Below are 72,089 nucleotides of genomic sequence, written 5' to 3' on the forward strand. Positions count from 1 at the left end.
AGTTTTCCTATCTAGGTCCAACATAGCCCATGCTCCCCTCGCGTGGCCCTGAACTTACAGAGAATACAAATGGCTGAGTCCTTTATGTTGTATCTGCTATAGTGCTTACCATGCTGGGACGCTGGTGAATAAATCCTGAGAGTTTTATGAGCTCTTTATTGCTCTCTTACCCCCCTTGTTAGACCCAGTTGGGAAAAGGTGGCTTGGGAAGCAGAGACTTGGAGGAAGAGGAACTGAGTCCTTTGGGAAACCTGTCTTATGGTGCTCCTACAGGTAGGGAGTCGGGATGTGAAGGATGGAACAGTTTGAAACTGACATAAGAAATTGTCTGGAATCCAGAAACCAGAAATCTGGTACGTAAGTCTGACACACAAACATGAATGAAAATACAGGTAAAGATATTATACAGCAATCTCCTTTATAATAATAATAACTCCAATGTTTTAAGTGCTTTTTGAGTGTGACCCAAATTACTTAAGTTTTATGTATTTTTTCTCATTAAATCACCTCTGTCAGATATGAATGAGCAATTTTGGGGGACTGTTATCCCCACTGTGTAGGAGATAGAGAGAATTCCCCAAATCACACAGCTAACCCACATTCATAGCCATGTCTATGTGAGCTAATGTCTGTGTTCTGACTCCTCTACTGCCTCCACTATACAAATGAATGTGGCTATAGGTACTAATATCTCAAACAAAATTTTAGAAAATCAAGTTCAGAAAACTATTAACATTTTTTTAAACTGACAAATATATTTATCTCCTAAAGAATGCAAACAAGGGGTGTGGTAGCTCTTTGGGAGGCTGAGGTAGGAGGATTGCTTGAGCCACTTGAGCCCAGGAGTTTGAAACCAGACTGGGCAACATAGTGAGACCCGGTGGTGTATGCCTATAGTCCCAGCCACGAGGGAGGCTGAAGGGGGAGGACCGCCTGACCCCAGATGTCCAAGGTTGCAGTGAGCTATGATCACACCACTCTACTCCAGCCTGGGCAACACAGTAAGACCCTGTCTGTAAAAGAAAAAAATGCAAAGAGAATTCAATATAGGCAAATCTGCCAACCTAATTTATTACATTGAGGTTGTGGATATGATAAGGGCATGGGAATTAAAACCATTCAAATCACATGTAGATTTGAATCCCAACTCTGAAATTAAGTACTAAGCTCCACAAACTGTTAGACACTGTATACGATGTATACGATGATGACTAAGACAAGCATGGTTCCTGCCTTCAACACGATTTTATTCTAATTATGTGATCATTAAAAAAAAATAGACATCTCTAAATGTACTTTTTTAGATAATTTCTAAGATACATTGTTCAGCAAAGAAGCAAGAGACAAAAACATCTTAAAATGCAGCACAAAATAATTTTGTAATGCTGTACAAACATGTAAGTGTATATTATCCACACACATAAATATATCCAATACATGTAAATATTTATATATTCAATACATATAAACACATGAGTATGTGTGTGTGTGTGTATATATATTCTTATGTATGATCAAATTACCTCTGAAAGGATACACAAGGAACTTGCAGGAGTGTTTGCCTCTGGGAAGGACAGATGTGTGTTTGAAAGACAGGAATAGAATGGTATATTAGAAACTGGTAATTGCTTATGGAATATCCCCTATTCTTTCTTTGTAAAAAAAAAAAACACTATGATTTTATTTGAGTACCCATATATGCTGCCAAAATATAATACAACAGTTCCCAGATTCCAAATGTTTGTAGATGTCATTCAGTGGAGCTTCCAAGAAGACTTGTTGATGTGAACTAACTCAGTCAAGAAATGGAGGTACGCGTCCCACCAGCCCTCACTCCTTCCTTATGGAACAGGAGTAATGCCTGGATTTCCAGCAACCACCTTGAACTATTGGTGACGTTGAGAATGAAAGTCAGATGCTAAATGTGATAAAGCAGAAAGAGAGGAACTGGGCATTGAGTTCTTTGTGACGCCTAGTGTCAGCTCTAGATGTCACCTCTGAACTTCTCTTACATGAAAGGAAAAAAACTTCTAATTCATTTAAACCATCACTATATGGATTTTCTATTATAGGTAATCAAAAATAATACTGATACAGAGAATAAATTACTTTCAATAAATACTATTTTAAATTTTTAAAATGAACCATGTGCACATATTACCTATTTTTAAATTAAATTTTTAAAAATTTTATTCCTTTAGTGATACAAATAAAAATATAAAACAAATAAATGAAGAAAGCATTTGGTAATTATACAAAAAGAAAACATACAAAACCCTGCCCTATGCCATCATTGAGCATACCATGGGAGGATTAGTTACACAAGGTGGGTCAAAAAGGCCTTAATGAAAGGAGGTATAAATAGGAGGGAAAACAACAGCAGAGGCAGAGCCGCCAGCTATGAGGACTGTCACATGGTCCACACAAAAGATGGCCGGGACCAGGTTGGTGGCACAGGAAATGAATGTGAGTGGACACATTTGGGAAGAATAGTCAAGTGGATGTACTGATGAAGTAGAAATAGTCAATGTAGAAATAAAACATGATTCTTGGGGTTCTATCTTGGGCAACTTGGTGAATATGGGCCCATATACTGTAATGGCATCACACAGTATGATTTCTGGGTAGTGCCAAATTTACATTTAAAATTTAATGTGAACCCAGTATATTCATTTATGGAATTTTTTTTTTTCTATCAAGTTTCAAACCTATAGAGGAGACAAGTATTTGTACATAAACAGAGTTTGGGTTTTTTCAAGTAACACAATAGAGGGAGAGAAAAAAGTTTAGGTTATTTCCAAGGGAGTCATTAGATGATGGGCCATGCCATCTAAGCAAGGAATAAAGTCAAGGCAAGAGACAAGAGAGGGAATGAGTAATAACATGAAAGGGATTCTGTCTATGGCTGGTCTTGATATCCAACAATTGTGACTATACTAAGGATACTTGAAAAATTAAGCCTGAAGTTAGAAGGTGATAGAGAGTAGGGTATTTTAAATCTAAATTTTAGAGGTGGATCAACCACAAAAATGAGATAAGTCAAAAATTGGGAGTTTAAACAAGAAAGATTAAGTTTTGGTTACAGGCTGAACTAAGCACATAACCATTTCTAGTTTCCCAACTCCCAACACATTCTTGCCTCATCAAAGGACATTCTGGTGAAAAATAAATGCCTATAAAATAATGCTTCATAATTATATGAGGAGCTACATATCACATAAGTACTTCATTTAGGGCAAATCTGAGGGTAGTTTGGGAGAGGTTTAGACTTTAGACAAAGAATATGTTTAGGACAGAAATCATTTGAGATTGGTTTTAATGTTTAGCTTGTAGTATCTCCCACTGATTTTACAGAAATAATTTACTTAGATAATAAATGATTTATTTAATTACCTTGTTGTCTTATCTGCTCCACCTGTAGACATCATTGCCTGAAAGGCACTTGAACTAGAAAATTGACAGAAACTTATTCTCCTGGTGCCCTTTGTCACTTTGTTTGGGATTGGTGTAATTGTAGCAGCCTGCTTGCTGCTTAGTTGGAACTCCTTGTCCCTTTCTAATGCACAGGAGGACTAGGCCCATCCGCAATAGATACGGGGAGGAAAACTAAGAGATAGCAACTCAGTGGGCAAGCAGGGCATGAGTGGTTTCTGCTGAGAACTTAGTAGCACACCCTATTCACATTTGCTGGGAGGTTTGCATCTGGGCCACAATAGGACCATGCAAAGACAGGGCCAGAACAGACTGACAGCCAAAGCTGAAATCTCAAAAGGGATGCTACCACCAAGCCAATAAAAAGTGAAAGGGCTGCTCTGTACTTCCCAGTCCTCCCATCCTTATTTTTCTATTTCTCCACGAGTTACTATCTAGAAACCTTTAAATGTATCTATGAATTCACTGACTTCTTACATACGTTTGCTTATAAACACCGATGCATTTCTCTCCTCCATCTAATACTCATCCTCCAAATTCTCACTCCAAACAATATAACCCAATCGATAGTAATTTTTAATTGGTTCCTCTGATTACAATACAGTATATCAATGTTCTAAAATTCAAATCATGTAATAACATATCATTTAAAATCCAGCAAATGACTAATATAAGCAACTGAGCATTTTCATCTATGTTTTTCTATATATAAATGACATTATAAACATATATATATAAATTTTAGTAATTGACATTATCTTATATTAAGTTCAGAATACAGAAAAAATGCTTATAAAATACGTAAAATGCTTATAAAGTATTTTATAAATGTCCTTTTTAATGCATCTTTGAGGTTGCACAGAAGTAAAGGAATATAAGTCACCATTAAAGGTAAGAAAAGGTTAATGCAAACAGCTAGTGCTAACATTTAGATGAATGGCTATGCGGTGTAAATATTGGAATAAGGTATAATGTTGGTAAATGTTTAGCATAGGTGATCAAGGAAAACAGACAAGGCACTAATAAACAATGATAGGAATCAAATAGGAGTAGACTGCAGGCACAATAGAAAATAAAATACAATAACAAAATAAGATAAAAAAATTCTGATAATATATTTAAATGAGAGTAAAATAAAGACATTTTTAGACAAACAAAACCTGCAAACCTTTATAAAAAGAAATTCTAAAAGATATACTTCAGGCAGAAGTATACATATCCCACTTGGAAGATCTAAGATAAACATACTTTTTAGGCTATGATTCATCTATAAACAAGAAAAATTCCCCAAAATATAGTGGCTTAATCCCAACACAATTTTATTTCTGGTTCAGGTTCAAGATAAGGTTGTTGGCCCAGACAGAATCAGGAACACAGGCTCTTCCATATTATTGCTCTGTGATCTTCAACTCACTTCTACGTCTTGAGCTCCAAGAAAGCTGCTTCAGATCCTACCATCATATCCCCAGTGCAAGTGCCAGCAAGTGGTGTAAATTAAAAGACAGAGCAAACTGCTTCCTTTGATAGCCTACCAAATGCAAGTACCTCTAGGGTAAAGGAAGTTTATTCCAGTAGATGTGATGCGACATAGCCTGGGCTCCCCCAGGACAACTTACCAGAGTTTAAGTCCTGGACCTGGAACCAAGCAGATGAGAATGTATCATTTCCTCCTACAACAACAACTCATACAATCCCACCATATTGTGTCAGCCAATTTAAAGGCATAGTACTCAGTCTCTTGAACAGAAAACTATTTATTAGGAGTAAAATTTACAAAGAAAGGAGAAAGTAGAAAGACCAACTATTCACTCCACTTCTTCCACCACTATGAAATCCAAACATAGGATATTCTCATCACCTGTGCATCTTGCCTCAAGGGAGCAATGACTTGACTTCTTCCAGGACTGAACAAAATGTGTTACTTTTTAGGAACATAAAAGAGGTAAGCCAGATCTTAGGCCAACATCCAACAAACAGGATGCAATATATCAATTGTTACAGTCTTGTAAGTTTTTACCCAGTTCCTATTAGCAGAAAGGCAAGATCTAATTGTTGTCACTTCATATGCACTATTTCAGAAAGAGAAACTCATTTATAAGTGGCGTAACTACTTCTACATTTATTAAAGCTACATTTACCAACATCAGAATCTAGTACAGTTTGTGGTTTTTAGTTGCTAATAATTACATGGTTACTTTTGTTTTTTTAAATTCATACTTATAAAACATACATACATATATTCAATACTTAGTCTTATTTCCTCTTTACCCTAAGCAAAATATAAATAAAATAAAATATAAATAAATTTAAAAATACAAGCAGACTTTTCTTAAAAGAAATCCACATAGATACTTTTTCCTTGAAAAAACAAATCATATCTTATTATTCCTAGGGACTATTACAATACTTGTACTACTTATGTTTATTTTAAATAAATAGGTAACACCATATTATAATGACAGGTGTTTTTTCATACTGTGACCGTTTCAATTTCTTTAACAGAACTATTAGTGCACAGGAGCCCAGGAATCTGCAGCTCACAGAAGCAACGTAGAGGTTTTGAAGATACCCTAACCTACAACCAGGCAAAAGTTGGGACTTTCCCTTCTCATTTCAGATGATGTTGCCTGGTCCACCACTGGGCAAAGGAGGAATGATGACATAGCTAGAGTTGTCCTCTCTTTCTCCTACCACCAAGTCCCTCTGATACAAGAAGTAGGGAAATGTTGAGATTAGGAGCAAAAGAAAGAATGAAGAAAATATTTCCAAATCCAGCTATCCAGGCACATCCAGGACGCTGCGGAGCCAAGTCCCTGTGGGTGTTCTTGGCTCTGGTACTACTGGCACTAGAAGGACTGCTCACTGTCCAATGGCCTCTATCCACATAAACTAGACCAGCCATTTGCTTCTGGCTATGTCCTTGGCAGGAGCCTCTGAAGAAAATAATGAGGATGTGTTCAGATCTATCCTTTTGTGTAGAACACCCTAAGTACTCTCTGGCGGATCTGTTGAGTCTTTACCCCGTAGACAAGAGGATTAAGTGCAGGTGGCAAAAAGAGATAAAGTGTGGCCAGAAGAACATGGATGTGATGGGGTACATGGTGGCCAAAGCGGTGAGTGAGGAAGGAGAACATTCCAGGGACATAAAACACCAGAATGACACAAACATGGGATCCACATGTGCTAAAGGCCTTAAGTCGGGCCTCACCCCCTGGTACCTTCAGCACTGCCTGGAGGATGTGGGCATAGGAAATACCAATGGCCAGGATGTCTGTCCCAACCACTAGCAGTGCCACAGCCAGTCCATAGGCTCGGTTCACTGTGGTTTCTGAGCAGGCCAGTTTCACCACAGCCATATGTTCACAATAGGCATGGCCTATCATAGTGGCCCGGCAGAACGTAAGTCTTCGCAACAGGAGGGGGAAGGGGAGGAGGAGGAGTAATCCCCGCAGCAGCACTGCCACTCCAATGCACCTGATGACCCCTGGATGCAGGATGATGGAATGGTGCAGAGGGTGACAAATGGCTATATAGCGATCCAGGGCCATGGCCACTAGTACTCCTGACTCCATAGAGGAGAATGCATGGATGAAGAACATCTGGACCAGGCAGGCAATGTATCCAATCTCATGGGCATGAACCAGGAGCACTGCAAAGGCTTTGGGTGCAGTGGAAGAGGCCAGAACCAGGTCTATGGCAGCTAGCATGGCCAGGAAGAGGTACATAGGTTGGTGCAAGGATGGGTCAGTCCAGATAATGAAGAGAATGGTGATATTGCCCACTAGAGCAAGGACGTAAAGGACACCCAGGAGCAATGCTATCCAGTGCTGACTTTCCTCTAAACCTGGAATACCTATCAGGAAGAAAGAAGGCCGAGGTAGCCTCCAACTGGAATTGCTAAGGGCCATCATAAATGACTTAGAGAGGAAAGAGGGAAAGAGAAACAAAGTCATGATTTCTCCATTCCTGATATGTTACCACACTGTCCACATCTGGCTACCATCTTCATGAGACGAATAAAGAGACTTAAACTGCAAGCAAGGGAATAAAGTTAGATAGAAGGAAAAAAATCTCCTTTTCTGGCAGATCATTTTTTTACAGGTGAGACATCCACATGTCTGAATTAGGATAGGTCTAGTTTTATTTAGAGATAAGAATAAACATGCTGCTTTGGAGAGATGCTTAAACTCCACCATTCAATACCTTATATTTTGGAAATGTCAACTTCAAAGGATTCTCTTTATTAACCTCTTGCCATTACTGAATCCTATAAATCAACCTGTTATTTTTGAAAGTAGTCTCCCTCAGTTTCCACGACATAGCACTCTACAGTTGTTCCTCCTGGAGCCCCAGTGCCCCCATTTTCCCCATCTCATTATGCTGTTAATTTCAGAGTTCCAACCTCTCCTCTCTTCCCAATTTTGTACATTATCTCTGAATTGAGTCCATCCATTCCCATGGTTTTAAATATTTATGTACTTTAATTTCTTCCAAATCTATGTTTTTAAGTCAAATATCTTTCTGAAATACAAATCCATTTTTGCATTTGTTTCCTGAATATGTATACCATGCACTCAACATATTGAACACTAAATTAATTCACATATCCTTCCCAAATCTGCTCTACTTACTTTTTGGCAAAATTTTTGTGAGTTACATCACTATCTACCTACCCAGCTCAATCTAGAAACTTGGAAGCCATCTTTACTCATTAATTCTCATTCCTTTTACCCATTCACCAATTTGTAATGACTTTATTTTTAATCTTTCTTATATTCACTCATTTCTCTCAACCACCAGTGTCACTGCCTGAGTTCACACTCCCAACTGCTGTCACCTGGATTGGTCATCACATCTCTCTGCCTTTGCTATAAATCCCCCTATAAATCCACTCTCAACTCTAAAGTCAAGGAGTTTTTCCCAAAATGTAGATGCTTTCATGGCACTCCTATGGTTAATCCTTCACCGAAATTAATGCATGGAATAGAATTATACTATTTAAGACTGGCATAAAATTTTGTCAAGGTTTATTTTTTGTGTATTACTTTTGTCCTGCAGTTAACATATTCCTATGTATATGTTTTTCTTTAATCATTCCAACATTCTTGAAGTTATATGAGTACACCATTCTATTTTACATATGCTTTTTGTGGATTCTTTTTTCCTCTTCTTCTGTCTTAATTGTTCCTTTAAAATCAGAGTCCACTGTCTCTTGCCCCTCAACAGGACTTATTGACTGTGCTGGGCCAATACCAATTATGTTAGGAGCACTTTATTTTAATTTGTTTACCCATAATTTTCTGGTTTATCTCTATTGCAGAAATTTTTCAGCATCTTAATGGTTTGTTTTAAGAAAAAGCACCATATCTCATTAAACTTTATAATTACAAGCTAGCATATAATCATGGATGCTACATGTTTCTAAAATGGAACAAAGTGGATGTTTCAAAATGTAGTGGTATAAATACTAGTTCTGGAGGCAGACAGACTTTATTTAAATTGTGTTCATTTCATACTCTAGGAATAAACCTTCGCAGGCTACTTAAACTCTCAGTCTTGATTTCCTCATCTGGTAGTATAATAAATAATGTCAATCTTACAGGTTAATTATAAATATTAAGTAATGGATATAAAATATTGATATATAGGTTAGTCTATAAATTACAATTATTTTTAACATTAATAATTAAAGATGACTGAGTATGAGACAACAGGCCTTTTTCCTTTTTTCTTTGTCTCCCGGATTCCGCTCCTTTGTTTCAACTTTTTGATACATCTATCTCTCATCATGACATTATAACAATTCAGTGTCCCTGAAACTGTCATGTTAACATGAAGCACCAAATAAAGAGGTGCTCTGTTTAACCTCCTCCAAGAGATTCATCCCTCAAGCATCAAAACAAAAAACTTGTAACTGGGTATGTCTGTGTCTGTACGTTTGTCTTAAGAGACAGATGCAATCTGAAATACTTGTATTTTTCTCTGTTGCGGTGGTGGTGCACATGTCTATGTAAAGATAAAAAGAGTCCAGGATAACTCAATTTTTGTAAATTATGCATCTAATAAACCAGAGTATCTTTTTTATAAATCAATAATGATAATAATATTGCCCCACAATTCTGAATGTGACAGCTATGAAGTCTGAAATGCCTGATGGACATACAAATATATCTCCTAGCCTTTGTTTTTCTTCCAGAGTCAACTGGAAATAACAGTCACGTTTTTACTGAGACCTCCAGGGGAATCTCAAAATCTGACAAAAATTAACTCTTCAGTGATTAACATTCCACACAGTGAGAAAGTTGATTCTCTTCCTGAGCAACTGCCCTTCTGCCCATTTCTCATTTTTTGGCTGAGAGGTCAGAGAACAGCTGTGCATTGTGGAAGGCACCATGACTATAACAGCAGCAGTGTCAATGGAGCAGCGGGGCTGAAGCCAGACTGCAGAGGGTGAAGCAGAGCAGCAGAGACACAGGTGCCTGAGGGCAGCCTGCCTCTTCTTCCTGCTGCATGGCTTGTGAGCCTACAGCAAAAGCCAGAGCTGCTTATTAAGCATTAATTATTAAGGTAAACAAGAGGTCCCTCTGTGATTCTTCAAGGAAAAGCAGAAGGAATTTTATTCCCCAAAACTTAAAGGTGAAGTTGTATTTAGCTGTCTGACCAGGAGCCAGAGAACAATTAGCAAAGAACTGTTGTTTTTCAACTCCTGCTTACTCATATAAATTCAATCCAAGCAACCTATCTTCTGTGAAGTTGTGCTGGAATTCTGTAAGGCAGCAGGGTATGTCTGATTTTCCTCTCTGTCATATAATCCCTTTTCCACTTTCTAATTGCATTGATGATCTCAGGCTCTAAAACCCAGCAGCAAATCAGTCCTTGAAGAGAAGGGACTATGTGTGTATTGAGATAGCCCCAGAGCTCCAAAAGCACCTGGAATCTAGTTAGTACTCAGTAATGTTGGCTGAATAAATAAGCATCCATATGACCAGATTAAATAATAAATAAGTATATGTGTGTCTTAAAGACTGGGAATTGTGGGAACTTGACAAGGCAGAGACTGAACTTAAGGGATAGGAATAATATAGCAGACATTATTTGAGGTGTGTATGGACTGAGCTTAGAAGTCGCTCACCTTAAATGATGCTCCGGATGTTTCATGGCAGAAAAAGCCCTACTGAACCTCTATCTGTGCCATCATGTGATAATGATGTGTGTCAGAAATAAGGGGGTTCCGGCCGGGAGTGGTGGCTCATACCTGTAATCCTAGCACTCGGGAAGGCTGAGTTGGGAGGATTGCTTGAGGTCAGGAGTTCGAGGCCAGCCTGAGCAATAGTGAGACCTCATCTCTAAGAAAAATAGAAAAAATTAGCCAGGTGTGGTGCTGTATGCCTATAGTCCCCACAACTCCGGAGGCTGAGGCAGGAGGATTGCTTGAGCCCAGGAGTTTGAGGTTGCTGTGAGCTAGGCTGATGCCACAGCACTCTAGCATGAGTGACAGAGTGACACTCTGTCTCAAAAAAGTAAATAAGAAAGAAAAGAAAAAAAGAAATAAGGGGGTTCCTGTGGTCACTAGCAGTCACTTGTGCCACTGCCTTCAGCAGGCAGGGAGGCTCCTCAAGGGGACGTGACCTGCTCCTCTCTCCTTAATCTCCTTAACAGTGGCCTGAACTCTATGATAGTATGGGGGAGGCAGTGGGCAAGGACAGTCAAGAACTTAGACTGAGAGAGATTAGGGGAAGGCACAGAACGCACAGGTCCATGACAATGACCTAATAAGAGAGGAAGATACAGAAATCAAGCACTGAAAGGTTCAGCACCAGAGAACAAAGGTGAGACACACAGATAATCAATAAAATAGCCTGGCCCGGGGACACCATTCTCCTGATCTCTGGGCTGCCTTTGAGAATGCACCCTTTCACGTCTTGAGTCAGCCCTGAGGGAAAATATAAACATGGAGAAAACATGGACCAGGAGAAAATTCCCAGACTCAGAAAGGTTCCACTACAGCCCTCCCTGCTCAGCTCCAGGAACACCCTGAGCCCCTAGTTCAGTCTGCATGATGGCCTTCTGCCCTGGCTTGGGAACAACAGCAAGGAAGAGGATTTTTTTTTTTTTTATTTCAGCTCATTATGGGGGTACAAAAGTTCAGGTTATATATATTGCCCATGCCTCCCCATCCCCCCGAGTCTGAGCTTCAAGTGTGTCCATTCCCTAGACAGTGCACATCGCACTCATCATGTAGGTATGCACCCATCCCCTCCCCTCACCCCATCCCCCCCAGTCAGAACTTCAGGAAGAGGATTTTTTTATTCAGAAGAGCTGCATAGCACTCTCTGAATGCCAAAGAGGAAATCAAATGCATCACTCGAGGTCTGTGCAGCTAAAGTTTTCCAAAGATATGAAAAATGAGTACTAGTTCTGGCAAGACTTGGGAAGGGGGTAAATCAGCTGTATCCACATACACTATATATGACAGTGAGGATGCCAGGCTAGGGCCGTGCTAAATGCCCCTGTGAATGCCTCATGCTGACCAGGAGGGTTTAATGAGATTGGTAGGTATCTGTAAACTCACAGGGTAGCTTGCAGCAATGTGCCCTCCCTTAATCTCTCTCAGTCTATGTTCTCATCTCTCCCTTTTCTACACTATCATGGAGTCCAGGCCACCGTTAAGAAAGAGATTAAGGAGAGAGGGACAAGTCACAGCCCATAGAGGATCCTCATTGCCTGATGAGATCTAAATGGTACAAGCTAGGAGGAGAGGAGAGGGTTAGTTTTGAGGAGTCAGATCCAGAGTAAACTACTCTAACTCAGGGAGTAATAAACATAAGACTACTAAGAGATGTCAGACCAGACTCAGAGACACACTAGCCGAGCCAAACAATAATTCCTGTCACAAGGGCAGTGAGAAAGGCAGAAGTCAGCTGTCAATGGTCCTCCCCAGCCATAAGCCCCAAACCTGACCTCATCTTGCACACCTGAATTCCTGTGCACCAACGTGCCGCTGGTTCTTTCATCTTCACCCTGAGGGGAAAGTCCATTCCTGACCCTTTCCCAAGGCAGGGATGCTGACTCTGAGCAAGGCACTGGGCAGGCAGGATGTTATTAGCAACTGGCAGGTCCCAGTGGACTCACAGACACACCTGGACAGAGCCAAAGCTGGCCTCCAGATTGGCTGGAGACACACAGAGCCAAGGAAACAGTCCACAGGGATGGGTAGCTGGGTGGAGAGGCAGAGATTGGCACCTGCATCTAAGCAGGTGGCCCACATCTGTCCAGTGCCGGTCATTACCCCTGAGCCTATACATCCTGATGACATGCTAGGAAACCTCATACTCTGTGGACTGGGAAACTTCACATTGTTCTCTGAGCTCAGACTTCTCATTCTCACAGAACAATCTTGGACTCCCATGTAAATTCTTTAGTGGACTCTCTGGTTCAATGTGCGCATACTCCCAGATAGTAGGAGTGTTGGCATTGCAAGTTCAAAACGGAGTCACTGTCCCTTAGCTCAACAGAGAATCCTCATCCAAGGTTACTTGTCCTTCTCTAGGGCAGCTCACACTCAAAGATTGCTGATATAAGAGTACAAAGACCTGGCCCCTTTCTTCAATCTTAACACTGAAGGGTCATCCCAGCTCAGGAGGTCCCATTGGGCTAGCTGAGTTCTGGGGAACTTAATCTAAGGCAAATGGTATCTCCCTCTTTGCTTCTCCTCTGTAAGATTGTGAAAGATCCAGGCACATCAACCCCATTCCCATGGCAAGTGTGAGGTAAACAGGGCTTCTCAGACAGTCCATCCCAGAAAGTTCCCAATGAGGTGGGCTGAGGCCTCCTCTATCATAGTTTCCCATCATAAGCAGGTGCTTCCCTCAGTCCCGTCTCTGGCTAAAGCAGCTACCACTCTACCCAGTGTCCACAGTCTCCTTGGGAACTATGCTTCAGGCACACGGTCCTCTCATTCATGTGGTCAACAAGTATTTCATTCACAGCCAGTGGGAAGTCCCATTTATTCATTTATTCTATAAATATTAAATATCTACCAATTTCCAGTACTCCACTAGATCTTGGAAAAAACAAACAATATGGTGTATATTAAGTACATGACACAGAAATAATTAACAGTTATAAGTATTATAAATTAAAACTATGTCTTTAAAGCAGATGATAGAAGGACTTTCCCTGTGTGGGTAGTTCTAGAAAGCCCTCCTTAATTCAAGTTAGTGACCAGAAAAACTGGTTAGAAGTGAAGGGAGGTGTGGTGGTAGACTGAGGGCACATTAAAGCCGTGAGGCAGGAAGGAAGGGAACCTGACATTTTCAAAGACCTGAAAGAATTTTTAAGATTCAGAGTCATAGTATTCAGGAACTGACGTAAGCAGGAACCTGACCATGCAGGGTCTTTTAGGCCATGTCAAAGGATCATGGAAGAACCACGAAGGATTTTAATCAGAAGATTGAGACATGATCAAAATCTCATTAACAAAATTTTATCCTAGGAGACTGGATAAACAGGAGTTAAGCATAAAGGGTGGGACACTTGTTGGGAAGCAGATGCAGTGATCTCTAGAGAGGTTCAAGGATATGTCATGGGAATGGGAAGATGAGGTAGGATCTTTGGGGATAAAGAAATCAAGAATATGAAAAGTCACAGTGTTCTATGGGTCATCCACATGAACACTGATGTCTCCTACCAGGATCATAGTTAGTTAAAAAAAAATAGAGATTTTGACCATGTCATCATTTAATGAAGGAGAATAAAGAGGAGACAACAGCAACTGGGAGTGGTAGAGGATAATAAATGTGAATGCCCGAAACCCCAAAGAAGCACCAGTCTGTGCTTGTTTGTTCGTCTGTTTATACAGGAAAGACTGAAAATTTTATTTGGGGAAAAAGGATACTAAACTCAACACAAAGCCAAAGGTAGAAGAAGTATGAGAAAATAAATAACCCCCACGTAGTAGGAAGTACATTTATTTCATCAGACATAAATGGAAATAAGGATAGCGACAGTTTAATTTGCATTTTATAGGCATTAAATGAGAAAATGTGTGTGCAAAGTTTTTATCTCAAGGACTCACAGTGTCACAGAGTAAGAGCTGAACACAGGAGCTGCCCTCATTATCAGGCTTTGTCACTAATACAACATATTCAGAGTAGGATTCTTCAAAACTAGTTTGCCCAGAGCACTCAGAGACCTCTCAGCCCTCCCAGCAGCGAATCTGCCTCATAACAGTAATCACTCTTTCCAGTGCCTCTGCTGCCATTTGAAATTACAGTCTTTGAAAAGACTAAGTGGAGGTGACATTGGTCATGATGATGATAATAAGGACAGTAGTGTTAATAGTGATTGTTACAGCAATGGTTTATTTCATTTTTTTCAATGAAAATACATTGAATGCTTACTGTAGTAGAAATTTATGTATTAATTTATTCAAAAATACACACTGATAATGTTACTGATGAAGAAATTTGCTACCGGTGACACAAAAAAAATGATATCTGTTTATTAAACAAACATTTATTGAGAGTGTATAATATGCCAGGCACTATGCAAAGAATAAGACAAAAATCAGTATCTAGTAGGGATGGGGACAGAGATCATTCATCCAATCAAAAAACATATAGGTAATTATAAATTATGACAAATAATGAAAGAAACACACATAGCGCTCTGAAATCAGAAAACAAGTGACTGGATGTAGTTAGAAGAATCTTCTCCAAGGAGGTGAAGTGTGAACTGAGGTTCCATATGAGTAGAAACAGTGAGGATAAGGACAGGGAAATGCACTCCCTTTAGGAGGAGCCCAGACAACCCTGGCTGGAGGGAGCACACACATTTGAAGACCTAAAGGAAATGTATGTGTAATAGGATTACATGATACTCAAACAACATATGTGTATTTCAAGAATATGTAAATACAAAAGAACATACCACAAACACATTAAAGTGAGTGCCCACAGTAGGAACTGGGAAGGGAAAGGGCAAGAGAAACAGAAAATAAAGAAACAGAAGAAGAATTATTAGAACAAAAATTTTTATGCGTAATAAGCTTACAAGTATGATTAACTCAAGTCTCTGCACCTGAGAATAAAAATGAAGAAAGAATACTATAGGAGTCATAGAGGGTGATCCATCTCAAAAATAGACTGAAAAAGTATATACAATAAAGAAAACAAGTTTTATTTACAATTTTGGAGTCAGATGGAGCATGAAAATTTTTAAGAATTTCTCTCATAAACGTGAACTCTAAATTATCTCTATAGTTTGCCACCCAGCTTTCCCTGTCGCCAAAGTTTCTCTGGTAGAGAGGCCCGCCCACTCCCATGGGCTGGGTGTGCGTCAGCTCCGTGCTGGTGGGAGGTGCTCCATTTTTTCATGCATCCAAAAAAAGCAGCCAGTTAATCTCTCCTTGAACTCCTAAGTCACTTGAATCCAGGTCCATCAAAGTCCTAATTATTTCTTAATTACCTCATATATTTATCTTATCAACACAAATAAACCATAAACTTTTAAAAGAAAAAAAAGATATCAAAAATATCACTTGCTGATTGATCAAGTGAGATACCCCAGCCCTTCTTGGTCTTCCATCCCAGTATCTAAAAACACCATAGGCCTCAAAAGAGATTTCCCAACACTCAGGATAACTTCATTTGTTTTCTCTTCACTCTCCTCACCAGGTAAACAACCTAGGCTGCGGTGCTTCCATTCCACGGGGAAGGCCACCTGGCCCTGAGGTCTAGCTGGTAAGAACTATACTCAAGTGGGCTCAATCCACTTGGGGCTCAGAATTGTAAGCAATCTCTCCCTGATCTGCTTAGTCTTGATGCCATAGATAAGGGGATCCAGTGCAGGGGGAAAGAGCAAGTAGATATTGGCAAGGATGACCTTGGCAGCAGAGGCTGTAGGTGGCCCAAAGCGCTGCATGACCACAGAAAGAAAGCCCGGTCCGTAGAAGAATAAGAGGACACAGACATGGGCCATACATGTGCTGCCTGCTTTAGCACGTGCCTCAGGTGAAGGAAAATGCGTCACAGTCCTCACAATCTGCCCGTAGGAATAGCCAATAAAGGTCATATCCCCCACACCAAGAAAGACTGCCACAGCAAAGGCATAGAGGTTGTCCACAGTGGTGGCCCCACAGGCCAGCTTCACCACTGCCATCTGCTCACAGTAGGTATAGGCAATCGTGTGTGAGCCACAGTAGGGTAGCCGATGGGCCAGGCTTGGGAAGGAGACAGTCAACCCCACAGCTCGCAACACCACCAGGCCCCCAATCTTGGCAACAACAACAGGGGTGAGGATGGTTGCATAACGCAGTGGGTTACAGATGGCCACAAAGTGATCCAGAGCCATGGCCACTAGCACCCCTGACTCCATGGCAGAGAATGCGTGGATGAAGAACATCTGGGAAAGACAAGAGTAAGAGCTGATGGCTGTAGCACCAAACCAGAAAATGGCCAGCATCTTGGGCAGTGTGGAGAGGGAAAGGACCAGGTCAACAAAGGAGAGCATGGCAAGAAAGAAAAACATGGGCTGGTGAAGGCTGCGTTCTGTCCGGATAAGAAAAAGCAGGACACTATTCCCAGTCAGTGCCAGGAAAAACATAAAGCAAAAGGGAAGTGAGATCCAAACGTGGGCAGCAGTCAATCCTGGGATGCCAGCCAAGAAGAAAGTATGTGGGAAGAGATGAGAATTATTGGAAAGAATCATGGTCATCATCTCACATGGAAAAATAAAGAGGCGCTGCAAAGAAAGGAAGAAAGGCAGGCAGGTGAAACTCAAGGTAGCCCAGGATATATGGTCTCACTAGTCCCATCACGACCACATCACTCTTCCCATAGTTCTCAGGAAAAAAGTGAAAAATAATTTCCAGTTTAGTCAGTATTTCTGCAAGATCTTCAAACACAGAAGAGGCAATCAGTGGGAAGTGCATTGAATAAGAAGTTCAGATACCAGGATCCAGCATTAGGTATCGCACAGTATGTGTGACTTGGGGCAATTCATACAACCAGATTTAAGTAGATGCCCAGGAATTGTTGTTGAATAAAAATCATTCCCATCAAGTTCATATTCCCAGATTCTGGTGCTTGATTCAATCAACACTGATCTCAGTCCTCTAGTCTTTTCGTATTAACCCTCTTCTGAAGCTGCCAATAATCCTAACATCTGGAAATTTCCTTAATTTGGAGACATTCCACTCTTCCACATTTCACTTGACTGCCAAGGTTACAGAATAATGTAGGGTCCCTGATGACTCCAACACTGATCAGGCTCTTTGCACTATTCCCATCCATTTTACTTGTTTCTCCACCCAATATCTCAATGGCTGTCTGACTTCACCACCTCCTATTTCTCCCTCTCCTTCAAGGTGGTATTATACAAGGGCAGACAAAAAGTTCAGAGGTGTGGTAACCTGGTGCAAACAGAAGTCTTAGTAATAACCATAATGTGAAGATCAAAGAATTCTGTGCCTTACTCACATTAGGAGAGAAACTTGGCAGATATTCCCTCAGCTCTTCTTTTCAGGTTATCACATTAGGAGTGTACAACATTATTCATGTCCCTAGCATGTATCATGTCTAATATCATCATTTTATAGTTTAGAAAACTGGGGTCTGGAAAGAAGTAAATGCTCTATATAGTGACAAAATCAGACCACAGCTCATGGCCACTGACCCCCAATCTGGAAAGATACCATCCTATCTCTCAGTTAAGCAGTGGCTATTGCAGGGACAGGGGAGAAACTCCAGGGCCCATCGGCCAAGGGTGGGCAGTACAGAGGGATCAAAAAAAGACAGATAAGGAGTGATTCAGAGATTATATGTCTTCCCAACACCCCCAGTACCTCAAGTACCCTAATCCTCTCTTGTGAAAGATGAACACAAGTATACAGACATATCTGGGTATAGGGCCTGAGAGGGCTTTAGAATGTAAGGAGAGTGATTCCTTTCAAGGCATAAAAGATGCAGCCAGGTTGATCTTACTGCCTTAATAACAGCAAGAAGAGGTCTCTAAACATGAAGGAAAGAAGCAGAAGTCAGCTGGGAAACAGTCCAAGAAAGAAGAAACAACATAGAGTTAAAACAGTGAAGAAAGTGTTGTTTTTTCTCTCCAAGAGGACTATGTAATTATTGCCCATAACTTCAACCCCAACTGCTAAGGAGACTACGTGATGACAACAGAAGGTGTAGGGGCTGGGAAGACGGGAAACATCAGTGGACCTATAGTTCTGGTGTCACCAAATAAACTCTAGATCAGGAGCCAAGAGTCTGGTTTGGGGAACTATTTCTGCCACATGTCTGCTGTGTGACCTTAATTAAGCAAAGCATCTAACCATTTTGGAGCCTTCGTTTTCTCACATGTAAAATGAGTATACTAAACTCTACCTCACAGCATCATTGTGAAAATCGAATGAGATAGAATATGTGAAAATTCTTTGTCAAATACTGAGAATATTATTGTTTTTGTCGTTATTATTTTCACTGAATTATAAGTAATAAATGGTGCGTTGGAAGCAGTCTAGCTGAGAACAATAGAAACTGTTGAAATTGAGAGACAATGCATTTGATTTGGCAACAATGACCAGATGGATACGTCCTGTGGATGGATGATGTGTAATAGTAAACTGGAACAACCCAGTCAAAGACACTACCTCCTCCCCCATGTTGCTACCTCATTCTTCTCAATACATATCATTTCCCTTAGCAACCCCAGAGTGTGGTGTTGGGAGGAGGGTGGGGAATGTCAAGAAATGTGGCTCTTATCACCTGAGCATCTGCTTCAAATTATCCTCAAACTGCCCATCCTTAAGCCTCTGTCTTCAGAAAACTCTAAGAAATAATTACACCTGATGTCCCAACTGTCCCCTTAGGGCACAGAAAATGTCCCTCATTATGTTATATCTTTGTGCCCTAAGGAAAAGTCTGACCCAGTAAGTTCATCTGTTCTGCTTGCATCGGGGAAGTATATAAAAGGAGGCAATGGGTCCAGAAACCAGAAGAACCAGGAACTCAGGATTTAGGTGCCTTCATAAATGTTTCCCTATGACTCACCTGTGGGCTTCAAAGAGGAGTAGACTCCCAAATAGCCTACTGCTCACCCAGGACTAGAAGGATGTTACCCTGATTTGGAGTGAGGAATTCTCTCATACCCAATCCCACCTTTGCCTGTTTCGTACAATACCAAAAATCCAGGCATGCTCCTGACAATACGCACAGTATTGCCTGTATTTATGATTTCCCCTAGTGATACTGAGAGCATGCAATTCTACCCCAGACAGCCTATCAAATTGTCCATACCTGGGAGGATCAGGGGTAAGTTAATACATGGATGTAGCCTCTATGTATCTCTCTTCCTTGGGCCTACCCTTAGCCATTACTCACCAAAGAGCTGCATTGATTGACCTACAGGGGCACAAGAAGTTAAGCTACCAGTTAGGTCTCAAGAACACGATATTTAACAGGCATCTTTTCAAGCATTGCCCATAGGGATCCAAGGTGAATCTCCCACCACCTAGACACCAATTAGTACTTCTACCTCCTCTTCAAACAAAGTTCTAACAAGATATCTTCTTTTATTGGGGCTCCAGGGAACAGCCCCAGCAGGGAATATTTTGAACAGCATATTCCAGGATGCCTTGCCAAGAGGGGGCCAAGCCCCTGCAGCCAGGAACAAGAAGAAGCTTCCTGTCATGCAGAATGGGACCATCTGGCTTTATAGCCCAGGAATATCTGATCCAGGCAGGGTGAGGAAGAAGGCAAGGAGATGAGGAAAGGCACCCCTAGGACCAGCACAGAATATTACCTAGAGGACTCACACTGAGATAGGTGTCAACCATGACAGGAAGAGTGAATTAATAAGTGGAAACCTTTAAAAGAAGAACAAACCTGGCCAGAGAATAAGGGTAGGAAAAATGGCAAAGGTTTTCCACTCCTAGGCTTGAAACGGTAGGTACAATGTTAGGCCGAGTCCTGGCGGTATAGCTAGCCACACATTATCTGGCCTTGGTGAAATTACTCAACAATGTTGGTTCTTCTTAACTGCTCTCCCTACATTTGACTCTCCTCTCAGCCATCCAAATCACTCCTGAAAATAGTGCCTGATGAATATATGGGAGAGCATCCAAAAGTATGAAGGATTTGGACATTACATTGAGAGAGAGGGATTGGAGAACTGAGTGTGTTCAGCTTATATGGGAGAAGATTTATGGCAGTATGCATGATTATTCATGGATTCTTCAAATCCAGGAAGAAATTCCTAGTGGGGGAAAAATGATTTGTTTTATGAAGCCAAAGGAAAAACAAGAACAAATGCATTAAAGTTTATATTAATAGCTCAGGACTCAGCCAGACTATGTGTCTTCAAAATGAAAATTCCCTATCTTGGAAGGGAATAGCACATGGTTGATTAGGAATGGTCAGCACCCAGAATCAGGCCATCCATTTGGGAGAGCCATGTTCTAAGAGTACCAACTCAGTTTCAGAGGGAGAGAGAAAATACAGCAGGTGCCATTTCAGGTAGCGGCAAGATTATAAACCCTAATGTGAAACACTCAGTTTTCTGACAGAGAAACCCAGCTTGATCACAGTGAATTTAGGACAGATGATGCTGTAATACCTCTGATACAGCAGGATATAAATATTAGGAAGTAGCAAAACATCAGCCCAGAAACCCAGTGGAAAAGGAAGAATAGGCAGGCCAAGTAACAAGAGCAATAAAAAGATCAGCCCAAGAGGAACCAAGGAGATGGACAGGTAATTGTAATAGGAACTGAGGCCCAGAAAATAAAGTCTTAGTACAGAGATGCCCCATCATCTATAGGGCTTTAGAGACTTTCTTTACAATCTGATGTACAGAATGTGAGCCCTCTCACTCAATACATAAGAGCATCATAAATAAGGAAACTGAAGCTCCTTTAAAAACTAAATTCTGTTTCCACACTACTCATACAAGAAGTTAATACAGTAAGATTTTTTTTAAATTCATTGCAGGCCATGGTATCCCACCTCCAAAATTTCTCCAGATATTATTATATTCACCCTCTCTGCTATGTGTTCTTAGTTTTCCTAAAGTCATAGGCCTTTCTCTTTCAGGATTTGTGCCACATTTTTAATCTCTACCATACAGTCTGGATTTTGTATTTCAAATGACCTTAATATCTGTATTTGTGCAAGTTTTAGTATCTGATTTCTAGCTTCATGAATCAATCTTGGGCCCTTCAAGGAACAAATAAGCCTACCTCTTGAAGGGAGAGAGGGAGTATGAAACAAAGTGGTATAGAAATATACCTCCAAAACAGTTTCAAATGATGATTTTTTTTTTTTTTTTTTTTTTTTTTTTTTTTTTGAGACAGAGTCTCACTCTGTTGCCCGGGCTAGAGTGAGTGCCGTGGCGTCAGTCTAGCTCACAGCAACCTCAAACTCCTGGGCTTAAGCGATCCTACTGCCTCAGCCTCCCGAGTAGTTGGGACTACAGGCATGCACCACCATGCCCGGCTAATTTTTTGTATATATATATTTTAGTTGTCCATATAATTTCTTTCTATTTTTAGTAGAGACGGGGTCTCACTCTTGCTCAGGCTGGTCTCGAACTCCTGACCTCGAGCGATCCACCCGCCTCGGCCTCCCAGAGTGCTAGGATTACAGGCGTGAGCCACCACGCCCGGCCAAATGATGATTTTTGATTGATGTCCATTAGCAAAGCCATAGTAGTGGATATTACTCAAGAAAATAATGCAGACTAAGAAGAAACAATGTTATACAAAGAACACTGGACAGTATTAGCATTTAAGAGGTAACCAGAAAACAAAACAAAAATTAAGGACTCTGAAAATGTGGTAGCATTAATAAGAGACTTGATTAAAGTAGTTGGATTCAATAACACTATTTTTACTATATATTCATATACATAATACAATATGAAAAGTATTGTGTTATGGTAGCAAAGATAAAATATGATTCCAACTTAATATTTATTGAACATCTAGTATCAGCTTGCTACCTTGAGAGATACCAGGAATAAAACAGTGAACAAAATAGGCACATCCACTGCTCTGTGAAAGCTTAATGTAATAAGGAGAAGAGAAACATAATGGCAATTACAATTCCATCAATAAATTGATAAAAGGAGAAGCATGGCCAGGCTCAGTGGCTCACGCCTGTAATCCTAGCACTCTGGGAGGCAGAGGCGGGCGGATTGTTTGAGCTCAGGAGTTCGAGACCAGCCTGAGCGAGAGCGAGACCCTGTCTCTACTAAAAATAGAAAGAAATTATATGGACAGCTAAATATATATAGAGAGAGAAAAATTAGCCGGGCATGGGGGCACATGCCTGTAGTCCCAGCTACTCGGGAGGCTGAGGCAGGAGGATCGCTTAAGCCCAGGAGTTTGAGGTTGCTGTGAGCTAGGCTGATGCCACAGCACTCTAGCCCAGGCAACAGAGTGAGACTCTGTCTCAAAAAAAAAAAAAAAAAAAAAAAAAAGGAGAAGCATATGGTGTCACGGTATCACACAGGAGTGGCATCTAAACAAGTCTTGGGAAATCAGGGGAATCTTCTCAGAAAAAGTGGCACCTAGGTTGAGAAGCAAAAGACTAGTAGAAGTTACCCAGATGAACATAAAAAGTATTCATGAAGAAAGAACAATATCTCTGAAAGCCTGAAGGCAAGAATTTAAACAATGTATTTGAGGAACCAAAATCAAGAAAGAGAAGTACTAAAAACATCCCATTTGATTTAATAGCATAAAGTTCGATAGAGATGGAGATGTACCAGCTAGATCCTCCCTCAAGGGAGGACTTTCTGTCAGCTGGTGGGAGAGCAGACAGCTGAAGGATGCCTTAACTACAAAAAGCCCAGAAAGCCCAAGTGTTGGGAAGCCTCCATCCAGCATGCGGTAGGGGTAGAATGGTTGGGCCATTTTGGTTTGACGAGGGAAATTTCTAAAGAGTAACATTCCCTCCAGAGCTCTGTGTCGGGTTGGCTGAGGCTTTGTCACACATGCATTACAGTTTTTGTTCAATTTATTTATTTATTTTCTTTTTCCTAATTTCAGAATATGATTTATCCTTCTGCCCAATCTTTCTTCTCCCTCCTCCCCCCCAAATTTTTCTATAGGCTTTTAAACTTAATTTACTTCTTGTACCCTAGACTCTGTCTCATCATCTGTTTCTAGTCAGCCCGACATGCAGCATGAAATTAATAGACTTTGGTTTAGGAGGGGAATGCAAGTCTCAAGTGCATTGAGAAGAGTATAGGAGGTAAGGAATTTGGGAGCTATGTATTGAGAGAAATGTTTCAAGAAGGTTGTAAAAGAAAAGAAACAGAGAACAGATTCAGAAGTAGGGTGAAACAGGGAGATAGTTGAGATCAGAAGATACATGGGTTAAAGTCACAGCCGGAAAGAGATGGCACATACAAAGGGGGTGACTGAAGAGAGTGTAATAAAGAGAATATTCCAAAGATATGGGCAGAGTTAAAAAATAAGAAGAAGAAAACAAAGATAGTAAAATATACCAGTGTTGGCAATATCAAAAGCCATTATTTCAGAAGTAAAATAAGCCCGACACAGAAATAAAAATACTGCATGATCTCACTTATATGTGGAAATTTTTTTAAAAAATCTAATACATGGAAACACAGAATAGAACTGTGGTTACCAGGGGCAGAACGGAAGAGAAGAGGAGAGGAAATGGGAAGATCTAGGTCAAAGGGTACAATGTTGCAGTTATGTAGGATGAAAAAGTAGAGTCTAATGTACAACCTGAGGACATTAGTTAGTAATACTGTATTGTATACTGATAATTTGCCAAGAGAGTATATTTTAGGTATTCTTACCGCCAAAAAAAAAAGGAAAAAAGAAAGGTAACTCTATGATATGATGGATATGTTAATTTGCCTGTTAGTAATCACTTTACTATGTATATCACAATATTGTGTTGTATATTTCAAATATAAACAATAAAAAAGTTTTAAGCCATTATCTTCCCTAAACCTGAGGAGCAGTAAGACGAAACAGCTGTCAATACTGACAGATAGAATAGACAGAATCAGTGGCCTTTAGTAGAGAAACACAGGCACTGCCCAACAATGGACCAGCAGGAAGAGAGTCAGAGAAAACCCACAACTTGTCTTTCCTGCTTCCCTCCCATCTCCCACCAGTGCCTCCCATTGGCCAAATCCAACCAAAAACCAAAGGCCACAGCCTTTATCCTCTCTGAGTACAAAGCAGGTGGAAAATAGACCTGGAGGGACAAATAGGAGATATCCAGCAGAGGGAGCATCTGCATTTTTACATGTTTATGTATAGAAGAGAAAACCCATGAGAAAGGAAGTGGTAAAAGGTGAAGCATAGAGGACACCTCTGCTAGAAATGGTCCCTGAGGAGGCTGAAGGGAGGCCTGTGGGCTGGGGGAGGGGTGAGGGCATTCAGGAATTCACACACCAGGGACACCTGTTCCCACCCTCACCAAGGCAGGGAAGACCATCCAGTGGGACTGGGGGACTGATTAATTCTGTTCCCTGAGCTTAATACCCCTCTAAAATCACTGGGGGACTTTGAGGAAGTGGTGAAAGAAATGCAACTTTCAGGGGTACACAGGAAAAAAATCAGAGAAAGCCCCATGGAGCCCCAATGACATATGGGGCTCCAACTTGTACAACAGCCAAAGCCCCAGGGGAGAGGAAGAGACGTACTCTCAGCAACAAAGGCATAAAAGAGACGTGTAGCCAAGAGAGCAGAAGCACCTACAGAAGGCAGTTCCATTCGGAGAAGAGCTCTCCTGGACCTCCTAGCAGGGAGTAATCAAGAGGCCAGAGGTGAGAGGGAGAAGCAGTTTTATTTCTATGTTTCCAGGATGTCTGTCCAGGTCGCCCCTGCCTCTCTTTCTCCTTCCTCCTTGGCTTTCTCGGTTTGTTTCCTTAGTTTCATCCTTCCAACCCTGGCTCTCTTTTTCCTCAAGATCTCACCTGTGCAGATGCAAGGCCTGCAATCTGGGAATCTGCAAGTGAGAAAAGTCAGACTGAGCTTTTTTCTGGACATGTTGGAGACAGTGGAAATCCCTACCACAGGGAAGTGCAAACAAACCCTTGCCTCGTGGAGGAGTCTGACACAGAGGAGGCGCTCCATAAATACTGAAGAACTGGTGAAAGCAGGAGATCCTTCCATTTAAATCGTAGATACAAGACTCCCGAAAAGAGATAGCTACTGAATTCACCAAGACCTGATTGAAGAAGAAAAATCAAGAACTAGAAGTAAACCTCAAATCACTTAAAAACCATTTATCAGAAAAGCATTAGTGAGCATCATACTGAAGCTAGGGCTCTAGAGGCATTCTATTTAAAGTTCGGAGCTAGTGAAGGATATTGACTACCACCATTTCTTTTATATTGTTTTGAAAATTTAAAATATTTTAATAATATGCAAAATAAAAATAAAATCTTACATTATTCAAAGTTATACAAATGATAGCTAATACACTTTTCTGCCAAAAAAACCTAAAATAAAACCTCAAGAGACAGATACAATTTACTAAAAAGCTACTAGCTTTGGAAAGTAGTGCTGTAAAATAGCTGTGTTGGGGAAATATTTTTTAAAAAACAATAGTAATCAGAAGGTTTCTTAGGTAACAATAGCCAATTAGGAAATATAAAGAGAGAAAAAAGCAACAACAATGAAAAAAATTCCAAAAGTACCTACGACAGGCAGGGAAAACAATAGATTTCTCAAAGGAAAGAATCAATGAGTTTAAGACATCACTTCTTCCATAATAAATTTATGTATTTTAATTTAATACCTCCCAAAATGCAACCAGTCTTCTTTTAATTTAAAAGTTATTTAAAGTTAGATTTTTTTGTTTGGTTGGTTGGCTTTTATTTTAGAGACAGGGTCTGACTTTGTCATCTAAGCTAGAGTGCAATGGTGCAATCATAGCTCACTGCAGCCTTGAATTCTTGGGTTCAATATATCCTTCTGCCCCAGCCTCCTGAGTAGTTGGAACTATAAGCATGTGCCACCACACCCAGCTATTTTTCTTATTTTTTGTAGGGACAGTGTCTCACTTATGTTGCCAAGGCTGGTCTCAAACTCCTGGACTCAAGCAATTCTCCTGCCTCAGCCTACAGTTGGTATTAAGAATCTCCCCTAACAGATAGCAAATAAACTAATTTAGTTGGTACTGGCACTAAAAACAGAGAAGATTGTCCAGGTAGGCAGTGATCTTGGAATATATGTTCAAATTGAATTCATGACAAAAAAGGACATTGCAAACTAATGGGGCAGGGAGGGCTTATTTACTGAATGATACTGGAACCATGGTTTAGCTATTTGCGGGGAAAATCAATTTAGAGTCCTTCTCACTTCATGCTAAATTCCAAATTGGTTAAAAAATATTTTTAAAATAATTTTTGTAAAGAAAATGCAAGTAAGTGCTTATTAAAATACTGAATTTACATTATTAAAAGTCATGAAATAATTTAAAAAGTGAAATTGCTATGACTACATAAAAGTGTAATTGTATGCATGTGTGTAATTTTACAAAAAAAGGATAAATAGAATTTAATGGAAAATGAATTGGAGAAAACATTTCCAGAAAATTCAACAGATAGAAGTAACATCCTTAACATATAGTGAAACTCAACACAAATTAATAAAATTGTGCTGCCAGACTCTATGTTAAACACTTTAAAAACATTCTTTTATTCATTCATTTATTTATTTACTAGGCAAACAGGCAAGTATTAGACAGACAATAGACAATAATAAATAACAAATAGACAAATAAATCCTAAATAGACATATAGAGAATAAGATAATATAGAAAATTAATGAGTAAGCATATAAATGGAAAATAAATCTTCGAAATATTAAAGATTACTAAAAATAAAGTAAAAACTAAACTAAAATTGAAATATCAATTTTTGCTTATTCCATTAATGAAAATTTTTAAATTAAAATTCCCAATTTGGGCAAGGATATGATGAAGTAGACACTCATGAACAAATTCTGGATACATAAAGTACTACATGTGCCTATGAAGGAATATTTTAGTATATATCAAGAGCATTCAAAATGCTCATACTCTCATGCAGGGCCACAATAACCTCTTTACAAGATAACTTGGCAATATCAGTCAAAATCATTTCTTTCCATTTGACCCAGCAATTCAGCTCTTGAAAATTATTCTATAGATAGACATACACATAAAGATACAAGAACAATTATATTTATTGCATCATTTTTCATAGCAGTAAAATACTGGAAACAGATTAGATGCCCATCAGAAGTTCTCATTGGGATTACATTAAGCTAAAAATCTTCTACATAGCAAAGAAAACAATTAACAAAGTGAGACAATCTACACAATGGGAGAAAATATTTGCAAACTATCCATACGACAAGGGATTAATAACCAGAATATTTAAGGAACTCAACTCAATAGCAAAAAAAACAAATATTCTGATTTAAAAGTGGGCAAATGACCTGAACAGACATCTCTCAAAAGAAGACATAAATGTCCAACAAGTGTATGAAAAAATGCTCACCATCACTAATCATCAGTGAAATGCAAATCAAAACCACAAGAGATATCATTTCACCACAGTTAAAATAGCTTTTATCAAAAAGATAAAAAATAACAAAAGACGAGGAGAAAGAGGAACACTTGTACACTGTTGGTGGGAATGTAAAGTAGTGCAGCCATTATAGAAAAACACTATGGAGGTTCCTCCAAAAACTAAAAATAGAACTACCATATGATCCAGCAATCCCACTGCTGGATATGTTTACAAAAGAAAAAAGATCAGTATGTGGAGATCTCTGCATTCCCATGATTATTGCAGCACTACTCACAACAGCCAACATATGCAATCAACCTAATTGTTCATCAGTGGATGAATGAATACAGAAAATGTGGTATACATACACAACAGAATATTATTCAGCCCTGAGAATAAAATCCTGTCATTTGCAGCAACATGGGTGGAACTGTAGGTCATTATGGTAAGTGAAATGAGCCAGGCCCAGAAAGACAAATATTGCATGTTCTCACTCATATGTGGGGGCTAAAATTTGGATCTCGTGGTGGTGGAGAGTAGAATGGTTGTTACCAAAACCTGGGAAGGGAAGGGAGAAGGGGAAGATGAAGAGAAGCTGGTTAATGGTTACAAAAATACAGTTATACAGAAGGAATAAGTTCTAGTATTCGATAGCACAATAGAGAAATTATTGTTAACAATAACTTATTGTGAATCTCAAAATAACTAGAAGAAAAGAATTGTAATATTCCCAACATAAAGAAGATAAATGTTTGAGGTGATGGATATCCCAATCACTCTGATTGATCACTACCTATTGTAGACATGTATCGAACTATACCATGTGTCCCAAAAATATGCACAACTATTGTTTCTCAATAACAAAATACAAAACAAACTCTCACTAAATTATGAGACATCCAGGTGGTAGAAAATGATGCAACTTAAAAACAATGAGGCTTATATATATGGTGATATGGAACAGCCTCTAAAATAGTTAAAAAAGAAAAGGAAAAGCAAGAAAGGAAAATAAGGGTATGATTAATATGCTAACATTTGTCTTGTCTCTTATTTAAAACATACATATTATCAATCTATTCTTATCCATGCACAAACTATCTCTGGAAAGATTACCGAGAAACTGGTATTACTGGCTGCTTCTGATGAAAAGGAAGGACATTTGGGAGACCCAAGTATGGCAGTTTTACTTTTCATTGTTTATATTTTTCATTTTATTTGCATTTTTACCATGTATATATATTATATCTTAAAATAAAATCAAAATTCTATTAAAAATAAAATTTTGGCCAGGTATGGTGGCTCACATCTGTAATCTTAGCACTTTGGGAGGCTGAGGCAGGACGATTCCTTGAGGCCAGGAGTTCAAAACCAGTCTGAGCAAAAGCGAGACCCCGTCTTTACAAAAAATAGAAAAATTAGCTGGGCATGGTGGCACATGCCAGGCTGAGGCAAGAGGATTGCTTCAGCCCAGGGGTTTGAGGTTACAGTGAGCTATAATGATGCCACTGCACTCCAGCCCAGGTGACAGAGCAAGACCTTGTCTCAAAATAAAAATAAAACAAAATAAAATTTTAACATGGTTATTCCCTTTGTATATATCACTTTGGTATCACTTTTGAGATTCTACTCAAAGGAAATAATCTTAAAAGAAGAGTATCAGTCAGTACATTATGGAATAACCAAATACAAACATTTAAAGCAACCACTACAATTAACATTACATATTTTTAATGATATTGGAAAGTCTTTGGCTCATTTATTCATCCATGGAATAATTTTTGAAATTATACCTTAGAATACCTTACTAAAAAACAAAGGCAAGATATAAAATTATCTCCCCATAATCATGTAACCTGTTTAAAAATAAAACAAAAATGGAAGTAAGTAAACCAAATATTAATAGTTATTATCAGTTAGTGGTAAGATTATAATTGATATATTTGGACATGCTTATTAAACATACAAGTGGTGATGAAAAATAGTTATTCTGACTTTGCTGTTTAGAAGTTATTTTGGCTTTCTTTGTTGCTCCTCTGTGGAATATTTCCAGAAGCCAAAAAAAGTTGAGGGTCATTTATGAATAAAAGGAACTGGCTTCAAGGGGTCTTATCAGGACCCACAGATGACTTTTAAACACAACCTCCTTCTGTTTCAGTTTTATAGACAGACACGGAGACTGGGGCACCTGTGCCATGGACACCTCCACCAGTGCTACCAACAGCACCAGCCTCCAGATTTCCCATTTCATCCTGACAGGGCTCCCAGGCATTCATGAGTGGCAGCACTGGCTCTCCCTGCCCTTGGCTCTGCTCTACCTCTTAACTCTTTGTGCCAACATCCTCATCATGGTCACCATTCAACGTGAGCCCATGCTACATGAGCCCATGTACCATTTTCTGGGTGTATTGGCAGTGGTGGACATTGGCCTGGCCACCACCATCATGCCCAAGATCCTGGCCATCTTCTGGTTTGACGCCAATGCCATCAGCCTCCCTGAGTGTTTTGCTCAGATCTATGCCATCCACAGCTTCTTCTGCATGGAGTCTGGTATCTTCCTCTGCATGGCCGTGGACAGATACATAGCCATCTGTCACCCCCTTCAATATCCTTCCATAGTCACTGAAGCTTTTGTGCTCAAAGCCACAGGATTCATGATGCTCAGGAATGGCCTGTTGACCATCCCAGTGCCTGTATTGGCTGCCCAGAGAAACTACTGCTCCAGGAATGAAATTGACCACTGCCTCTGCTCTAACTTGGGGGTTATTAGTCTGGCTTGTGATGACATCACCGTGAACAAATTTTACCAACTGATGCTAGCATGGATCCTGGTTGGGAGTGATATGGTTCTGGTGTTTTCTTCCTATGCTCTAATCCTTCACTCTGTGCTGAGGCTGAACTCAGCAGAAGCAACGTCAAAGGCTCTGAACACCTGTAGCTCCCACCTCATCCTCATTCTCTTCTTCTACACAGGTATCATTGTGCTGTCTGTCACACACCTTGCAAAGAAAAAGATGCCCCTTATCCCCATACTCCTTAATGTCCTGCACAATGTCATCCCTCCTGCACTCAACCCCATGGTCTATGCATTCAGGACGCATGAGCTCAGACTAGGCTTTCAGAGACTGCTTGCACTGGGTGAAAAATTGGCCAATTAACTCCAGCTTTAGGAAACCATTAAGGTATTAGGAAATGACAGAGGTTTTAGCTCTCAGTAGACTTGGGTTGTAATCTGTAATCTCATTAGGAAAAAAAATGGCCAATAAAATCATGAAAACAGCCTCATGAATCAAGATATGCCCATTAAAATTACCAGCAAATTTCCTATTACCTAGAAAATAAGTAAGAATAGAAAAGTGAAATGTCCCTAACTATTGATGCCACCCCAAGATTGACAGTCTTACACACAGCGGGTAGGACTGTAAATTGGCCCAAACACACCAAAAAGCAATTTCACAAAATTTATTAAAATGTTTATAAATGTTTAGATTCTCTTATCCAGTAATTCTGTTTTTAAAAAAATCTAAAAGAAATAGTCTAAATCCAAGCAAAAAAATTATTCATAAAATAATTTATTATATTACTAATAATAGAAAACATCCTTTAAAAATAATGTGTACATGGATTTACTTTAATTCTTACACATTTATGTGCTTTCCATATGTAATTTTCATAATAAGAAAACTATAAATGTTTATTAAAAAGGGGCAGATATTTTGCTGAACTAAGTCACAAGTAATTCTGTGACAATCAAAAGAGATAATAAAGAAAATATGCTTTGAAATATGATACACATAAGGAAAAATAGACCTAACTGTGTGGCAAAGTTTTCTTGCTAGGAAAGGAAGAAAATGCACCCTAGAAAAATAATTTCAAGTAAACAATTAAATCAAATGAATTTTTGCTGTTTTCTCACCTAACAAAAATGCACACTTTTTGAGTATAAGAACATTCATTTTGTGCCTTCTCTGAGCCTAAAACAGAGCTCTGCACACAGCAGATGCTTAAGAAATGCTTTATTCATGATGCAGTTACTCAGGGACATCACATTGTCTGTTCAATCCTGTGTGTCAAAGAAAATATTGACCTCAGGAAGTCTGCATACGAGTCCACCTTAGAGAACAACTTCTTAGAAGATAGCACCAGGACTGAAGCAACATCAGAAACCATGAGCTCATCCCACCAGGGTAGTGGATGGTGGACAGCACAGCAGACCTGCAGGAAGTCAACCCAGGCTGTGGGACCAGCCTTCCTAAGAGCTATACTTGGAAACTTACTCAAGAAGAGACTATAAACTTCTTCCAAAAGGAGTGGCTGCTTCCTCCCTCCTCAACCGTAGCCACTGATTCAGATTGAAGCAATCATCCAATAAGAAGAGACAGGAGAGAGACAATCACAGCAAAGGGCTTTAATTTAACCCAACTTCCCACTGTTTCTACCCTGAAGGATCAGGGTAATAACAGCATCTAATCCTGCACAGTTCTTTACAGTTTGCAAAATACTTTCTCACAATGGATCGACTAATTTCACATAATATTCATAGCAGCCATCTTAGATAGGAAGCTGGTAAATAATTATTATTACCATTAATCCTTTTCTACAAAGAAATAGGGGCTAAATTTGGATGATCATATAAATTCATCCACTGGTGAGTGGCAGTACTGAAGCTCAGGTAGTTTAGATGACTCTGGTAGATGGCCATGCTGAACTATCCTCAAAGCTGCCTTGAAACTTTCATTCATATGTGTATTTATTTTTTCATTTATTTATTCACTCAAAAATATATAGCATGAGTCTATATGTAAAAGCCAAGGTTGTAGGCCATTCTCAACAACTTCTATAGAGATGTGTCTCTCAGTTCTTTTGAAAATACATGAACACCTAACGTTCATCTTGGAGTCTCAGCAGAATCTCTGACACAACAGCAAGATTTGTGCAGTTAATTATTTTCTCCTCTCTATGTGTATGAGAATACAAAAGCATTGTGCATTCTGTTTTATTTTTGTGAGCTATTCCTCTTTGTCATGTGTGTTATATTTACCCATATGTTTCACTTTATATGATTTTATACATACAGTCACACTACTTTATTATTTGCCTATTTATGTTTTTGTCTTTTCCCATTCATGTTTCCATTATTCCTTTGACATTTCAGCTTCAGCCTATCTTTTTGAAACAGCATTAAAGGGGTCTTTTTTTTTTTTCTTTTTTGCATTTCCCGTTTCACTTAAGGGGTCATTACTTTGTAAACAAATCTGAGGAACTTACTCTATAAATAGGGGCATTAAGTCCATCCACATTTATCATAATCCCTACATTTATTTTTGCTCCTGCCATCTTATTTATTTTGTTATGTTTTCTGGTGTTTTTTCCCTACTCCTAACTTTTGCTGAATTAATCTCTTTCACAGATCTCTCCACACCTCCATTTCATTGATTTAAAAGTTTCATTAAATATATCTATTTGACAGGTTGTTGTACTCATAATTTTATGAACACTTTCAAACTTATACTTCTTTATTTTTTATTTCAGCATATTACAGGGATACAAATATTTAGGTTACATATATTGCCTTTGCCCCACCTGAGTCAGAGCTTCAAGTGTGTCCATCGCCCAGACGGTGCACACCGCACCCATTAGGTGTGAATATACCCATCCCCTCCTCCCTACCACCTGCCTGACACTGATGAATGGTATTATCCTGGATAGAGCTGCAGCCCATTCTACTAAGTGAAGTATCACACGAATGGAACAACAAGCACCATATGTATACTTCTTCATTAATATGCTCATATTATATAACAGTTATGTAGTATTTTCTCCTTCCAATTCCAAGCTCAAGATAAGAACTTTAACATTTTTATTTCCCTTTTATTCTCCATTGAACATCTTTCTGGGTATGGTGTATTCCAAAGATAACCACAGTAATATTTCCCATTTCACATACTCTTTTGCAATGTAGCATTAACAACTCCCTAGCAAGAGATTGAATCTAATTCCCTCCCACTTGAATATGAGCCTTAGTGATTCACTAAGAATGTGGCAGAAGCCCGGTCCAGAAAAAGCCATTCAGAATCTACTTGTGTCTCTGGGAATATTTGCTCCCTGGATACTCTCTCCAGGATGCTCCCTGTCAGTATCCAGCTGGCGTGCAGTAAGTACAAGCCACAGGCAAGACCATGTATGGGTATTCTAGTCAACAGCCCAGCTGAGCCTAGCCTTGGAATCATGCCAGCCCAGGAAGCTAGACATATGAGTGAAGAAAACATCAGCTGATTCTAGTACATAAAAATTTGACCACCCCCAGATGTTTGAGTCTTCTGAGCTGAGACTGCAAATATTGTGGAGTAAAAGTAAGCCATCCCACTATACTCGTCTTAAATTCCTGACACACAGACTCTGTGAGCATGATAAAAATAGGTGTTATTTGATGTCACTATGTTTAGGCTAGTTTGTTTAAAAGCATAGATAACTAGAACACTGAATTTTACTGAAATAATTTAGAGTTTTAGTTTTGAGCCATTATTAATTTTTTAAAGCAGTCACTTCTATTTCAAAAATATTTTAGAGCTTTTAGTACTCACAACTACACTATCAAAAGTCATTTCTGTTTGACTGGGAAGCTTTACTAGATTCACTATTTATAGCAATTTCCAGTATGCTTCATTCCTCCAATATATTATTTTGGGTCTAATCAGGAGAGAGAAATCACATAATAATTTAAACAGGGAAAAGTTAATATAAATAATTATTAACCGTAACAAGGATTGTAGTATTAACAGATTGACTAGTAAGTAGAGAAAACTCTAAAGAATATAAGAATAGTAGATGTAAGGAGCAGCCACTGCCACTGGAGATGAGACAGATTACCTAAGAAAGAGGCTCCCCGGGCTGAGATCCAGGCCTTACTGAAGAAGGCACAGAATGGAGAAAAAAATGCTACCATGCTGTGCCAATGGAACTTGCTAGAAATCCACATTCTAGGGTGTTCACCAGAGACTCTCTTCCACAAAACATCCCAGGGAGATACTGGGAGAAGCTGTTGGCCACTGGATGTTTCTGGATGCCATGTACAGCAGGAGCTGGGCACTGAAGAAGCTGTACCTGCTACAGCTAAGCCTGACAGGCAAGCACATCGGCACCAGAAAGTAAAACCCTCTCCAGGCCTTTGGTGAAAATAGTGAATTAAGAAACTGCAAAGGCAAACAAAAAGCAAATAAACTGGCACAGATTGTCAGAATCAACTTTATTGAAACTAGTCAAAAGTTTGCAGCAACAAGGTGAACACTTGATCTCTGTGGCATTCTAACTCACACTGGCCCCAGGTCAGCAGTGGTCTGGAAAATACCAGCTTATGTTTTCTGGATGGGTTTATGGGGCCAGAAGGAGTAGAGCAGACTTTGTTCTCAAAGAATTGTAGTTATTTTGACCTGTCTGGTGGTTCACTAAAGGGCAGGTGCAAAGAATGTGCCTTTATTTTACCTAACTTGGAACTCTCTTAGGGTAGAGTGGCAGCTACCTGGGAGTCTTTGTCAAAAACATTTTTTTAAAAAATGTCTTAACCTCTGCCATCTGAGACCAAAAAGGATGACAGTTGGGGAAACAGACACACTGAAAAGCTTGGGAGGAAAGACTGGAGAACAAGGGCTTTGAAAAGCTCCTACATATATCTGGGAATCTAGAAAACTACATGAATGCCCAGGTGGCTGCTGCTCAAAAAAGACCTTCCATCTTCATCCCCAGCTCACCATCAGGCTCTGTGCAGGTAGGATATGAAGATTAAGGCAGAGTTGTAAACTACTGGGTTGAATGTTGAAGGCATGCTTCAACACACACACACAGTTCATCTGCAAAGACTGGAATTTTATCTTGTTCCAGGAATTTAAAGAAATTTCTGTTGAATCACAAGCTGACTACTAAGCTAATCAACAGAGCCTTCAGTAGCCACAAATAGCAATGAGTACAGACTTTTCAAAATTGGCCCAGAATCACTAAACAAACAACAGCAACCACAAACTCTTCTAGTTGAGGAGGCATTGGGGGGAGAATCTGATTTCCACAGTTACTACTTATGATATTCACAATGTCCACTTTTTAGCAAAAACCTATAAAGGCATGCACACAAATCAGAAAGTGTGGCCAATACACAGGGGTAAAAAAAAAGAAATTAACAGAGCCTGAAGAAGCCCAGGTATTAGGACTTACTAGACAAAAACTTTAAATCAAATGTACATATTCAGTGAGCTAAAGGAAACCTTGGACAAAACTAAAGCAAACCAGGAGAACAATGTCTCACAAAATATAGCATATCAATAAAGAGAGAGCAATTATAAAAAGAAATAAAAATTCTGGAATTGAAATGTACTTTTCTGTACATCCAAGAGCTCAATGAATTCCAAGTAGGATAAACTCGAAGAGATTTACATTGAGACATATTATATTCAAACTTTGGGAAGACAAAGATAAAGAGAGAATCCTAAAAGCAGCAGGAGAGAAGCAACTAGTCACATAAAAGGGATTCTCAATAATATTAACAGCTAGTGTCTCATCAGTAATCATGGAGGCTAGAAGTCAGATGACATAAAAAAAAGTGCTGAAAAAAAAATTCATCCAAGATTCTGATATCCAGCAATACTATACTAAAGAATAAAGGAAAAATTAAGACATTTCCAGACAGTTCCCAGAAGAACAAAAAAACAAAAACAAAAAAAGAAAGAGTCCATAGCTAGTAGAGCTATCCAACAAAAAATACCATGGGAGTCCTTCAGAATGAAATGAAAGGACACTAAACAGTAACTCAAATTTGCTCAAAGAAATAAAGAATACCAGTAAAGGTGACAGGCAAGGTAAATATAAAAGTCAGTAGTAATATATTTTATGTTAGTATATAAATATAATATACATTAATATATTTATATGATTTAAAAGACAATTACATAAAATTATAAATTTATTATTATATTAGTGGACATAGAATATGTAAAGATGTAATTTGTTTAAACCTTAGGCGTGATACAATCAGAATTCTAGAAGAAAATGCAGGAAAGACTCTTACAGACATTGGCCTAGGCAAAGAATTTATGAAGAAGACCCCCAAGGCAATCACAGCAGCAACAAAAATAAATGAATGGGACATGATTAAATTAAAAAGCTTCTGCACAGCCAAAGAAACAGTCCAGAGAATAAACAGACCACCTACAGAATGGGAAAAAATTTTTGCATACTACACATCAGATAAAGGACTGATAACAAGAATCTATTTAGAACTCAGGAAAATCAGCAAGAAAAAATCAAGCAACCCTATCAAAAAGTGGGCAAAGGACATGAATAGAAATTTTTCAAAAGAAGATATAAAAATGGCTAACAAACATATGAAAAAGTGTTCAACATCTCTAATCATCAGGGAAATGCAAATCAAAACCACAATGAGATATCACTTAACCCCAGTGAGAATGGCCTTTATCAAAAAAACCCAAAACAACACATGTTGGCGTGGGTGTGGAGAGACAGGAACACTAATACACTGCTGGTGGGACTGCAAACTAGTGCAACCTCTGTGGAAAGCATTACGGAGGTATCTTAAACAGATTCAAGTAGACCTGCCATTTGACCCAGCAATCCCATTACTGGGCATATACCCAAAGGAAAAAAGGTCATTCTGTAACAAAGGCACGTGTACCCAAATGTTTATAGCAGCACAATTCACAATAGCAAAGATGTGGAAACAACCCAAATGCCCATCAATACATGATTGGATTAGTAAGCTGTGGTATATGTATACCATGGAATACTACTCAGCTATAAGGAATGATGAAGATATGACATCTCTATGGTTCTCCTGGAGAGAGTTGGAACCCATTATATTAAGTGAAGTATCCCAAGAATGGAAAAACAAGCATCACATGTACTCACCAGAAAATTGGTTTCCTTGATCATCACCTAAATACAAATCTGGAAACGACACCAATTGGACATCAGACTGAGGTGGTGGGTGGGGGAGGGGATGGGGGTATGCCTACACAATGAGTGCATTGCGCACCGTTTGGGGAGTGGTAACACTTGAAGGTGCTGACTCGGGAAAGGGGGGGTGGGGAAAAAAATATGAAACTATTGTTTTTAACTTGCACTGTTCACTTAATAATTTATCATGAATATTTCCCATATTATTTCATATCATTGTACAAGAAATAATGTATACATTATGAGGATATACTGTATCTAACAAGATATACTGTTAGACTCTTTGATTCTGTAAAATTAAATTAAAAAAAAAAAAAGATGTAATTTGTGAGAATAACAAGATAAAGAGGGACAGAGCTAGATAGGAGCAAAGGACTTGTATATAGTCCATATCCATCGGTTCTGAATCCACAGATTTAACCAAGTGTGGATTAAAATATTTGAAAAAAATGATAAATATTAATAATGCAACAATAAAAATAATGCAAATAAAAATATAGTATAACAACTATTTACATAGCATTTATATTGTATTAGGAATTACAAGTAATCTAGAGGTAATTTAAAGTACATAGGAGGATATACATAGATTACGCAAATAGTACTCCATTTTATGTGAGGGACTTCAACATCTATAGATTTTGGTATATATGGGGGGTCCGGGAACAAGTCCCCCATGGATACAGAGGAACAATTGTACTATTCAAACTAAATTAGTATTAATTTAAACTAGATTATTATAAATTAAGATGTTAATTGTAGTCCCCAAAGCAAGACTAAGAAAATAACCAAAAATATGTAGTAAAAAGAAAGGAGAAGGGAATAAAAATGATATACTGCAAAATATCCATATAACATAGAAGAAGGCAGTACTGGAATATTTGATGAATAAAAAAGATATACGACATGAAACAAGAAGTAGCAAAATAACAGAAGTCCTTCATCATCAGTAATTAAGTGTAAATAAATTAAACTTTCTAATTAAAAGGCATAAATTACCAAAAATGCATTAAAGAAAACATACATATGCTGTCTGTAAGCAACTTACATTAAAAATAAATGGATGGAAAAAGATATTCCATGAAAATTGTAAGCAAAAGGAAGCATACAAAAGGAAGTTGTATTGTATTAGTATACAGTGTATTAGTATACAGTGTATTAGTACATAGTGGTCACCCCCTTATCTATTGTTTCACTTTTCACAGTTTTAGATACCTGTGATCAACCACAGTCTTAAAATATTAAATGAAAAATTCCAGACATAAACAACTCATAAATTTTAAATTGCACACTATTCTGATTGGCATGATGAAATTTCATGCCACTCCATTCTGCCCAGGATATAAATCATCCCATTGTCCAACATATTCACACTGTATATGCTATGCACCATTAGTCACTTAGTAGCCATCTTGGGTATCAGATAGACTGCTGCATATAGAATATATACAGTTTGGTACTATCCACAGTTTTAGGCATTCACTAGGGGTCTTAGAACATACCCCCCACAGATAAGGGGGGACTACTGTATTGCTATACTAATATCAAGCAAGACAGACTTTAAAAAATTGTTATAAAAGATGAAGAGGAATGTTATATAATGATAAAAAGGTAAATTCATCAAGGAACTGCAACAATTAGATATATATATGCATGAAACAACAGAGCCCCAAAATAAATAAAGCAAAAACTGACAGAATTAAGGAACGAAGTAGTCCAATAATACTATTGGGAGATTTTAACACACCATTTTCAATCATATATAGAACAACTAGACAGAAGATCAATAAGGAAATATAAAACTCCAATAACACTATAAACCAACTAGACTTACCCAACACACATAGAACACTCCACCCAACAACAGCAGAATACACATTCTTTTTAAAAGCACTTAAAACATTCTCCAAGGTAGATCATATGGCCTATCATATGGTAGGTCATAAACAAGACTTATTAATTTTTATAATATTGAAATCATACGAAGTATCTTACCTGACCATAAGGAAATGAAATTAGAAATCAACAACAGAAAGAAAATTGGAAAATTGAAAAATATGTAAAAATTAAACAACATACTCTTTAAAAAATGGATCAAAGAAGAAAACAAAAGGGAAATCATAAAATAGCTTGAGAGAAATGAAAAGGAAAATACAGCATACAGAAAGTTATGAGATACTGTAAAAGCAGAGCTCATAGGGAAATTTATACTTATAAAACCTACATTATAAAAGAAAAAAGATCTCAAATAAATGACCTAACATTCTACCTTAAGTAACTAGAAAAAAAAGTAAAAACTATACCTAAAACAAAAAGAAAGATGGGAAATAATAAAGATTAGAGTGAAGATAAAAGAAATAGAGAATAGGAAAAAAAATAGGATCAACAGAACCAAGAGTTGATTCTCTTAAAAGACCAACAAAATTGAAAAATCTTTTGCTAGACAGACCAGGGAAATTAAGCAATAAAAATAAATAAAATCTTTGCTCACAGATTGCATGACCTTACATATAGAAAATCCTAAAGAATTTACACACAAAAAAAAATAGAGCTGAAAAATTCAGCAAAGTTACAGAATACAACACTAACATGCAAAAATCAATTGTATTTCTACACACTAGTAACAAGCAATTCAAAAATGGAATTAAGAAAACAATCCAATTTATAATAGCAACAAAAAAATAAAATACTTAGGAAAAAATTTAACCAAGGAGGTTCAAGACATTTGCAGTGACAATTACAATATATTTCTAAAAGAAACTAAGGAAGACCTAACTAAATGGAAAGATATCAGTCTTCATGATAGGAAGAATTAATATGGATCAGATGGCAATACTGCCAAAATTGATCTATAAATTCAATGCAATCCCCATCAGAATATCAACTGCCTTTTTTACAGAAATGGACAAGCTGATCCTAAAATTTATGTGGAACTACAAGGGACTCTAAATAGACACAAAAATCTTGAAAAGAACAAAATTGGAAGACTCACACACTTTCCAATCTCAAAATTTACCACAAAGCAACAGCAATCTAAACAATGTGGGCTGACATACAGACAGACAAATAGTTAAATGGAATAGAATTAAGAGTTCCAGTACTATATATGCAAATTTAAATCCAGAATATGTGCCTGTCCTAGTCAGGAACTATCAGTAATCTCCTGGGGCCATTAAAATCCCCTTGCAAGTTATATATCAGTCTAGAGAGTAGTCCACAGTGGCCTTATGTCTCTCATTGTCACTGTTGACAAACAGAACAATTTTGAGCTTCAGAGGGAATCCGTGGGTTAAATCCATCAATAGATCTATCTACCTACCATTTACTTACTTCCTGTTATAGCATGACCAGAATAGTCTCATGACTACTCATCTCAGAAACCCAAAAAGTTTCCTCCAGGAAGCAGATGAGAACATTCACCTGTTGATTCTATTCCCCTTCTGAATTCAGAAGAGTGTTCTTTCTGATGAACATCAACATGCCCCTCTTTAAGTTCTCCCTTTCCAAGCTCACAAAGTTTTCCATAATATACCATGTCATGCTGAATTTCCTTTTATTATTCAGTCATTCAAGGTTCATTTCAGACCATATCACCAATTCATTGTCTGTGATCTAAGAATATGTATAATTCTTCCAAGATTAGAAGAAATTGGGCATGTTCAGGGTGGCATGGTCAGAGACCACGAATGTGTATAATTCTATCCTACTATATTGTTATTATCATTTAGTACCTTTAATACTATGAAAAAAACCATTGAGCAGATTTATCTTTCTTTTGGGTAAGTTGATTGATAAAAACGATGACAAAAAACAGTCTTTCCCAGGGAAGACTGACATTTCTATCAGGGAAGGTCATGTTATCACTCTTTTGTTCCAGTTTAGTTAACACTAAAAATATGATGTCATGAATGACAAGAGAGGTAAATGGTCCTAGAAGAAGGAACAAGGACAAATATTGGAGAGGATTCTAGTAAGATTACATTCTAAAATATATTCATTGTTTTTGGCAATTTAAGGTCATTAGCAAGAGCAATTTGTGTGATGTGGATGGAAACAATAGTAAACTGCAGTGAGATACCAATTATTCAGGAGGTGGAGAAGAGTAAGCAAAATAAAGCGGTTACTCATAAAGTTTATGAAGTAGGAAGCAAACAGGGACAATCTCTGGAAGGGATATGAAGTAAACATATATTTGATATGGGGAGACATCAGAACCTTCCTGTTAAAAGGGGTACTATTGATCAGACGGGGTGAATTAATGCCTGAGGAGACTGGGGTGAACAGTTGTCTATTTGGTGTGCTGCCCATGGAATTAGGGCTGAATTAGTATACTTCCAGAAAGTACTTGGCTAACCCCACAGAGCACTTGGGTCTTGTTCCCATTGCAATCTTAAAAACATTAAGTCTTCAAGGATGCTGGAATACAGTAGGGAGAACCTCGAGAGCGGCACACCAGGACCAGAGATCTAATTAATACTAAAACCACAGACTCCAGAGATGTCAACCAAGGACAGGGATTTGTTCTGAACAACAAAAGGCTGAATATAGATGGCTGTGGCCAGGAAAGCAGAAGCAGCTACAGAAGACATTGCCAACCTGAGAGCCTCTTCACAGCCTTTCCTGAAGTAGTAAGTAAACCAATCAATGACTGAATGTTGAGAGGTGAGGGAACAGACATGGTCTATGTCCCTTAATTCTGGCCAGATCTCTGAATTTTATTATATGTCTTATCTTTGGTTTCCATGGTCAGTTTTCCTTGTTTTGTTCTTCATCTTCAGTATCTCCCTTCTCTCAGGCTCTTCACTTTTATAGGGACTAAGGTCTATGATCAGGAAACAGTAGAGAAATGAGGCTGAGCTCTAAGAAGGTCAGTGAATAAATGATAAACCAATGGATCTAGAATAATAAATTCTATATCCAAGGTTTCCAAAACGAAAAGTAACTCTAAACAAAAGACTATTCTATCATGTCTAATGAAAGACATGTAACTTTAAAAACAAAAGACATATTTTGGGTAAATTGCAGCTGAATTACCCATTACATTCAACCAAAAAGTCCAAGATGTTTGCCATCATAATTATTTTACATTGATCACAAATTTCCAACCATTTCATTGAGACAGCAAAACAAAAATTAAGAGATATCAATATTTGCAAAGAAGGAAAATATTATTGTTTCCAATCAACTTTTTGCTCTACCTAGAAATTTTTTTAAGTATTAATGGGAAAATTTTAAGAATTGACAATAGTTCAGCAAAATGGATGATGTGCAAGATAAAATAACAAAACAAATAAAATTGCAATCAGTAAAATGATAAAAACAATATGTTTACCACCAATGACTAATTGGTTAATATAATACAAAGAAAATCACAAAGCATTTAAAAGTAGTACAAATTTAGCAAAGTAGATAAATGCAAGAGGAAATAAAAACTAATATACCACTAAAAAAGATCAATTCAATGGGTTTCCATATGCCATAAATATACATTAGAATGCATAATGCCAAAAAACATATTCACTAAAAACTTCCTAAAATACTGATAATGATAGAACAGTGCAGTATAAAATTTTAATGAGATATTTAAAGATTTAAATAAAGGCAAAGGAGAGCTATATTTATGAATGAGAAAACCTGATAATGTAAGATGTCAACTATTTTTTTAAAAATTAATCTATAGATTTAACACAATCCCTACTCAGCCACAAAAACAATGGTGATCTAGCATCGCTTGTATTATCCTGAATAGAGCTGGAGCCCATTCTACTAAGTGAAGTATCACAAGAATGGAAAAACAAGCACCGCATGTACTCACCATCAAATTGGTATTAACTGATCAACACTTATGTGCACATTTAGTAATATTCACTGGGTGTCGCGCAGGTGGGACGAGGGAGAAAGGGATGGGTATATTCACACCTAATGGGTGCGGTGTGCACCGTCTGGGAGATTGACACACTTGAAGCTCTGACTCAGGTGGGGCAAAGGCAATACATGTAACCTAAATATTTGTACCCTCATAATGTGCTGAAATAAAAAAAAAATTAAAAATAAAAAAAACACAGTGCTAACCCAAACCATGCTATTTTAGAACTCAACACAGGAATTCTAAAGTTAATCTATAGAATAATGCCTAAAAAGGGATTTAAAACCAAAGAAAATACGACAAATACAGTCCTATTGTGTATTAAATTTATTATAACACTAAGTTTTTTTAATTTGGTTTGATATCGGCACAAAAATAACCAGAAAGAAATAGAAACAATAGGTTCTAAGAAATGAAATTTTATATACATATGTATAAATTCACAAAGTGACAAATAAGACATAATAATCACTTGGTGAGAAATATTAAAAATGCTTCATTATTTGAAATCTATTTATTTACATACTTCTCACTAAGAGCAAAATTAACAGCAAAATTAATTCCATATAAATAAGTGTGTCACAAAACCAAAGGTCAACCATTAAATATTAAAAGTCTTAAGAAAGTGAATATTGGTCAAAATTTGAGTAAAGAATGATAATCTGTAATTGTTTCTTGTTTGGATAGTGGAATGTTTTGAGAATTTGATGAAAGCTAAACAGATCCTCTCCCCAGAAAAATGTGAATGTGGATAAATGTTTCCATATAAATTTAGGAATTTCACAAACTTCCAGGAGACCATTTATAAATTCCTGGTTAAAGAGTCCTATTTTAGTCAGGCACAGTGCTTCCAAGGGGCCATAATCATTGAGGCCAGGAGTTTGAGACCAGCCTGAGCAACATAGTAACACCCCATCTCTACATTAGCTAGGCATAGTGGCACACAACTGTAGTCTCAGTTACTAGGGAGGCTGAGGCAGAAGGATCACTTGACCCCAGGAGTTTGAGGTTGCAGTGAGCTATGATGATGCCACTGCACTCTAGCTCAGGCAACAAAAGCAAGACCTTGTCTCAGGATGAAAAAAAAAGTCCTATATTAATCTTAAAAGATAGAAAAAAACATAAAAGGAAAATAGTATAAATATGATTTTTAAGTATATATTTGCAACACAAACCAAACAAAATTGGGAAAAATGTTATAAAACCATTTGATAATGGTCATTAAAAATATGTTTATAAAGATTTTAAATGTTTATAAAAAGTTTCCCAGTGTTAGGAAAAAGCACAGAATGAAAAATTATATTTACATGAAACATCAACTGTGTAATAAGACTACAAAGAAAAATGCTGAAATTAAATATTTTAAAAAGTTAAACCTTAGGTTGCTTGGATTTTGATTTTTCATTTTCAAAAAGAGCCATTGCTTTATTTTTCTTTTTTTTCTCAATTTCATGGATAATATATATTTATTATAATCAATAAATGGCATAGTCATTCATTCTCAGAGGTGGTGAGGGATGGAGTCTCAATGTTACACTTAGTGCCATGAAATGTAGCAAAAGCAGAGATTCGGAAAAGGTAATACTGATATCTAAATATTAGACAAGGTAAGATATTATTCATGGATAAAGGTAATAAAAAGAATTCTCAGATATTCACGGATTCCCAAAGCATAATGCCCAAGTACACTTTTTGATATAATTACTTGACAATACATTCAAGAATGAATAAAACCAAGAATGAAGAGAAATGTTAAAGGGCCAAGAATGAGGCATGAAATGATTTAAACAAAAACATCTAAATGTGTGCAATGAATACCTGCTGAATTTCCAAAGTATTCCACAGAAAAATCTGGAAGTGGTTGGAAGTTTGTTGGTTATTTTCCCTCCTTACATTTTTGCTAATAAAATTGATTATTTAAAAATATAGCCATAAATATGCCTTCAACATTATTTTCATAGTCAGAAGAGGAAACAAATGATTTTCCTAGAGGGTACTGACTTATTGGCTAACATTTGATGGAAGGAATGCTGGAAGTAAATGCTAAAGATTAAAATTTTTGCTATAGCTTAGTCACTTATTGGTGTTTTCAATATATGATTCTTATGTAGGCAGCACATTCAACCTGTTTCCTTCGATGTGAATAGCAACACCTGCATGGTGAAGATTAAATGAGATGGCTTGTGTCAGCAACTATTTGCCAACCAAAGGCTCTGCTTAAAAGAAAGGCATGTCAAAGATCAGTTGGTTGTAGGTAGATGGTTTTATATCTGGGTTCTCTGTTCTGTTCCATTGGTCTACGACCCTATTTTTGTATCAGTACCATCAGCAGAACACAACATACACTGGGGAAAAGAACCCTATTCAATAAATGGTGCTGGGAAAATTGGATAGACACATGCAGAAGAATGAAATAAGATCCCTACCTCTCACCACTCACAAAAATTAATTCAAGATGGATGAAAGACTTAGATTTAAGGCATGAAACCATAAGGATTCTAGAGGAAAATGTACATATCAGCCTAGGCTAAGAATTTATGAAAAAGATCCCAATGGCATTGATGGCAACAACAAAATTTAATAAATGGAATTTGATGACACCAAGAAGCTTCTGCACAGCTAAGGAAATAATCAACAGAGGAAATAGACAACCTACAGAATGGCAGAAAATATTCACAAACTACACATCTCATAAAACGCTAATAACCATAATGTACAAATAACTCAAGCAAATCAGCAAGAAAAATCAAACAACCCTATTAAAAAAGTGAACAGAAGACATGAACAGAAGCTTCTCAAAAGAAGAAAGACAAACGGCCAATAAACATCAAAAAATGCTCAACATCACTAATCATCAGGGACATGCAAATTAAAATCCCAATGAGATATCACCTTACCCCAGTTGGAATGGCATTTATTAAAAAGTCCAAAAACAATAGATGCTGGTATGGATGCAGACAGAAAGGAACACTTATACACTCTTGGTGGGACTGCAAATTAGTGCATCCTCTATGGAAAACAGTAAGGAGACTCCTCAAAGAACTAAAAGTAGACCTACCATTCAATCCAGCAATGCCACTACTGGGTATTTATCCAAAGGAAAAGAAGTCATTTTATCAAAAAGACATCTGCATTTGAATGTTTATTGCAGCACAATTGCAAAGATGTGGAATCAATCCAAGTGCCCATCAATTCATGAGTGGATTAATAAAACGTGGTATATGTATACCATGGAATACTACTCCATAAAAAGATGAATTAATACCTTTTACAATAATCTGGATGGAACTGGAGACCATTCTCCTAAGTATCTCCAGAATGGAAAAGCAAACACCGCTTGTATTCACTATTAAACTGGAACCAACCAATGAGCACACGTGTGCACACAGGGAAGTAAAACTCAGTAGAAAGCAATGGGGGTGGGGAGAGGAAGTGAATAAACCAACCTAATGGTACTATGAACACTATTTGGGTGACAGGCACACCTATAGCCAGGCCTCAAGCATTACAAAAATTATCCATGTAACTTAAAATATCTGGACCCCCTTAATATTTTGAAATAAATAAAAATAAAATGGTCTGGGTTTCCATGATGGCTGCTTATTCTCTTCCTCAGAGTCCTCAAGAAAGAAAACAACACCTCTGCCCTCTAACTTCACCTGCTGAGAATCAGGTTCTTTATAACATATATGTCTCCTGCTTTGTGTGCATGTTCCCCATATAAATAATCCACCCAGAATTTCAGAAAAATAAAGCCAGCAAATCTTCAGTTTTATTCTACCAAATATTCTACTAAAATCCTCATCTTAGCATCTATTTTGCCTGTTCTGTTCTTTTTGTTTGTTTGATGGTTTGTTTCCCAACAAACAGGTAATGTGCCAGACATAGTAACAAGGTTTGAGGGAGGCACATCTCTGAGATGTGCCTCCCTCAAACCTTGTTACTATGTCTGCATGAACACCCAATCATCACACTTATGAGACACATACAAAAGAATCCTTTCTGTTCTTACCTGAACTTCTCTCAAGGGTCTCAAGGGGGATAGAGAATGCATTATGTTAAAAAGGACAGACTTATTGTGGGTGAGCCTTATTCCCCTACAGAATTTTGACCCTCACCTCAGCTAACCACAGTCTTATTCTGTTTCCCCTTAATCCACAGGCAGATGCTGGGAACTAGACATCCCATGATATGGATATTGCCCTGAGAATAATGAATAGCTCAAGGTTTCAAGTGTCTGAGTTCATCCTGATGGGGCTCCCAGGCATTCATGAGTGGCAGCACTGGCTCTCCCTGCCCTTAGCTCTGCTCTACCTCTTAGCTATTTGTGCCAACATCCTCATCATGGTCACCATTCAACGTGAGCCCATGCTACATGAGCCCATGTACCATTTTCTGGGTGTATTGGCAGTGGTGGACATTGGCCTGGCCACCACCATCATGCCCAACATCCTGGCCATCTTCTGGTTTGATGCCAAGACCATCAGCCTCCCTGAGTGTTTTGCTCAGATCTATGCCATCCACAGCTTCTTCTGCATGGAGTCTGGTATCTTCCTCTGCATGGCAGTGGACAGATACATAGCCATCTGTCACCCACTTCAATATCTTTCCATAGTCACTGAAGCTTTTGTGTTCAAAGCCACAGGATTCATGATGCTCAGGAATGGCCTGTTGACCATCCCAGTGCCTGTATTGGCTGCCCAGAGAAACTACTGCTCCAGGAATGAGATTAACCATTGCCTCTGCTCTAACTTGGGGGTCACCAGTCTGGCCTGTGATGACATCACTATTAACAGGTTTTACCAGTTAGTCTTGGTCTGGGTTGTCATTGGGAGTGACATGGGTCTGGTCTGTGCTTCCTATGCTTTGATTATTCGCTCTGTACTGAGACTGAACTCTGCTGAAGCAACATCAAAGGCCCTGAGTACTTGCAGTTCCCACCTCATCCTCATTCTCTTTTTCTATACAGCTATTGTTGTAGTGTCTGTCACTCACCTGGCAGGAAGAAGGGTTCCCCTCATCCCTGTTCTCCTCAATGTGCTGCAGATTGTCATTCCCCCAGCCCTTAACCCCACGGTATATGCCCTTAGGACCCAGGAGCTGAAAGTGGCCTTCCAGAAGCTCTTTGGTTTGGGTGAGTATGTGTCCAGGACGTGAAACAACTTCAAATGACAGAACATTACATGTAGTGTTGCAGAAAAAGCACAGGCTTTGGAGCCCTACATTCCTTGGTTATTATTTCATCTCTCTCAATTGCTAGGAACATCGATTCAAATTAATATACCTCTTTTGTATAGCACTTAGTATGTGTAAGGCACGGCTCTAAGCATTTCGCAAATAGTAACACTTTTAATTCCTGTAACAACCCTATGAAGCAAGCACAACTGTTATTTATACATTTTGCAGATGAAGAAACTGAGTTGGGAAATTTGCCCGAGGTCACATAGGAAGGACGTTGCAGGGTGAGATTTGAACCAAAGCAGCCAGGCCTCAGAGTCCCTGCGTTTAACCTTTTCTCTCTATTCAACTAATTTTTAAAAATGCTAATTAAGATGACAAAACAAGTTGAAATTATGTATCATTTCTCTTTCAATAAAAGAAAATTTCATTTAAAAGTTGTCAGAAATTTTTCTGTCTGATGGTTAATACAGTAGATTTAAGTCCTCCAGAAAAAGTCATTCTAGAGGACCTGCTTAATTATATAAATGTAAGTCAAAAATTTGACAGAAATTATTTTGTCACTTCACAAACTCTTTACCAACTCTTGAGTTAATTTGCATTAAAGTCCTAAAAGGAATATCCCAACCACTTTTTTTTAACATTCAATACTACCTGAACTTCTCTAATGAAGTAAGAAAATCCTAATGGAAGTCTTATAGTTCATTGGCAGTATAAAGGGTAACAAAAGTTTCTACAGGGGAACTTTCCACATAAGAAAAATGATATATGTCCAGAAACAGAAAGAAGGAAAGGTTAGTAAAATTGTTTCTTATTTATTTCAACACCAGAGTATGGATCAGCAAAGGTGGAGGTTGGCTTCAGAATGGCATGTGGATAATGTTGGAAGACTCCCCTGATCCAATGACATGGCATTGTGGCAGATTTTGGGAAGAGAAGCCTAACTTGTGCCAGTACATTTGAAAGTCCAAGTGTGAGAAACTTAGGCCATCAAAACTCAAGCAATCTTGAATCATCTTCCCTTTGATAGAGTCAGCTAGTTAGCAAGGGCATTATTATATCTATAGGCAAGGCAAAATTGGACCATGTGTTTTCACCTATTTATAACAGTGATGCCACATAACAAGAACACAAGTAATAACAACTGAAAAACAGTAGTACACTAATGGATGGATAAAATTTCCACTTCCTCTTTCCATATGTTGTTTGATATCTTTTGACATTTCAAATAGGAAAAAATAAGTCCCACAAAAGGATACTACAAGAGAGTTGTGTTTGGAGATAGCTATGAGGAGAGAAACTGCATTCTTTTCCAACAGGATAGACTGCTTCTTCCACCAGTGATCAGCAATTTCAGATTCCAAAGGACAGAGGAAGGAGAGAGGCAGTCACTGAAAACAGTTCCAATATTAACCCAATAGCTTCTATGTTTCCACCTGGAAGAGGCATAAAAATAATACTAATGTCCTATATGAAGTACTTGGCAGCTTAAAAATTACCCCAAATGCAATCCTATTTAGTCCTCATAAAATCCTGTTAGTTAAATATGATTCTTTACATTCAAAAATTCTGAGAATCAGACTAATTCAGTGGCTGTGTTAGTAAGAATACAACTTCAAATTTTTAGCTAACACAATAAAATGCTATTTGTTGTTTCCATGGAAAATGAAAAAATGATGATGTTGCTCGTTGAATGACTCTACTGATGGCTCCCCTCTAAGCATTGACTTAGGGCTCCAAATTCCTTTCACTTTAAGCTGCTATCTTTGGCACGTGTCCTCCAACACCACCAGGAACAGGAAGGAGCACATGGGAAAGCTACACTGGATATTTAACTACCTTAGACTGGAAGTGACACACATCACTTCTGCCCACATCTCTTTGGCCATAATAGTCATGTGGCCCCATCTGGATACAAGATTATTTAAAAAAAAAAAAAAGTAGTCACTAGCTTGTTAGCTACTTCCCAGGAACAGTCCTACCCTATGCAAGGGGAAGAATTGCTTATGCATCATAAGCTAATTGACTGCTAGAGATCATGTGACTGAGTTTACATCAATGGGAATGTAATTGGCAGTGAAGAGGACTATGAGTTCTTTACATTTTCTCACTCATCTTTATAGCTGGAAGTAAGTAACTCTAAAATGGGGAAAAAACAAGATGGATGCAGAATTTTATCAGTAGCTGGGTGGTAAAGAATCTGGTAACAGAAGCTGAAAAGGATCCTTGTGATTAAATTGGTCCCAGCCACAGAATCTGTTTTATACCACGGAAAAATAGTTGATTATCCTGTAGCCTGTGAGGGGGGCAGACCACCTGCCTCCTAAACCCATAGCTCTAGCAGAAGAGCTGCTAGATGTTGGTAATGTTGGTAATATGTGTTGGCTACATTTAGTGAGGTAGCCAAATGGAAAGAATGGCAAAGAAAGAAAGGAATGGAAATAATTGGCCACTTTGGAAGAAGAATTGGAATGCAGGGTATAGTAGTTTACTATTGTGGCTGTGACAAATTACCATAAATTTAGTGGGTTAAAGTGAATTTATTATCTTCCAGTTGTGGAGGTCAGAAGTCCGAAGTGGGCTTCACAAGGCTAAAATCAAGGTGTTGGCAGACCTGCGTTCCTTTCTGATGGCTCTGGAGAGAATCTGTTTTCTTGCCTTTTCCAGCTTTCAGAGTCTGGCCCACATTCCTTGGCTTGTTGTCCCATTCCATCTTCAAAGATGGCAATGGCCAATTGAGTCTTTTCCAATAAATCACTCCAATATTGATTCTTCTGCTTCCTTCTTTCATTTATAAGGACTATTGTGATTAGATTAGCCCCACCTACAAAATCCAAGATAATATCCCTATTTTGAGGTATGCTGCTTAACAATCTTAATTCCATCCACAACCTTAATTCCCTTTTGCCATATTACTTAATGTAGGCCCAGGTACTGGGGATTAGGCACTTTGGGAGGTCAAGGCAGGAGGATCACTTGAGGCTAGGAGTTGGAGATCAGCCTGGGAAACATAGGGAGACTTCATCTCTAAAAATAAATAAATAAATAAATAAAAATTACCCAGGCATGTGGCACATGCCCGTAGTCCCAGCTATTTGGGAAGCTTTGGAAGGATCGTGTGAGGCCAGGAATTCAAGCCCAGTCTGGGCAACATAGCGAGACCCTGTCTCTACAAAAAAAAAAAAAATTTAACCCTCAGAGCCTTGCAGAGATGGAACAATGAACTGCTTGTAAGCTCCAAACAGAAAGAAATCATTTTTAAAATCTTCAAGCAAACTCTCCCAATAAAATTTCTCAGTTAATTAAAGTGTCCAAAGATAAAGATCATGTTATGGGTGTCATATCCAATAAACATCTCGGATAAAGCAACTGAGGCAAAGGTGAAATTAAAGGTGGGACCTTCTCACTAAAGTATTATAGTTCCAAGTTAGCCTCCAGTAAGTTCAGAGAGATGCACATGAAAGTGATAAAGGGAAAAACAGAGAAAACTTGAGAATTATATCTTTAAAAGATTTAGGGGTATATTTACTGGTACATAAGTGGAACCAAATAGATGAAAGGCCCACTAGGTCTTTAATAAACATACACAGTATTGCCAAAGAAACCAAGAGCTCAACTAAGAAATCCTTTGACTATTAAAGAGTTAACATAACTCTTGGTCACCAACCTTTCAGCACCAGGAAGACTGAAAAGGCTGTGCTGACCCCAAGAAAGGCATATTCCCCAATGCCCATTTTAGATGTGGCTTAAGAAGAAAAGAAGGAAGTTTGCAGAGAGAAGCCTCCATGGGCCACAGAGACAAATGGATAAAGAGAGTTTCTGCTAAACGGTCTAATCAAGAAAATTCTCTCAAACCCAAGATATGGAGCCTTACCAGTGTCTTATTAGTGGGGATATCCAAATTGCCATAAATAAATTACTATTCTATGTTTCACATTTTTCACCTTTTCAAATGGTTGTTAAATTTCCCTATTATACTATAATATGTTTTATAAGAGGGTGAGGAGCAACAGATAAATTTCCTTTTAAATCATAGGTCTTAGACCAATAAAAACCCCACCAAATCAGATGGAAGGGTACATGTACATCACTTCCAGATCCTACACTTTGAGCTGGATGGAGTGCCTGAATGGCACTTTAGGGTCTCTCCTGTGCAGGGGATTTGAGCACGGTCAATACATTGGAAAAGGGAGCAGAGAAATACTAAGTGACCAAAAGTACAAATGGTGGCTGAGACAATTAGTACTCACCGCAAATCCATGAATGCTCCTACATTTCCCAGATTCTTTTGCAGTTGAGCTAGGACCATGAGGACACATGCTCACCAACAAAAATGTGAGCAAAAGTGATGAATAACTTCAAGACCAAGACAATTAATAATTGTTGCGCCTCACCTTTCTCTCTCCTTCCCTGTTCTGGCAACTCTGAAAAATGTATGCTGATATGACAACATCAAAAGATGGAGGGATCCAGGATTCCTGAGCCACCAAATGGAGGAGAGATCCTATTAACAGACACTACACTTTAAGAGAAGAATGAACTTTGTTTTGCTAATTCACTAAAATTTTATGGTTTTTTATAGCTTCATAGCCTAGGCTATCCTTTCTATTACAGATATGTTTATTTTGAGTACTAGACATACTACTGGAGATGCCAAGAAATAGTTGAATATGTGAATATGGATCTCAAGGGGAAAGACTCAGCTGGAGATATCAATTCAGAAGTCATCATAATTTGTAAATGAAATTTAAGGCCATATAACTGGCTCTGATTAGGAAAAGGTATAGACAAGAAGAGGACATAGAATTATAGAATATTAGCTTTCTTCATCTTTCTAACATCTGAATATTATGTGATATATAATTCTTCCTGTTATCAATGTGACCCCATAACTTGTTCTTTGTTTATATGTTCAACTCAGACCCTTGGCTCTCTATGGGTACTGCCTGTGTCTGTGTCACTCATCCCAATTCTTGGATGAGTAAAGGGATTTTTAAAATATAATAATGATGATAGTTTCTTAGTTTATTTTTTAAAAAGCACTCTTTCATATTTATTACCTAATTTAATCTATACAACAAACTTATTATAATGACATTGATGTTGGAGATGATGACAGTCATGATATAGTCTTGGAAGGTAAGCAGGAGAAGACAGAGGAGCCTCTGGAAAGACTGGAAATCTCACGTACATCAAATTTAAGATGTCTTCCTCATGAGACAAACTTCAAGTTAGCATTATAGCTAAGGCTAAGATTGATATCCTATAAAATGCTGGGTAGTGTGCAAAGTAGTTTATATATTTAATTTAATCCTCACATAAACTTTAGAACATAGATATAAGTGGTTGGATTTCACAGGTTAGGACTAAATTTCCAAAAGATGAGAACTTCCCCTTGATTTTCAAAAATCAGAAAGTTAGGGAGCCAGGGTCAAGTACATGCCCCTGTCCAGAAGCTAAAGAGACCCCACAGAGTGCTGCCAACACCTCGATGAAGAAATTGAGGTCAACATCAGATTTTAAATATTTAAAGTGGATACAAAATTATTTCAGCAATGCAGACAACTAAGTGTGTTGTTGTGGGTGATGGTACTATCAGTAAGACAGGTCTCTTGATATCCTATACAACAAACAAATTTCCATCTGAATATGTACTGATTGTTTTTGACAGCTATGCAGTCACAGTTACGGTTGGTGGAGAGACATATACTCTTGGGCTTTTTGATACTGACAAAGGATTATTGATATGATAGATTATGACCACTGAGTTATCCACAAACAGATGTAATTCTAGTCTGTTTTTCAGTGGTCTCTCCATCCTGATTTGAAAATGTTAAAGAAAAATGGGTACCTGAGACAACTCACCACAGTCCAAAGACTCCTTCCTTGCTTGTTGGGATGCAAATTCATCCCAGAGGTGACCCTCTCTACTATTGAGAAACTTTCCAAGAACAAACAGAAACCTATCACTCCAGAGAAGGCTGTCAAGTATGTGGAGTGTTCTACATTCACATATATGGGCCTAAACAATGTATTTGACAAAGCAATGTTGGCTGCCGTGGACCCTCCAGAACCAAAGAAGAGCCACAGATGTGTTCTGCTATGAACATTTCCCCAGAGCCCTGTCTGCACAGTGGGTGTCGGCCTCATTAAAAGCAACATTTAAATTAAACTAAAGCTTAAACATTAAAATTTTTTTTTTGGAATAATGAAAAAAGAAAAGAAAAGGAAGCAAGGAAGCCAGGATTTGAATCCAAATATATTTTATTTCAAAGCCCATGTGTGCTTTCTGCTACAACACACTATAGTGCCTAAACTTGGGAACTTGGTTGACAAATTCTCTTTTCTCCTACTGGTAAGAGAAAACTACGAAGGAACCATGAGCTATCTTAAGACTTCCCCACAATAGATAACATGTGAGCCATACTGTCCCTGATTTGCTTGGTCTTTGCTCCATAGATGATGGGGTTAAGCATGGGGGGAACTAATACGTAGAGATTTGCCAGAAGGATATGGACATGGTGGGGGATATTCTTGCCAAAGCGGTGGGTCAGGAAAGTAAAAAAGGATGGGATGAAGAAGAGGAGAATAACTCCAATGTGAGAACCACAGGTATTGAGAGCCTTGTGCCGGGCATCCTGGGAAGGAAGTCTAAACACAGCTTGGAGGATCAAAGTGTAGGAAACACCAATGAGTGCAACATCTACCAAAACTGATGCCATTGGCACTGAGATGCCATACCAAATATTGACAGTGATGTCAGCACAGGCCAGTCGGGCCACCCCAATGTGCTCACAGTATGAGTGGGAGATGATATTGGTCCTACAGTATGGCAGTCTCTTCAGTAAGAATATGATAGGAAAAATGGTCCCAATGCTCCGTCCCCAGATGGCCAGGGTCATTTTTGCAATTGCCATAGGAGTTAAGATGGCTGTGTATCTCAAGGGAGTACAAATGGCCACAAAGCGGTCAAATGCCATGGCCAGCAGGATTCCTGACTCGGCCACAAAAGCAACATGGATGAAAAACATCTGGGTAATGCAGGCATCAAATGCTATCTCCCCAGCATGGAACCAGAAGATAGCCAGGGCCTTGGGCACAGTGGTTGTGGACAGCAGGATGTCAGTGCCAGCCAGCATGGATAGGAAGACATACATGGGTCCATGCAGGGTGCGTTCACTGAGGACAACAAGAATGAGGGCTCCATTTCCCAAGACTGCAGTGATGTACATGAGGCAGAAAGGAATTGAAAGCCAGGTGTGGTATTGCTCAAGTCCTGGGATGCCAAGTAGGATGAACACAGTGGGATGAAAGGTGGTGAGATTAGCAGAAAACATGCCTGCTTTTGGAGTCTCTCTATGAAGACTAAAGAAAGTGAGAGTTAGTAGGCAGAGCCAGCTATAACTTCTACCAAAAGCTGAACATTAGATAATGGAATCAATCACTAATGACTCAATTGAGAGTATACAAGGTTATTCTTTCACTTAGCGCATTATCATTGCAAGCATAAATATAAACAAAGGTTTCTGATCACATTTCAGCAATGCCTAGAACCTATATATACCTCCCTGTTCTCACTTACTCCTCTTGCTTAGGCTTTAATCATCCTTCACCTGTTCTGTTGCAATAGCTTCCTAAAATAATCTGATCTCTCCATCTGCCAGCTTCCCACCCTCAACCTCTTCAAATTAATCAGCCTATACTGCAGTCTGGGTGGTGTGCCCAAAACAAAAGTCTTATTGTGTTTTCTTTTACAACCCTTATATAATTGACTTATAAATTCCAAACTTCTCAAGCATGCAAAGCCCTCCACAATCTTGTTACACTATTCTCCAGCTTTAATCACTTTTAGGCACTCTAACAAAGCTAATAAGATTACCTGTACTATCTATTCTCCACACAAAACCTGAGTTTTCCAACTTTCATGACTTTTCTCAAGCTTTTATCCTAGCCTGGAAACATACTTTCCTACCTTTGGTGTTTGTTAAAGTCCTACTGATCTTCCAATTCATAACTTAAATATTTATCATATGTGAAGGCTTCCCCAGGTTCAATCCCAAGCTTCTAACTTTCTGATTATTGACAAAAGGCAAGTTTTTCACATCTCAGAAATCTAGCCTGATCTGTTAAATTAAGCTACTCATACTTACTTTGCAAGAATTGAATTAAATACTTTCTGTAAACTGCCTAGCATAGTGCCTGGCAGAGAAACACTAAATAAATGCTAATTATTGCTATTGAATGGATCAGAACAACTTAATAGACATCTCAGAAACTAATAAAAATATATTTTGAATTTAAAATGTGATAAAGTAGCATTTCAATTTAGTAAGGGAAGGAAGGCTTATTCAATTAACAGCACTGGGATATCGGACTATGTTATTTTTTTTTCCAAGTTTTCAATTTTTATTATTAGCTGTTTGTTTGTTTGTTTGTTTTTGTTTTTTTTTTTATTTCAGCTTATTATGGGGGTACAAAAGTTCAGGTTATATATATTGCCCATGCCCCCCATTCCCCCAAGTCTGAGCTTCAAGCGTGTTCATTCCCCAGGCAGTGCACATCGCACTCACCATGTAGGTATACACCCATCTCCACCCCCCACCCCCCACCTCTGTCCAATACCCAATTGGTGTTATTCCCAAATGTGTACTAAGGTGATGATCAGGGAATAAAATTAATTCCCACCTCACTCAGCAAACAAATACAAATTCCAGATAAATTAAAGATGTGTATTTAAAAATAAAATTATAAAAATATTTTAAAATTTAAATATTGAAAAATTTAAACCCTCAGGAGAAAACATGGGAAAATACTTTGGAGGTTGGAAAGATGCTCTGAGTAGGATAAGAAAATCAAATTTCATAGAAAGTAGCAATTAAATGATGGAATTATGTAAAAACGTAGTCAAAGATAAACAATAATTCTAGGAGAAAAAATTATAAAACACATAATAGACAAAAGATTAATATACTTAAATACTAAAAGTTGGTACAAGTGAAAAAGGAAAAATTAGAAAATATGCCAAGAATCAAAATAGGCAATTTACATTGATGGCTAATATACATATGAATAGATGCTGAACCTTACAAATTTTAAAGAAATGAAAACCAGCATCACATTGAAAAATCACAGTTCTCCTATCAGATTGGAAAACAGTCCCCAGTGCTGGTGGCAGGTAACTTAGTGTAGCCATTTTAGAAAGTAATTTGACAACAGCTATTAAGAATTTTAATCCAATAATTTCACTTTGGGCACCTACCTGCTAAAATTACAGCATGAGAACATATAGATAGATCTATAAGGATATTCATTGCTACAGTTGCAATAGCAAAAGAAATTGTTATAATTTCCATATCCATCAATAGGACAATAAATTACGTATGGTACATATAATAATGGAGTGTTCTGCTCCCTTTAAAAATAAAAAAGTATTAACCATAGCATATATTTAAATTCTAAAAAAGCTAATTAAAGATTAAAATGTATAAGGTAATTCCTTTTTCTGTCTGTGTATCAGATCACTTTACATTATAAGTAACAGAAAATCCAACTCCATTTTGGCTTGAGCACAAAGGGGATGTCTTTGTCCTGTAACTGAGAAATATGTTTCTAGTTTCAGGTTTATCTAAAGATTTGAAATATAATCAGGGCCTCCATTTCTTTATAACTCTCTCAGATACACAGGTGTTGACTCTCCTAGGACCAGAATTAAGGTGAGATGAATGTGGCACTTACCTCAGGTACAAAATTTAAGTGGATACCAAAAAGCACAGTAATCAAGATAAATATTTTAATGAAATGTTTTTCTAAAATAAAAATTAATGTAAAAAATCCATGATGAACAAAATATCAAAATAGTAAATAAAGATAGGATCTGACAATGGTATGCCGAACCACTATTTGGAGCCTGAGGCAAAAGGAAAAATGGGAACCCCTATATAGGTTTTCATGTATTTTTAATGGCTAAATTTTTCCACAATTTTATTTTGAAAATATTACCGATGAGTTTCTTCCATTAAAGCTAGTAAAATTAAAATAATTCTAATTTCATATAAATTAAATATTTAAACTTACTCCAGTGCTGTGAGTTTTAATACACCTACTTTCTAATATTTCAATATTTGTAAATTACTTTAATATTCCAAAAAAATCTAACCCTTGTCCCAGCCCTACATAGCAGAAATGTCTGCAGCAGTTCAAAATGTCAAGATGTACACATTAGATTGCGTGTATTTATGCTACACTATCCAGAGGACTTGAGAAGATCTTGTCTGAATCAACAGTTTATTGGGTTTATGCCAGGAAAACATAAAAATCTCAAGAACCAAACATCTATTCCCTGCCAAGAAACTTACGCCATTGAAGAGAAAGTTCTTCCCCAACATGGGAAAGAAGCTGCCAGATACAGACTCTAGAGTGAAATGGGACAGTATTTGTACCTCATCCTCAGGAATCCCTTGGGTAAGGAGACAACTTCTACCCCACTAGATCTTTAAGTAGTGTCTGGTTTAATTAGACAGAAGCAGACCCAAGCAGAACCAGTCTCCAGAGGTCAGGAACCAGAGAGGGTAGGTAATCTAATTGTCCTCCCTACAGCACTCTGTACAAACTGCATCTGCTAATGACTCCATGTCTCTGACTAACATATGAACACAGAATGGAGTAGAGTTGATGGCAGTTAATATGAAGAATATTAAAATACAGCCTATATAGCCACACTAGACCTCAATATATATATTATAGAAACATGTGGAGAGAGAAAAGAAATAGATCAGAAGGAGTGAAGTGTGGTGTTTCTGTATGCGTGTGTGTGTGTGTGTGTGTGCTTAAGTGATTTTCAATCATAAAATTAGGTAATATTTAACAATGAAGGGTCCAGAGGTCAACCACATCGCCATTTCAATCCATAAATATGAATGTGGTTACCCTATGCATATGCTAGATATTAGAACTATAATTATAAGTAAAATATAGTCTCTGCCCTCACAGAACTCAAGTTCTGGTGGTTTCATAAATAAAGTAATTAATATTCAGTTGAGACAATAATTGTCACTGCTGTAGAGACCCAGAGAATATGGTGATTACCTCTTACTTGAGGGGATTGAAGACTTCAAAGAGGAATTGACATAAGTTCTCTACCATTTGCCAGATCTATGACCTTAATCGTTTATCTTCTCTGAGCCTTGGGTAGCCCTGTGTACTAAACAGAGGTAATAACAGCACTTTCTCGTGAGCTTGTATGAGGATTAAGTGAGATAATGCAGCAGAGCACTTAATATGGTTTCTGGCTTAGAGGAATCTCTTAATAAACATTAGCTGTTATTGTAACTATTATTATCACTAATAGTACTATCTTATATATTACTGTACTATTATATAGTGCTGCGTTTTGAGATAGTGATGGAAAAGTAAGTGAGGACTAGATTATTAAATTAATGTTTAGCTTAGAATTTACTCTGCAGTCCTGTGGTTTCCAACTGCAGCTAACAGAACACTAGGTTATTTTAGAGGTGTAGACTGATATGCCATCAAAAAAAATTATATGAACATGAATACAGATATCTATGGTCACAGAAATGTGAGGAAAAAAACACTCTATAAGTAATGAAAAAATCCTCCCAAGTGTTTGACAGAAAGTTGCTTGATCAGCTCTGTCTTTTGAATACTTAGAGTCACTTTATAGTTTAGGTTAAAGTGGAAAAGATTGCAAACATTGAAATCAGTTAGAAAATTAACACAATATCTGAGGTGAAAGATGGAAAGGTCATAAGTAATTGGTAAAGGCAGTGTTAAGATGAAGACTAGCAATATTAATAACTTGGTATTAATAAAATATTTCTCAGATACTGTGATAAGGATTATGTTAAATGCTACATACACAGTTTATTTCGTTAAATCTTCTCCACAACTCTATGAAGGTACCCTATAAAGTATCCATTTTAGAGATGGAAAAATTGAGGTTTAAAAATGTTAAATGAATTTCACAAGTACACATAGCTAGAAAACAGTGAGAACAGGACTTGTATCCTGATATGACTCCAAATATCATCCACATGCCTATTTAGTGATACAATCACTATGCGTACCAACCAATAACTTATTGAGGAGGTCTAAGAGGAAGATACTAAGAGGGTTTCCAGCTCAGTGAAGTTGATAGGATCATCATAATCTCGTTACCGAGAAGAGGAACACAGGAGGAAAAGTTGGCTTCAGTGGGAGTTCTATATCCTAGAGGAGATAACCAGTCAATAGGTAGATTTAGGCAGCCAGGACCGCGCCCGAGCGGCCTGCGGGCGGCCCCGCGGCGCCGAGGCAGCCCCGAGCGACTGGCCGCGGCGGCAGCATGCGGGACCGCCCCAATAGCGCGCCGGGCCCGCCCGCCCGCCGGGGGAGCCGCGGGCAGTGGCCGAGGAGGCGGCGCGGCGGCCGGCGGGCGGAGAGTAGCGCCCGCGCCGCGCCCCGTGGGACCGCGCCGCGACCGCCTGGGCCGACCCCTAGGAGTGCCTGCCGCCGCCGCCGCACTCGCGGAGCGAGATGTGGGACATGTGGATTTGGGATATGAATTCATTTGAAAAACCACTTTAGGGGTATGAACGTGATTTCTGATGAAACTAGATTGGAATAATTTTCATGATCTTTGTATATTTATATGTATATATTTTAAAAATTTTGCATTTGACTTACAGTGCCATGAGAAAATTTGCATATTGCAAGGTGGTCCTAGCCACCTCCTTGATTTGGGTATTCCTGGATATGTTCCTGCTGCTTTACTTCAGTGAATGCAATGTGATGAAAAAAAGGAGAGAGGACTTCCTGCTGGGGATGTTCTAGAGCCAGTACAAAAGCCTCACGAAGGTCCTGGAGAAATGGGGAAACCAGTCGTCATTCCTAAAGAGGATCAAGAAAAGATGAAAGAGATGTTTAAAATCAATCAGTTCAATTTAATGGCGAGTGAGATGATTGCCCTCAACAGATCTTTGCCAGATGTTAGGTTAGAAGGGTGTAAAACAAAGTGTATCCAGATGATCTACCAACAAGTGTGGTGATTGCTTTCACAACGAGGCTTGGAGCACAGTTCTGCGAACTGTCCATAGTGTCATTAATCGCTCTCCAAGACACATGATAGAAGAAATTCGTTTAGTAGATGATGCCAGTGAAAGAGACTTTTTGAAAAGACCTCCAGAGAGTTATGTGAAAAAACTGAAAGTACCAGTTACTGTAATTCGAATGGAACGACGTTCTGGGTTGATCAGAGCTAGACTAAAAGGAGCTGCTGTGTCTAAAGGCCAAGTGATCACCTTCCTGGACGCTCATTGGGAGTGCACAGCAGGAGCCTCTCTTGGCCAGGATCAAACATGACAGGAGAACAGTGGTATGTCCTATCATTGATGTGATCAGTGATGATACTTTTGAGTACATGGCAGGCTCTGATAGGACCTATGGTGGATTCAACTGGAAGCTCAATTTTCACTGGTATCCTGTTCCCCAAAGGGAAATGGACAGAAGGGAAGGTGATCAAACTCTTCCTGTCAGAACACCTACAATGGCAGGAGGACTTTTTTCTATAGACAGAGATTACTTTCAGGCAATTGGAACATATGATGCTGGAATGGATATTTGGGGAGGAGAAAACTTAGAAATTTCTTTTAGGATTTGGCAGTGTGGAGGAACTTTGGAAATTGTAACATGCTTACACGTCGGACATGTGTTTCAGAAAGCTACACCTTACACGTTTCCAGGAGGCACAGGGCAGATTATCAACAAAAATAACAGATGACTTGCAGAAGTGCAGATGGATGAATTCAAGAATTTCTTCTATATAATTTCTCCAGGTGTTATAAAGGTAGATTATGCAGATACATCATCGAGACTTGGTCTAAGACAGAAACTACAATGCAAACCTTTGTCTTGGTACCTAGAGAATATTTATCGTATTCTCAAATTCCACGTCACTATTTCTCATTGGAAGAGATACGAAATGTGGAAACAAATCAATGTCTAGATAACATGGCTAGAAAAGAGAATGAAAAAGTTGGAATTTTTAATTGTCACGGCATGGGAGGAAATCAGGTTTTCTCTTATACTGCCAACAAAGAAATCAGAACAGATGACCTTTGCTTGGATGTTTCCAAACTTAATGGCCCAGTCACAATGATCAAGTGCCACCATCTAAAAGGCAACCAGCTTTGGGAGTATGACCCCGTGAAATTAACCCTGCAGCATGTGAACAGTAATCAGTGCCTGGATAAAGCCACAGAAGAGGATAGCCAGGTGCCCAGCATTAGAGATTGCAATGGAAGCTGGTCCCAGCAGTGGCTTCTTCGAAATGTCACCCTTCCAGAAATATTCTAAGACCAAATTTACAAAGAAAGAAAAAATAAGGATTCACTGGGCTACCTCAGCATACATTTCTGTCACATTCTTAAGTAGCAAAAAAGGAAAAGTGCTTTCCTCCTCTGCAGGATGTAAGGTTTATCAGCCATTAAAACTTAGACTCCTCTAGCTTTTCACTAGCTGTGAACCAGCCTTCCTGTCCACGGACGTGAAACTGCATAGTAGTGAGACTGTGCACACTGACGTTTACAAGATTGAAAGAGTCTTTCTTCAAGAATCCTGGTAAAGAATATTTAGACAATGAAACAATCAACAAGATGTGCTTTCCGGAGAGCTGCATCTTTTATGGTTTGTTTACACATCAGTAATTTCTACTGAATGTGCTGCCATAATGAAGAGATTTCCAAGATTTTTTTTCCTGATTAGAACTGGTAGCCAGTATATTAAATATTGATTTAAAAATAAATGAAAAAAACTGGAACCAGATTCAGAATCATGAAAATATTTTTACAACAATAAAAAAACTATATTAAACAGGGTTTAAAGAAAATTAAAACAGAACTATGAGAAGTACAATTTGTTATAGTATAGTATCAAATTTCTATATAGATTTTATACCTCAGTGGGGAAAAATAACTGATTCCAATGACATTCATTTTATTTTCATCTGTGATAGTCATGGATGCTTTTATTTTCCTTGGGGTGCTGAAATTGAGCTGGGAAAAAAGGCGCTTTGAACATAGTTTTAATTTCTTTCTACAATTTTTTTATTTGGTTATTTGGTTTGTGGGCTGTTGGAATTGTAATTTTTAATTGCCTTCCAAAAGAATGGAGATTTAACATAATGTCTGGGCTCAACTGAACGAGTTAGATATCTTAGTTGCTCTTGGGTCAACTGGCTTATAGACTTTCTCAAACACATGCACACACACAAATTTCTTACCAGATTTCCAACTTCTGAACTTGATTCAACTGATTATGCTTAATACCCAAGATTCATACTACTGTACTACAGATTTGTTTTCACAGCAATAAATCTTCAGTTCTTTATGATTCCACTTAAAAAAAAAAAAAAAAGGTAGATTTATGTGTCTAAAACTCAAAAGAGTTCTAGGTTAGAGAGACAGATGTGGAACTCATTAGTGTAGGTGGTGGTTGAGGAAATGAGCATATATGACCTTTTTTATTTTTTTATTTTTGTGTGTGTGTGTTTATTGTATTTCAGCATATTATGGGAGTATGAATGTTTAGGTTACATATATTGCCCTTGCCTGCCCCCCGACCCCCGAGTCAGAGCTTCAAGTGTGTCCATCCCCTAGATCCCCCAGACGGTGCTCATCGCACTCATTATGTATGTATATACCCATCCCCTCCTCCCCCCCCCATCTGCCTGACGCCCAATGAATGTTGTTCCTATGTGTACACTTAGGTGTTGATCAGTTAAAACCAATTTGATGGTGAGTACAGGTGGTGCTTATTTTTCCATTCTTGGGATACTTCACTTAGTAGAATGGGTTCCAGCTCTATCCAGGAAAATACAAGAGGTGCTATATCCTCGGGGGGGGTGAGGGGGCATGGGCAATATACATAACCTAAACTTTTGTACCCCCATAATATGCTGAAATAAAAAAAAGAGGTGCTATATCACCATTGTTTCTTATAGCTGAATAGTAGTCCGTGGTGTATACATAACACATTTTATTAATCCACTCATGTATTCATGGGCACTTGGGCTGTTTCCACATCTTTGCAATTGTGAATTGTGCTGCTATAAACATTCAAACATTCAAGTCCAGATGTCTTTTATATAGAATGTCTTTTGTTCTTTACGGTAGATGCCCAGTAATGGGATTGCTGGATCAAATGGTAGATCTACTTGTATCTCATTAAGGTATCTCCATATTGCTTTCCACAGAGGTTGCACTAGTTTGCAGTCCCACCAGCAGTGTATGAGTGTTCCTATCTCTCCACATCCACGCCAACATTTGTTGTTTTGGGACTTTTTGACAAAACCCATTCTTACTGGAGTTAAATGATATCTCGTTGTGGGTTTGATTTGCATTTCCCTGATGATTGGAGATGTTGAACATTTTTTCATATTTTTTTTGGCCATTATTTTATCTTCTTTTGAAAAGTCCCTGTTCTTGTTCTTTGCCCTCTTTTTAATGGACTTGTCTAATTTTTTTATTGCTGATTTTCCTGATTTCTAAATAGATTCTAGTTATCAGCCCTTTATCGAATGTGTAGCATGCGAAAATTTTCTCCCATTCTGTAGGTTGTCTGTTTGCTCTCATGACAGTTTCTTTGGCTGTGCAGAAGCTTTATAATTTAATCAGCTCCCATTTATTTATTTTTGTTGTTGCTGTGATTGCCTTTGGGGTCTTCTTCATAAATTCTTTGCCTAGGCCAATGTCTATAAGAGTTTTTCCAACATTTTCTTCTTGAATTCTAATAGTTTCACACCTTAGGTTTAAGTCTTTTATCCACCGTGAGTTGATTTTTGTGAGAGGTGAAAGGTATGGGTCCTGATTCAGTCTTCTATATGTGGCTATCCAGTTTTCCCAGAGCCATTTATTGAATAAGGATTCTTCTCCCCAGTGTATGTTTTTGTCTGCTTTGTCAAAGATTAGATGGCTATATGAGGATGGTTTTATATCTGGGTTCTCAGTTCTGTTCCACTGGTCTATGTCTCTGTTCTTGTGCCAGCACCAAGCAGTTTCAATTACTATAGCCTTGTAGTATAGTTTGAAGTCTGGTAAATTGATGCCTCCCATTTTGTTCTTATTACCTAGGATTGCTTTTTCTATACACGGTCTTCTCTGGTTCCATACGAAGCATAAAATTATTTTGTCTGTATCTATGAAAAATGATGTTGGTATTTTAATAGGGATTGCATTGAATCTGTAGATCACTTTGGGTAGTATAGACATTTTAACAATGTTGATTCTGCCAACCATGAGCATGGTATGGTTTTCCACCTGTTTACATCCTCTGCTATTTCCTTCCTCATATGATCTTTTTTAGAAAAGCATAAAATAATGAGTGTTAAGACTGTGAACCCCAAGAGAGTACTCGAATTCTGATAAATTGGCCATGAGTAACGTGCTATAATTCCTAATACTGGGGCTGTTCAAAGCCAGGTAGAAGAGAGAATCAAGAGTACCCTGCTTTCTTCTACTTTGTCTATTCCCTGGTCTCTGAGTTACAGCAAAGATGTGATAGGTAAGTACTGAAGATCAGCAGCTGATCTGTCTCCATGATGCCAAACTGCCTTTATGGGAAGCTGGTTTACTAATCATTGGTTTTGTGGACAAATTTAGCTGGTCATTTCAGTGTATCATAGAGATGCATGTTCTGACTTCAGGGAGGTAATCGTGCTCATTTTTCAAACATTTATTATGTGCCAGGCATTTTGTAATGCATGGAGGGTATAAATATTAATGATATTCTTCTGATTTCAAGGTGTTTACAATCAATTGTGGGTATAAATAAATGAACAACTCATTACATTATAATTCATTGTACACATTTGGAGATTTGTACAAGATCCACTAGATATATGAAGATAGGATCCTTGGCTTTCCTGGAGAAATTAGGAAAGACTTCTCAGGAAAGGCAGTTCTTGAACTGAAATTTGAAGAAGGAGGAGTTTTCCAGATGGGTGAAGGGCTTGTGTGGCTGTTTTTCAAAACACCTGCTGTTGTATAAGTGGGTGAAGAGTTACTTGGTTCTGTACAAAGAATCAATGCACACTTTGAGATTTTTTAAAAAAAGGAATCCCTTCACAAATGTTAAATATAAAATTACTTTTTATTCATTTGTTTATAACCTCATTTCATGTAGGCCATTCAGCTCCCTGTGCTTCTGGAGTACATCTAGTCTACTGAATATACTAAAGCCTCATATCAGATGCATCTACACTTAGTTATCATTTCTGGGTTATAGGGAGGAATATGTAAAGAGGGTAGAGAAAACATGGAAATGGTGGAAGGAAGCAAAGAGGAAGGGCTAGAAGATAAAAATAGAAAAGTGGAGGGAGGAGGATGAAGTCGAAAGAAGAAGAGGAGGAGAAAGAAAAGCCCTCTCAGTCCAGGAAATCTCTATATTTCACATCTAGCTTCTTTGCTGAAACTGGGCATGGAGATTCATGGGGATCCATCAGCGCAGAGGAGAGGCACAGCACCAATTCTTGATGTCAAAGAGCCAGTGGGCTACACCCTCCCGGATCTGCTTAGTCTTCACACCATAGACAATGGGGTTGAGCATTGGTGGCACCACCACGTAAAGATTGGCCAGCAGGATATGGACATGCCGAGGAATGTTATGCCCAAAGCGGTGTGTCAATAAGGTAAAGAAGGATGGAACATAAAACATGAGGATCACACAGAGGTGGGAACCACAAGTGCTGAGGGCCTTATGCCGAGCATCCTGGGAGGGCAAACGGAACACTGCTCGGAGGATCAATGAGTAAGACACGGCAATGAGAATCACATCCAAGATGACCATGACAATAGGTACTGAGAAGCCATACCAGATGTTAACAGTGATGTCAGCACAGGCTAAACGTGCTACTCCAATATGCTCACAGTAGGTATGGGGAATGATGTTGGTTCGGCAGAAGGGCAACCGCTTCAGCAAGAAGATCACTGGGAAGATGATACAGAAGCTTCGAGTGACAATGGCCAGAGCAATCCTTCCCACGACAAGCCTTGTTAGCACTGTTGTATATCTCAGGGGGGCACAAATGGCCACAAAACGGTCAAAGGCCATGGCTAACAGGATGGCTGACTCCCCCACAAACATCACATGGACAAAGAAGACTTGGGTGACACAGGCATCAAAGGCAATATCATGGGCATGAAGCCAAAAGATACCTAGCGCCTTGGGCACAGTAGTGGTAGACAGCAGAATGTCCGTGGTAGCCAGCATGGAGAGGAAGAAATACATGGGCTCATGGAGGTTATGTTCTGTGATGATGACCACTATCAGGATGCTGTTCCCCAGGACTGCAGTGATATACATGAGGCAAAGGGGTATTGACAGCCAAATGTGGTAAGCCTCCAACCCAGGGATGCCGAGCAAGACAAACACTGCAGGGTGAAAGATGGTAAAGTTGGTGTGAGTCATGACGCACTTTATGTTCCTCTCTGCAATGACTTAGAAGCTGATGAGTTGGCTGAAAGTGATAGGAACAGAAAGCACCCCTGAGTATGTGCAGAGATCACAAAAAATAGCATGGATTTCTAAGTTGCTGAACCCTACAGGGGAAAGTGCTCCCAGAGAATGCTCACTTGAGTATAGCAATGACTTCTAGCCCTCGATGCTTCATTTGCATATAGAGCTTCTATGACAATAATGCTTCAAGAACCAATAGAGGCTGCACTTGCCTCCAATCACCCAGCCCCCAGAGTTTGGTCCCACTCTACCTTTCTGATCTTATTCTATACTTCCACACAAGCAGCATTTGCCCACTACCTGTGTTGTACTTGTCCTTCCCCCATGATTTTGCTCTTCCTGTGCTTACCTAAATTTCCCTCCCCTTCCACTTCTGTTTATACAAATATTAACCTTAAAATACCTCCTTAAGTCACACTACTTTGTGATAGCCTGTGTTTATAAAAATATATCTTCTTCCTTAAGACCTATTAGACGAACTACATTTTAACTTGATTATATTTAATCATATTAAGTTTATCAGGCCATTACCTTGAATGTTTTACAGGATACTTGCAATTGTGGCTCCCTGTGCTTAGAAATAAAGTACCAAGTAGAAATACAGAAGAAGCATAAAGGATATATTTTTCCACTCTGACCCAGATTCACATCTTTCCCTAAAGGCAGTGAGCAGTGGCAATTTTCATCACCTGCTCCTGATCAATTGTCATGCTCCTCCCACAATCAGGTGGCTCTTCATTGTGTCTAGACCTCCTTATCCATGGAACCCCCCAGAGAAACTATTCTGAGTAATGGGAATCTATACATCCCCTACCCCTGACTGGCTCCACTAATACAGTTCTCCTTCCCACCCTACTGTTCCCAAACCCTCAGAAAGAATCAGGTTTTCATGCTGCTAAGAAGGTTAAGTATTGCAGAAATTATTCCATAACATCGAGAAGGAAGGAATCCTCCCCACTCATTCTACAAAGCCAATATCACCTTCATATCAAAGCCAGGAAAGGACACAGAAAAAAAAAAAAGAAAGAAAGAAAACTACAGACCAATATTCCTTATGAATATAGATGTAAAAATTCTCATTAAAATCCTAGCAAAGCAGGATGGGTGTGGTGGCTCATGCCTGTAATCCTAGTACTCTGGGATGCCAAGGCAAGAGGATCACTTGAGGTCAGGAGCTCAAGACCAGCCTGAGCAAGAACAAGACCCTGTCTCTACTAAAAATAGAAAAAATAGACAGGCATAGTGGCACATGCCTGTAGTCCCAGCTACTCAGGAGGATGAGGCAGGAAGATCACTTGAGCCCAGGAGTTTGTGGTTGCTGTGAGCTAGGCTGATGTCACAGCACTCTAGCCCAGGCAACAGAGCAAGACTCTGTCTCAAAAAAAAAAAAAAAAAAAAATTAAAAATTAAAAAAAATTAAATCCTAGCAAAGCGAATTCCAGTGCACATAAAAAAAAATATTAATAATCCACCATGACCAGGTGGGCTTCATCCCAGAGATGCAAGGATGGTTCAGCATACACAAATCTATAAATGTAATTCACCACATAAATAGAAGCAAAAACAAAGACCATATGACCCTTCAACAGATGCACAAAAAGCATTTGACAAATTCTAGCACCCTTTTACGATAAGAACACATAACAAAATAGGCATAAATGTGACATACCTCAAAATTATAAAGGCCATATACAACAAGCCCACAGCTAACATCATACTGAATAGGGAAAAATTGAAAGTGTTCCCACTTAGAACTGGAACCAGACAAGATTGCCCTCTATTACCACTTCTATTCAACATAGTGCTGGAAGTCCTAGCCAGAGCTATCAGGCAAGAGAAGGAAATCAAGGGCATCCAAATGGGGAAAGAAGAGGTCAAACTATCACTCTTTGCTGATGATATAATCTTATATCTAGAAAATCTCAAAGATTACGCCATGAGACTCCTGGAATTGGTAAATAAATTCAGCAAAGTCTCAGGTTACAAAATCAAAGTACACAGATCAGGAGCATTCCTATACAACAATAACAGTCCAGCTGAGAATCAAATCAAAGACTCAATATCTTTCACAATAGCAACAAAGAAAATAAAATACCTAGGAATACATTTAATCAAGGAGGTGCAAGACCTCTATGGGGAGAACTAAAAAACACTGAGGAAGGAAATAGCAGAGGATGTAAACAGATGGAAAAACATATCATGCTCATGGATCTCTAGAATCAACATTGTTAAAATGTCTATACTACCCAACGTGATTTACATATTCAATGCAATCCCCATTAAAATACCTATGTCATTTTTCACAGATCCAGAAATGATAGTTCTATGCTTTGTATGGAACCAGAAAAGACACTGAATAATTGCAAAAGCGACCTTAAGCAAGAAGAACAATCCAGAAGGCACCACTTTACCAGACTTCAAGCTATATTACAAGGCTATAGTAATCAAAACAGCATTGTACTGGCACAAAAACAGAGACATAGATGTAGACTTACTCTCTGGGATCAGATAGAGAACACTGATATAAAACCATCCTCATATTGCCATCTGATCTTTGACAAAGCAGAAAAAAACATAAACTGGGGAAAAGAATCTTTATTCAATAAATGGTGACGGGAAAATTATATATTCACATGTAGAAGACTGAAACAGTATCTGCACCTCTCACCACTCACAAGAATTAGTTCATGATAGATAACAAACTTAAAGCTAAGACATGAAACTATAATAATTCTAGAAGAAAATGTTGGAAAACTCTTACAGATATCAGCCCAGGCAAAGAATTTATGAAGACCCCAAAAAGCAATCACAGCAACAACAAAAATTAACAAATTGGATTTGATTAAATTAAAAAGCTTCTGTATAGCCACAGAAATAATCAAAAGAGCAAACAGACAACCTACAGAATGGGAGAAAATATTTGCAGGCCACACATCTGATAAAGAACTAATAACCATAATCATAAAGAACTCAAACAAATTAGCAAGAAAAAATCAAACTACTCCATTCAAAAAATGAGTAAAAGACATGAACAGAAGCTTTTCAAAAGACAATAGACTAATGGCAAATAAACATATGAAGAAATGTTCAACATCTCTAATCATCAGGGAAATGCAAATCAAAACCATAATGACATATCACCTAACTCTAGTAAGAATGGCTTTTATCAAAAAATCCCAAAATAATAGATGCTGGTATGGATGCAGAGAGAAAGGAACACTTACACATTGATGGTGGGACTACAAACTAGTATAACCTCTATGAAAAGTAGTATGGGGATACCTCAAGGAACTAAAAGTAGACCTACCATTTGATCCAACAATCCCACTACTGGGTATTTACCTAAAGGAAAAAAAAGTCATATTATCAAAAAGACACATGCACTTGAATGTTTATTGCAACACAATTCACAATTGCAAAAATGTGGAATCAACCCAAGTGCCTATCAATACACGAGTGGATTAATAGAATGTTGTGTATGTATACCATGGAATACTACTCAGCCATAAAAAATGGTGAACTAATACCTTTTGTAACAACCTGGATGGAACTGGAGACCATTCTTCTAAGTGAAATAGCACAAGAATGAAAAAACAAA

General features: G+C 38.3%; 6 protein-coding genes and 3 pseudogenes across 6 annotated transcripts; 4 read left to right on the top strand and 5 right to left on the bottom strand.

Moving 5' to 3' along the window:
- Positions 1-6,395: 6,395 nt before the first annotated feature.
- On the bottom strand, positions 6,396-7,385 carry LOC138384880 (olfactory receptor 52L1). Its single transcript, XM_069470539.1, has one exon. It carries the CDS (start codon positions 7,383-7,385, stop codon positions 6,396-6,398), a length of 990 nt encoding a protein of 329 aa, XP_069326640.1.
- Positions 7,386-16,188: 8,803 nt separating this feature from the next.
- LOC138384161 (olfactory receptor 52K1-like) lies at positions 16,189-17,142 on the bottom strand. The gene has a single exon (XM_069469437.1). The coding sequence runs from the start codon at positions 17,140-17,142 to the stop codon at positions 16,189-16,191; it is 954 nt and encodes a 317-aa protein (XP_069325538.1).
- Positions 17,143-30,100: 12,958 nt separating this feature from the next.
- Positions 30,101-31,207, top strand: LOC138384162 (olfactory receptor 56B4-like). Its single transcript, XM_069469438.1, has one exon. It carries the CDS (start codon positions 30,174-30,176, stop codon positions 31,134-31,136), a length of 963 nt encoding a protein of 320 aa, XP_069325539.1. The 5' UTR covers positions 30,101-30,173; the 3' UTR covers positions 31,137-31,207.
- A 16,457-nt stretch (positions 31,208-47,664) lies between these two features.
- LOC138385645 (small nucleolar RNA U13) lies at positions 47,665-47,801 on the bottom strand (annotated as a pseudogene).
- Positions 47,802-47,995: 194 nt separating this feature from the next.
- LOC138384881 (olfactory receptor 56B34-like) lies at positions 47,996-48,961 on the top strand. Its single transcript, XM_069470540.1, has one exon. It carries the CDS (start codon positions 47,996-47,998, stop codon positions 48,959-48,961), a length of 966 nt encoding a protein of 321 aa, XP_069326641.1.
- Positions 48,962-54,537: 5,576 nt separating this feature from the next.
- LOC138384163 (cell division control protein 42 homolog pseudogene) lies at positions 54,538-55,088 on the top strand (annotated as a pseudogene).
- Positions 55,089-55,371: 283 nt separating this feature from the next.
- On the bottom strand, positions 55,372-56,319 carry LOC138384164 (olfactory receptor 52B2-like). The gene has a single exon (XM_069469439.1). The coding sequence runs from the start codon at positions 56,317-56,319 to the stop codon at positions 55,372-55,374; it is 948 nt and encodes a 315-aa protein (XP_069325540.1).
- Positions 56,320-61,672: 5,353 nt separating this feature from the next.
- LOC138384165 (polypeptide N-acetylgalactosaminyltransferase 1 pseudogene) lies at positions 61,673-63,545 on the top strand (annotated as a pseudogene).
- A 3,929-nt stretch (positions 63,546-67,474) lies between these two features.
- Positions 67,475-68,443, bottom strand: LOC138384883 (olfactory receptor 52B2). Its single transcript, XM_069470541.1, has one exon. It carries the CDS (start codon positions 68,441-68,443, stop codon positions 67,475-67,477), a length of 969 nt encoding a protein of 322 aa, XP_069326642.1.
- Positions 68,444-72,089: the final 3,646 nt, after the last annotated feature.

Source organism: Eulemur rufifrons, chromosome 6 (assembly GCF_041146395.1).
Source record: "Eulemur rufifrons isolate Redbay chromosome 6, OSU_ERuf_1, whole genome shotgun sequence".
Taxonomy (NCBI): Eukaryota; Metazoa; Chordata; class Mammalia; order Primates; family Lemuridae; genus Eulemur; species Eulemur rufifrons.

Excerpts from the sequence above, each read along its gene's own strand:
- LOC138384883 (XM_069470541.1), bottom strand. The coding sequence starts at position 68,443 with ATGACTCACACCAACTTTACCATCTTTCACCCTGCAGTGTTTGTCTTG.
- LOC138384881 (XM_069470540.1), top strand. The coding sequence starts at position 47,996 with ATGGATATTGCCCTGAGAATAATGAATAGCTCAAGGTTTCAAGTGTCT.
- LOC138384880 (XM_069470539.1), bottom strand. The coding sequence starts at position 7,385 with ATGACTTTGTTTCTCTTTCCCTCTTTCCTCTCTAAGTCATTTATGATG.
- LOC138384161 (XM_069469437.1), bottom strand. The coding sequence starts at position 17,142 with ATGATTCTTTCCAATAATTCTCATCTCTTCCCACATACTTTCTTCTTG.
- LOC138384164 (XM_069469439.1), bottom strand. The coding sequence starts at position 56,319 with ATGTTTTCTGCTAATCTCACCACCTTTCATCCCACTGTGTTCATCCTA.
- LOC138384162 (XM_069469438.1), top strand. The coding sequence starts at position 30,174 with ATGGACACCTCCACCAGTGCTACCAACAGCACCAGCCTCCAGATTTCC.